The 72,089-nt window shown below is 36.6% G+C and overlaps 5 protein-coding genes across 5 annotated transcripts; all 5 read right to left on the minus strand.

Annotated features, from left to right (window-relative positions):
• Nucleotides 1-605: 605 nt before the first annotated feature.
• On the minus strand, nucleotides 606-2,097 carry LOC134376306 (olfactory receptor 51G2-like). The gene is given in 5 exon segments (XM_063094899.1): nucleotides 606-679; nucleotides 682-894; nucleotides 897-1,163; nucleotides 1,166-1,583; nucleotides 1,903-2,097. Coding segments are annotated over 5 exon segments (1,167 nt in total).
• An 18,783-nt stretch (nucleotides 2,098-20,880) lies between these two features.
• LOC134377005 (olfactory receptor 51G1) lies at nucleotides 20,881-21,846 on the minus strand. The gene has a single exon (XM_063095616.1). The coding sequence runs from the start codon at nucleotides 21,844-21,846 to the stop codon at nucleotides 20,881-20,883; it is 966 nt and encodes a 321-aa protein (XP_062951686.1).
• An 8,553-nt stretch (nucleotides 21,847-30,399) lies between these two features.
• Nucleotides 30,400-31,341, minus strand: LOC134377088 (olfactory receptor 51A4-like). Its single transcript, XM_063095703.1, has one exon. It carries the CDS (start codon nucleotides 31,339-31,341, stop codon nucleotides 30,400-30,402), a length of 942 nt encoding a protein of 313 aa, XP_062951773.1.
• Nucleotides 31,342-47,187: 15,846 nt separating this feature from the next.
• Nucleotides 47,188-48,129, minus strand: LOC134376890 (olfactory receptor 51A4). The gene has a single exon (XM_063095464.1). The coding sequence runs from the start codon at nucleotides 48,127-48,129 to the stop codon at nucleotides 47,188-47,190; it is 942 nt and encodes a 313-aa protein (XP_062951534.1).
• Nucleotides 48,130-55,808: 7,679 nt separating this feature from the next.
• On the minus strand, nucleotides 55,809-56,741 carry LOC134377115 (olfactory receptor 51A7-like). The gene has a single exon (XM_063095732.1). The coding sequence runs from the start codon at nucleotides 56,643-56,645 to the stop codon at nucleotides 55,809-55,811; it is 837 nt and encodes a 278-aa protein (XP_062951802.1). The 5' UTR covers nucleotides 56,646-56,741.
• Between the last annotated feature and the right edge of the window lie 15,348 nt (nucleotides 56,742-72,089).

The following is a 72,089-nucleotide window of genomic DNA, read 5'->3' on the forward strand; positions in this document are numbered from 1 at the left end:
AGGAATGGAAATCATCATGTTGAAGGGAAGACTGCACCTGCACTCCCCTGTTTATTGCAGCTTTATCCACAATAGCCAAGAGTTGGAACCAACCTAAACATTAACAGATGACCAGATAAAGAAAATGTGGCATATCTACACAATGGAGTACTACTCTGCCATAAAATATAATGAAATACTGCCATTTGCAGCAACATGGATGAACTTATAGAATGTCATGTTAAATGAAATAAGCCTGGCACAGAAAGAGAAATACTGAATGCATGCCCTCATTCTAAAAGATAAACAAATAAATAAAAAACGATTACATTGTGTGATGCTGAACATACTAATTATACTGATTTGAACATCACATATTGCACACAAGTGTGTACCCCAAAGCCGTGTATCATCAACTATTAATGTTGATGTTACAATAAAAATACATTAAAAAAAAAATCCAAAACAAAAATTTCCTGATCTAAAGCACATACACAGAAATAAATAAATAAATAAATAAATAAATAAATAATAAATAAATTAATGTCTTCTCTGTTTCACAAACTGTAGATATTGCATGAGTAAGGGCACACTTAAAGAGATAGTGCCTCCAGCACTAGACCCAGTTAGTAACAAAAGGCATGTGTCACCTGATCTCGGATCTGTTTGGTCTTCACAATGTAGATGATGGGGTTTATCGGGGAGGGAATAGAAGATACACGAAGCCCATGACCACTTGGACTAAATGGGGTGCCTGCTTTCCAAAGTGGTGGATGACGGACAAGCCAATCATGGGAGTGTAGAAGAGGAGCACAGCACAGATGTGGGAAACGCATGTGCTGAGGGCTTTGAGTCTCTCAGCCCTGGAGGTGGTGGACAGCACAGTGCGCACAATCAGGGCATAGGAGAAGAGAGCAGTGGGTCTACACCCACTGTGGACACAGTGACAAACATGCCATAGATGCTGTTGGCCTTGATGTCTGCACAGGCCAATCTCATCACTTCTTGGTGGAGACAGTAGGAATGGGAGAGGACTGGGGAGCCACAGTAAGGGAATCTTTTGAGCATACAAGGCAATGGGAAGATGGTTGCTGCACTATGGCCCAGGGAAGCCAGGCCAATCCTGCCAATGACTGTGTTGCTGAGAATGGAAGCACGACGGAAGGGGTGGTGAATGGTCACAAGCGGTCAAAGGCCATAGACAGTAGCATGGAGGACTCCAGGAAGGATAAGCAGTGAATAAAAAAGAGCTGGGCAAAACAGGCATCATGGCTAATATCTCGTGCCCCAACCGAAAAGATACCCAGCACTGTAGGGAGGGTGCAAAGGGACAGGCTCAGGTCAGTCAGAGCCAGCATGGACAGGAAGAGGTATATGGGCTCATGTAGCAAGTGCTCTGTTTTAATGATGAAAAGGATGGTGCAGTTGCCCAAGATGGAAACCAGGTACATTAGGCACAGTGGGATGGAGATCCAGATGTGCATGTGCTCCAGCCCTGGAATGTCACTCAGCAGGAAGGTGGAGGAAACACTGCTGCTGTTTCCTGGGAACCCCAGTGTTATTGTGTGTGGAGGGTAGGGAGGAGTTGGGTTTCTTCCAAAATCCTGAAATGTGTTGAGGAAATGCTAGTGATTGCACCTGGCAGAAATTAGAAAGGCAAAAACAAACAAACAAAATCCCCCCCAGAAGATTAGAATCAAATAGACCTAGACCTGTATAGTTCCTCCCAGAGGTTGATTTACTGTGGTTCTTGGTTTCCTCTCAATATCTTTGAGGGAAATATTTTTTAGTCTCATAGTTTCAACAAGAAACAAAGATAGACAATTGTGAAGTGACCTGTTAAGGTCATACACAATTTGTAGTAAAATTGGGTGAGTTGAATATTCTACATGAGCTCTTCCACCCTTTTTGCTCTGCTCTGGCCTCTGCATCAGCCAGGCCCCGTTGCCCTGTGTACATTGTTTTAGGCTCAGCCAAAGGGAAGCACCCAGAAGAGACAGAAGCACGGGAGGAGGGAGAGGTCAGGCTTCCTCCCTGTGCTACTGCTGATCTGCAGTGGCTGTGTTTCAGCACCGAAGGCCACAGCTCTTCTTGGGGATCTTTCTTCTGCAGCAACATATCTCATTAGGTCCCAGCAATTGCTCTCTTGGCTTTTTCAGGCTAAGCCTCTTCACTATTCCTGTTGGCCATACTTAACTCTGCCTATCTCTTATGAATAGACCTTTCATTGAATGCTCCTCACATGCTTCTTTTCTGCCAGGTCCATCACTAATGTTCCAACCTTTCTATTATTTTTTTCTTCCTCTCCTTTGCTATTCTTTTATTTCTTTCCTTATTGTATTAGTCCTTTTCTTTTGCTTATAACAAATACATGGAACTTGGTAATTTGTAAGAAAATGAAGTTTATTGCTTACAGTTTTGGAGGATGGAAAATCCAACCTCCAGTGAACACATCTGGTGAAGGTCTTCTTTGATGATGGCTTTACTGCAATGTAGGGGTCTCACATGACAGACAAATGGTGCAGCAGAGAGAAAGACATAGCTCCTCATGTGCTCTCCTTCTAAAACCCTCAGAACCACGTCCATGACCACCATTAAACCATCAACTAAATCACCTCTTCAAGGCCCCACCTTTCAATTACCGTAATAGGATTTCCCACCCTCAAAAGTTACAATGGGGATTAAGCTTCAATACATACAACTTGTGGGACACAGTTCAATCCTTATCACTTATGTTTTTCATTTTTGTTTAACCTTACCAGCCACATATAAGCCCTAACCTTAGACACGGACCAACCCTTCACTTATCTTCTCCTTTGGTCTTCCTGTCATAGACACCTAACTTTGTCCAGTTCATAAATGCTGCTTAGCTCGTAGAATTCTACAGAGAATGGGAGGGAGTGTGAATAGCTGCTGTGAAGTTATTCCTAATGGCTAGAGTAAGAAATCTAAGCTCTGATCCTCCCCTCAGTCAGTTACTGGCATTCCTCAGAAGTCTAGGAATCTAAGTATTGTGGACTGGGCACAGGTCATATGCCAATTTAGGTCTCCTGACTTCCAGAGCAGTGGTCTTCCCACTTCCAATTAATAATCCCACAAGAATGTAAGCTCAAAGAGGGCCAGGGATTTGTTCTTTTTACCTCTGTAAAACCCGTGCTGAGAATATGCCCTAGTATATATAGCTGGTGCTCAGCACTTTTTTTTTGTACAAATAAGAATTAAATTTTATTTAGTTAGCTATTAGTAACACGATGCATGTTTTGCCTCCTTAAAAAAATACTGTGAATAATAACCTATTATTAGTACTATGATATAGATGAGGAAATAGAGGACTAGAGAAAGTTATTAACATTTCAAAGATCAGAGGGATAGTAAATGATAAAAATGGGATCTGAATGAAGATCTGACTTTTCTCTAGATTCCAGACTCTTTGGAATCTGAGCTGGTGCTTCACATTTTAAGGTGGTAGGACAGAACAGGAATCAGAGAGAGAATACTGATAGGTTAGAGGAAGGGACTTGGAAATCAAAGAAAATCCAGAATAATGAAGCTGGGAAATATCTTCTTGGGAAAGATCACCATTAGCCTGCTAGCTGGAGAGATTTGGGTTAGATAACTATTTTATATTTAAAGATACTAATAGTACCCATTATCGAGGTTGGTGAGGATTTCATTGTTCCTCGCCAGTACTAAAGCAGTTGTTCAGGGTAGGGTGGAATGGGGTGGAGGATTTAGATTTAGATTTAACTCATAGCCTTTCTGCCCTTAATGGCTCTGCTCTGAGACTACTTCCTGAAGAGACTTTAGCAAATTCAGTGGCTGTTCTGACTCTACTATTCATAATCTTTGGCTACTCAGGGAAATGTCTTTTACATTGTCAAAGAAAAGCTTTTCTCCCAAAGGGTCAGATTATTTCCTACCCATTGATCTCTTCACTCTTTGGAAATAACTCCTGCTTCTACTATCCATGCTCCTGAAGATAAGGGGTAGATGCTGAACCCTTCATAACTGAGCTTATCTCATTCCTGCAACTCAGTTTTGCCCACTGAACTTTCTTGTCTCCCTGGGTCTCATTAGTATTCCTGCTGCTACCATACAGAGGGCAACACTCTGGCCAGGAAACCAAGGAAGTGAACTGATGTGAGAAAGCTGTTGTCTGCTTTCTGAGCTGGTGCTAACTGCAGATGTGGGATCCCATGAAGTCAGCAAGATCTGCTTGCAGCAGTTACCATCTTTAGCAGATGCTCTCTACAGCTCCTCTGTAGTCAAAATCTTTTCTCTCCTTTCCCTCTCCAAAGTTCAGGCTGAACCTTCTGGGATCTCTTCTTGGCTCCACAACTCAGAAACAAATACCTGCCTACTATATTGACTACTCACATACCAAAGATTGGTCCAGAGACTACACACCTTACAACAAGGAAGAAGAAAGGCTGAAACTGGAGGCTGTGGGAGGTATGGAGAGACTACAGGGTGAATGTTTAAATCCCTGATTTTTATGAAACTGCCTGTAGTACCCATTGAGACCTTTCTTTAATCAATTCCTTACTAGGATGGCACCCAGGACATCATTACCTCAGACTCTGGGGATAAGGGAATAAGAGGAGAAGAGAGTGGTCTTGTGAGAGGCCTGGATAGAAAACCCAGAGGGTGCCATGCACTTGTAGCTACTGCTGAAGAATATGGTGAAACTTTTTAACAAACTTCATAACTTCAGGAGAGCAGAGTGGGTGTTGTTGATCATGTTTTATGTATCATGTAACACAACTACAGTTTATGCACATTGGACGTGACAGCGTGCATGCTAAGTTAGGTAACCATATGCGGTTACATATACTTAAATTGCATTAAATGATTTAAATTAAATGTTTTCCCATCACCAAGGGGAAGAAGATAGTGAAGCCAGGCTGTTAGAAATGCTGAGATAGTGCTGATGCCTATTCTTGGGGCCCTGGGCAACCCTCTATGCTCCTGGCCCCGACCCACACTCAGGGACTTCATCTCCTCTTCCTGTCTCTGATCTACTCAGAACTCAGCCCTTTGTTTTTAGACATCAAAGAGCTAATTGGAGGAATCTATTTTTTTTACCCTTGTGGGTGAGGTGAGCCACTGTAAAAGGTAGCCAAAACTGAAAAGGATTTTTACATGTTAATACAGGGATATGAAGAGCTAATCATCTATTTTTGGACTCTAGGGAGAGGAAAAAGAGGGCCACTTCAGTGCTTTTGTTACCTGGATAATTGATATCCAGCTTATTGGGTCTCTCTTGGGAGTATAAAGGCATAAATATTAAGGAATGTTCCATAGTCCCCAAATCAATCATAAGAGGTTATTCCAATTTATTGGCCTGGAATGTGGAGGGCTTCCTCTTGTGGCCACATTACAGTAGTCTCCAGTTGAGCATGTTGCATACACATTTAAATATCATGAAGCAGTGTTCTTCCAATTACAGTCCCAGATGATCTGGATCAGAATCTCTTGTGATGCTTGTTAAAATGCAGATTTCTGGGCCTTATCCCAGGATGCAATCAGAATCTTTGACACCTGTGACAATCACAAAGATTTAAAAATTTCTTATAACCTTGTTTTTACAATTTATTTTCAACTCTGATTCCAGAATTTTCTATGCTTTCTATAATTAAAAAGGCATCTTCATGTTTGGCCTAGAATTTATTCCCAAACACAGTTACTTGTTGGGCCGAGCCCGTGGCGCACTTGGGAGAGTGTGGCACTGGGAGTGCAGCGACGCTCCCGCCGCGGGTTCGGATCCTATATAGGAATGGCCGGTGCACTCACTGGCTGAGTGCCGGTCACGAAAAAGACAAAAAAAAAACACACACACACAAAAAACACAGTTACTTGTTATATTAATTTGCTAGGGCTGCCATAACAAAATACCATAGACTGAGTAGCTTAACAACAGAAATTTATTTTCCATAGTTCTGAAGGCCATAAAAATCCAAGATTAAGGTACTGACAGGTTTGGTCTTTCTGAAGCCTCCCTCCTTGGTTGCCAAACCTCTCACTATGTCCTCACAAGGCTCTCCGCCTGCACATGGGCACCCCTGCATTCTCTTTGGTTGTCCAAATTTTCTCCTCTTATAAGGACACCAGCTAGATTGGATTAGGGCCCACCCCATTGGGCTCATTTTAATTTAATCACCTCTTTAATGACCTTATATCCAAATATAGTTACAATCTGAGATCTTAGGAGTTGGGACTTCAACATATAAATTTTGGGTAGAAACAATTCAGCCGTAGCACCTGTTTATTCATATATCCTAATTACTTATTTATTCATCTAGTTAATAAATATTTCACAACAAAAATAATATTTTTCATGTAATAAAATGATACATTTTATTCTCCACCCCCCTGCAAGTAATATTTATTTACAGCCTCTAAGGCCAAACTCTGGGAGGACAGAGTTAGCATTACATATGTTTTGGCAGAAAATACGTTTTAATGCCAGATATATGGAGAGAAAGAGAGACAAAGAGAGAGAGATTTGATTAATCTTTCAATAGTTTTAATTAAAAAGAGTATAGAGATTGATCTATAGTACAGGGAAGATAATCCTGTCTGCTTTAAATTTTAGCCATGAATACTACTCTACCATAAAAAAGTATGAAATTCTCCCACTTGCAACAACATGGATGAGGCTGGAGAAACTTATGTTGAGTGAAATAAACAAAGTACAGAGGGATAAATACCACATGTGCTCACTCATAAGTGGGAGCTAAGAGGGAAAGAAGGAAGGAAAGAAAGAGCACAGTAGTGCATTGGACTTGCAGAGGGAGAGAGCATACCTTGGGCTACAAAGTGGACTGGGGGGTAAGGGGAGGTTGGAGGTAATTTGGTGGGGGACACAGGGTACAAATTCAATTTGTGGTAATGGGCATGCTGCCAGTATGAATCTGGCCATCACTTTTTGGGCATGAGGGGTGACAATCAGTTTTGTATCTCATCAATATTCATAACCAATAAAAAAATAAAAATAATACAAAAATAAATTTTAGCCTTGAAGCTTCTGAAAGGGAAAACAGGATATGATGTGGGGAAATTAAAGTTCAGAAAATCTAAATAGCACAATTTCAAAAAGTCCAAGTTTTAAAGTCTGACAGGCCTGCATGCAGTTCTGGGCTCTCACTCATTAGATATTTGAAACTGACTAATTTATCTCATTTAGGCTACTGTTTAAAAGGGTAATATGAGAATTGGAGAGGAAGTCTGACTTTTATAATAATAGGATAACACTGAATAAAAATAGTGTGAGAAAATTAAAATTTTAACAAAACAATTGATATTCAATGTTTTACTGGAGAAATGTGACCATTTTTATATGTGTTTTACTAGCACACCTTTCAATTAGCATTCAGGTAAAAACACTAAAACAAGTTGAAAAATCAGAGCCATTTTAAACAAGGTAGCTTTTATCACGGTGAAAACAGTTGTGCATCAAGTAGTTTTGGAATGAAAAAGAGATTCTCTGATGAGGATGAACCCTGTCTGACAAGAACGATGCAAGAATGGACAAGAACAGTGCAGTGGTGAGAAGTGCTGGTGCCCAGTGCCCATAGCCGGCTCTCAAGTATTGCTGTGCAGGCCACCGTGAAAGGTAAGGGTGGAGGAGGAAAGAACGAGGATGGTTTCCATACCTACACCTGTATCCAATGACACTAAGACATAAATGTAGTTGATGGTTATACCGAAGCAGGCCAAGTTCATTTTAAGTTGCTGTAGACAGAGGGATGGGTCAGAGTGCTCACTTTACAGTGAAGGGACCATCTTAGAAGAAAGGGGAAGAGTAGGACAAGAGTCAAGCTCCTGAACAAAACACAAATGAACAAACAAAAACAGTCCACCTATTGGACTCTGCAAACTGTGAGTAGTGAGGTGCACCCCAATAGATGAGAAATGACTTCCCAGTGGTTCGAGGCCATTGAGAAAGGAACTGAAGACTCTACGAAGGAGGAAGTGTGAATGAAGAAGAGCTGAGTGAAGCAGGAATCTGCAACAACCTCACAGTGGTTAAACCAGAAGATAGCCAGGACTCTGCTGAGGGCAGAAAAGACCAAGCTCAAGTAGAGGCACCCAATAAAGCCAATAATCAATAGATGGGTTCACAGAGGTGACCGCCATAACTAACAACTGAGTTGCTCAGGAGAGAGGGAAGATGGGATGTTGAGCCAGGTTTACAATTCCTCCGTAATCCCCATTAGAATGAAAGCTGCGGGTTGGGTGCTGCATTCATCATAGACCCTGGGCTCTTGGTTCCAAAGAGAAACCTCAGAACCATTGCTCATCAGATGAAAGTAGTGGGTGGGTTTCTACACTGCAGCATTGTAATGAACAGATGGAAAATTGAATGTGAATGGGAAAATAGCCTGGAAAAAGTTATATGTATATAATATGCTGCCATTATTGCCCTTCTTTCACTATATGTCTTGCCCAATTTTGATTATTCTAATCAAACTACTCTCTCTCTCTTTTTTTTTTCTTATCATTTCTGCTTGTTGTTTACTATGGAATTCTTATTTCCTTTATAGTCCTACAATTTGTACTTTTACTTTTCTTGTTTTCTGGCAGTTGCTTGTTCTGCATCTTGCTTGATGTTGTGGGACTGAGATGAAAATGAAGAGAAGCACATAAAATGAATATAAGTAACCTCTTCTCTCCAGGAAAAATCTTAGTGAGAAAGATGAGACTGTACTCATTGGTCCCTTTCGTTGTTCATTTATTCAACATGTATGTGTTAAGCCTTGTATGCAATTCTCTCTCTCTCTCTCTCCCTTTCCATATATTAGTCTTTCTCTCTTCCTCTCTTCTGTCTTTCTCTCTATTCTCTCAATCTCACTTTAAAAGAACTTAAGTATAAGGTTAAGGGTGAATGACTGCCGGCTTGGGCTCTGGACAGTGTTAGGCCCGAACGGTTAGTTATTGAAGCTTGCTGGAGAGGGTAACAAAAGGGAGTGGGATAAACGCAGCACAGCAGAGTCCAAGCTGACCAGAGAGGTGGCTCTGGGAGAGGCCCAAGACCTTAGGCACATACACAAGGCACTAGAGGCCAACTGATCAGTCACGGAGGTAGCCATACCAAATTGGCAATCACACCAACATCTTAGTTAGTCAATAGTCTCAAACCGGTGGACTGTGAAACCCCCTGCCACAATGAATAAACATCAAAAAAAAGATACCAGAAATACAAAAAATCAAGAAAGTACACCAACAAAAGTTAATAAATCTCAAACTCCAGATCCTATAGAACAAGAAGCCCTTGAAATGACTGACAAGGAATTTCGAGTGATAATTCTAAGGAAACTGAATGAGATACAAGAAAACTCAGCTAGACATCATGATGAAACACGGAAAAGTATACAGGACCTGAAAGAGGAAACATACAAGGAAATCAATGTCCTGAAAAAAAATGTAGCAGAACTTGCCGAACTGAAGAAGTTATTCAGTGAAATAAAAAATACAATGGAGATTTTAACCAGCAGGCTTGTCGAAGTTGAAGAGAGAACCTCTGAACTTAAAGATGGGCTGTTTGAAATAACACAAGCAGACCAAAAAAAAAAAAAAAAAAAAAGAAAAGAAAAGAAAAAAGAATCAGGGCCGAGCCCGTGGCGCACTCGGTAGAGTGCTGCGCTGGGAGCGCAGCGACGCTCCCGCCGCGGGTTCAGATCCTATATAGGGATGACCGGTGCACTCACTGGCTGAGTGCCGGTCACGAAAAAACGACAAAAAAAAAAAAAAAAAAAAAAAGAAAAAAGAATCAAAGACATTGAAGAAAATCTGAGAGAGATATCAGACAACCTTAAGCGCTCAAATATCCAAGTCATGGGTATTCCAGAAAGGGAGGAAAACGGAGATTGCATTGAAAACATATTCAACAAAATAGTGGCAGAAAACTTCCCAGGTATAGGAAAAATCACAGATCTTCAGATCCAGGAAGCTCAACGATCTCCAAATGTATTCAACCCAAAAAGGCCTTCTCCAAGACATGTTATAGTCAAATTGGCAAAACTCAGAGACAAAGAGAGAATCTTAAAAGCTGCAAGAGAGAAGTGTCAAATCACCTATAAGGGAGCCCCAATCAGGCTAACATCAGACTTTTTATCACAAACCCTAAAAGTTAGAAAGGAATGGGATGATATATTCAAAATACTAAAAGACAAAGATTGTCAGCCAAGAATACTCTACCCTACAAGGCTATCCTTCTGAAATGAAGGGCAAATAGTATATTTCTCAGACAAACAAAAACTGCGGGAGTTCACTACCACACGACCACCCTTACAAGAAATCCTCAAGGGAGTACTGGGTTTGGTTCCTGAAAAATAACTACCACTGCCATAAAAACCCAAGAAAAATCAAAACCCACTAGTATAATAAAACTGGCATTCATGAAGAGAAAACAAACAAACAAAAATGCTATCTACAACCTAAGGAACCAACAAACACAGAAAACAAACAGTAAATCAGAAAGCAAGGAACAAAAGACACCTAAGACAGCCAAACAACCAATAAAATGCTAGGAATAAATCAACACCTTTCAATAACAACTCTTAATGTAAAAGGCTTAAATTCCCCAATCAAAAGACACAGACTGGCTGACTGGACCAAAAAGGAGGACCCAACTATATGCTGCCTTCAAGAGACCCACCTCACCTCTAAAGACTCACATAGACTAAGAGTGAAAGGATGGAAAAAGATTTACCATGCAAACAGAAAAGAAAAACGAGCAGGAGTAGCTATTCTTATATCTGACAAAGTAGACTTTAAACTAAAAACCATAAAAAGAGACAATGAGGGACACTACATAATGATAAAAGGACTGATCCATCAAGAAGACATAACAATCATAAATATGTACGCACCCAATGTTGGAGCAGCCATATTTATAAAACAAACTCTATTAGAAATAAAGAAGGAAATAGACACTAATACCATAAGAGCAGGGGACCTGAACACCCCACTGTCAACATTAGACAGATCATCTAGGCAAAGAATTAGTAGAGAAACACAAGATATAAACAATGCTCTAGACCAATTGGAATTGGCAGATATCTACAAAACATTCCATCCAACAACCTCAGAATATTCATTCTTCTCAGCAGCACATGGATCATTCTCCAGGATAGATCACATATTAGGTCACAAATCAAGTCTCAATAAATTCAAAAAAATTGGAATTATCCCATGTATTTTCTCAGAACCCAATGGATTAAAACTAGAAATTAATAACAAACGAAACTCTGGAAACTATACAAACACATGGAAATTAAACAGCATTCTTCTTAATGACATATGGGTCCAAGAAGAAATCAAGCAGGAAATCAAAAAATTTATTGAAACTAATGAAAACAATGATACATCATACCAAAACCTGTGGGATACTGAAAAACAGTACTAAGGGGGAAATTTATCGCATTAAATGCTTACTTCAGAAGAATGGAAAGACGGCAAGTGAACAACCTAACACTTCACCTTAAAGAACTAGGAAAACAAGAACAATCCAAACCTAAGTTAGCAGACGGAAAGAAATCATTAAGATCAGAGCAGAACTGAATGAAATTGAAAACCAAAAAACAATTCAAAAGATCAACGAATCAAAAAGTTGGTTTTTTGAAAAGATAAATAAAATTGACAAACCATTAGCATGGCTAACAAAAAAAAAAGAAGAGAGAAGATTCAAATAACAAAAATTAGAAATGAAAAAGGCGATATTACAACTGATTCATCTGAAATACAAGGAATCATTCGAGACTACTATAAACAACTAATTTGAAAATCTGGAGGAAATGGATAAATTTCTGGACACACACAAGCTCCCAAAACTGAACCATGAAGATGTAGAAAATTTGAACAGACCAATAACAATAAAGGAGATTGAAGCTGTTATCAGAAGTCTCCCAACAAAGAAAAGCCCTGGACCAGATGGAATCACAGCAGAATTTTACCAAACATTCAAAGAGGAATTGACACCGATTCTTTACAAACTATTCTAAAAGATTGAAACAGATGCAAATCTCCCAAACTCATTCTATGAAGCAAACATCATCCTGATACCAAAACCAGGTAAAGATATAACCAGAAAAGAAAACTACAGGCCGATACCTTTGATGAATATAGATGCAAAAATCCTCACTAAAATACTAGTAAACAGAATACAGCAACACATATGTAAAATTATTCACCACGATCAAGTGGGATTCATCCCAGGGATGTAAGGTTGGTTCAACATACGCAAATCAATAAATGTGATACACCATATTAATAAACTCAAACACAAGGACCATATGATCATCTGTATAGATGCTGAAAAAGCATTTGATAAAATTCAGCACTCATTCATGACAAAGACCCTCTATAAGTTAGGTATAGAGGGAATGTATCTCAACATAACTAAAGCCATATATGCCAAACCCACTGCCAATATCATCCTGAATGGGGAAAAGCTGAAAGCTTTTCCTTTAAGAACAGGAACTAGACAAGGATGCCCACTCTCACCACTCCTATTCAACATAGTGTTGGAAGTACTAGCCAGAGCAATCAGAGAAGAGAAGGAAGGGCATCCAGATTGGAAAAGAGGAAGTCAAACTGTCCCTGTTTGCAGATGACATGATCCTATATATCGAACAGCCTAAAACCTCTACAAAAAAAACTGTTGGAATTGATAAATGATTTCAGCACAGTAGCAGGATACAAAATCAACACACAAAAATCAGTAGCATTTCTTTTCTCCAATAGTGAACATGCAGAACGAGAAATCAAGAAAGCCTGCCCATTTACAATAGCCACCAAAAAAATACAATACTTAGGAATTGAGTTCACCAAGGAGGTGAAAAATCTCTATAATGAGAACTACAAACCACTGCTGAGAGAAATTAGAGAGGATACAAGAAGATGGAAAGATATCCCATGCCCTTGGACTGGAAGAATCAACATAGTGAAAATGTCCATACTACCCAAAGTGATATACAAATTCAATGCAATCCCCATCAAAATTCCAATGACATTTTTCTCAGAAATGGAAAAAACTATCCAGTCATTTATATGCAACAATAAAAGACCACGCATAGTCAAAGCAATACTGAGCAAAAAAAATAAAGCTGGAGGCATAACACTACCTGACTTTAAGCTATAATAACCAAAACAGTATGGTACTGGCATAAAAACAGACACACTGACCAATGGAATAGAATAGAGAATCCAGAAATCAACCCACACACTTACTGTCAGCTGATCTTTGACAAAGGCACCAAGCCTATTCAGTGGCGAAGGGACTGCCTCTTCAGCAAATGGTGCTGGGATAACTGGATATCCATATGCAGGAGAATGAAACTAGATCCATACCTCTCGCCGTATACTAAAATCAACTCAAAATGGATTAAGGATTTAAATATACACCCTGAAACAATAAAACTTCTTAAAGAAAACATAGGAGAAACACTTCAGGAAATAGGACTGGGCACAGACTTCATGAATACGACCCCAAAAGCACGGGCAACCAAAGGAAAAATAAACAAATGGGATTATATTAAACTAAAAAGCTTCTGCACAGCAAAAGAAACAATTAAAAGAGTTAAAAGGCAACCAACAGAGTGGGAGAAAATATTTGCAAAATATACATCTGACAAAGGATTAATATCCAGAATATATAAGGAACTCAAACAACTGTACAAGAAGAAAACAAGCAACCCAATTAAAAAATGGGCAAAAGAGCTAAATAGGCATTTCTCTAAGGAAGATATCCAAATGGCCAACAGACATATGAAAAAATGCTCAACATCACTCAGCATCCGGGAAATGCATATCAAAACGACATTGAGATACCATCTAACCCCAGTTAGGATGGCTAAAACCCAAAAGACTATGAACGATAAATGCTGGCGAGGCTGCGGAGAAAAAGGAACTCTCATACATTGTTGGTGGGACTGCAAAATGCTGCAGCCTCTATGGAAAATGGTATGGAGGTTCCTCAAACAATTGCAGATAGATCTACCATATGACCCAGCTATCCCACTGTTGGGAATATACCCAGAGAAATGGAAATCATCAAGTCTAAGGTATACCTGTTTCCCAATGTTTATCGCAGCACTCTTTACAATAACCAAGAGTTGGAACCAGCCCAAATGCCCATCATCAGATGAGTGGATACGGAAAATGTGGTACATCTACACAATGGAATACTACTCAGCTATAAAAACGAATGAAATACTGCCATTTGCAACAACATGGATGGACCTTGAGAGAATTATATTAAGTGAAACAAGTCAGGCACAGAAAGAGAAATACCACATGTTCTCACTTATTGGTGGGAGCTAAAAATTAATATATAAATTCACACACACACACACAAAAATAAAACCCCGGGGGGTGGGGGAAGAAGATATAACAACCACAATTACTTGAAGTTGATACGACAAGCTAACAGAAAGGACATTGTTGGGGGGGAGGGAGGAGAGGGAGGAGGGAGGGAGGTTTTGGTAAGGGGCAACAATAATCAACCACAATGTATATTGACAAAATAAAATTTAAAAAATAATAATAAAAAATAAAAGAACTTAAGTATAAAATTAAATTATTTTTATCAAGAAAGATCAAATTTAAATAAAAATGTAACAAAACATATACAATGATTTTATTATATCTTTAAAAAATTTTTTCAAAAAAATTCTTATAGTTAGGTTTATAGTGAAAATAAAAGTAAGTGTAATTTTTAAAGTTTAGGAATAAGATGTATTAGTATTTTAATGTACAACCCATGTTTTCCAATTTACCTGGCATTTCCAGATCTAGTACAGCATTTAATACTCCAAAAAGCCCCATGAAACTGACAGACGATGATTTCCCTTATTTATGAATGCCTAGGACAGTGCCTGGCATTGAACTGACTCTTGGTATATATTTGCTGCCCACACTGGTGAAGGAGGTCACAGAGACTTTGATGATGCTCCTATATTCTCTTTCTTGCCTTCTGCTCTCCCAGACCTCTGGCACTAGAATTTAATATCTGATATATGACCACCCTAGCTTTCTCCCTATAGCTCCCCAAGTCCACTCTCCTCAGTTTCCTACTTGAGGAGGGTCTGACAAATTGATCACCCAGCACTGTGCGAGAAAACTCTTTATAGTGGAATTTGTCTTTTCTCTCTCTCTCTCTCTCTCTCTCTCTCTACCACATTTTTAAGACACTTATTTTAAAGAAAAAAATAAAATCAGATTTATATTTCAAAATACATTCATAAAAGGAAAATGTGAGGAGTTAGAGTATAGCTTCCTAGTGCTTTGCCGACCACTCTATGACACTGACTGGTTAGCATATTGCTACGATTGGAAAAAGAGTTCTGCTCACCACCCTCCCTCTAGGTCTCCTGTTCAATGCCTGGGCCCTACATGCATTTCTAGTTTTATTCTCAGATTACCTGTTTATATAAAGAGGTTACACTGGAATGAGCTTTTACATTTTTCTTCCATCTCATATAACTTTTCACCACCTCACTGCATCTAAATTCTCTTCCTCCAAGTTTTATTTTCTTAGAAAAGTGCAGGGAAAGCCAGAGCAGAAACAAGGCAGAACTGTTAGCAACTTGCCTGTCTTCCCCATGCCTTAGAGGTTATTGGTTTACTCACCAGCACTGAAAAGGACAGGTGAGTGGATCTAAAGGTTAAAGATGGGCGCTCAGCTTAGAGGGGAACAAAATATGATGTTTTGCAGATACTTAGATTTCTGTCTTTATAGGACCTTTTTATAAATACTCTTTGGGTCCTCATTTAAGGAATCTAAGCCTTCTTCTCTTGGGCCCCAATATCATTCAGAGGACCTTGCCAGGCCTGAACTTAATTTCTTCCTGGATGTAATTAACTGGTAGAATAAGAAAGAGGCCATCTATAACTGTTTTGGTTGAGTGGGGGTGGAGACATTTTTGGTTGCCTCCGGAGTTCATGAGTATGCTTCTACAAACACAGAGCTCTTTGCACAGAGTGGTTCTTTCATGCCTGCCTGTGTGCAGTCATGTGCCCTTTACTATATTTTATAGAACATGACAGCTTATAAAGCAGTGAGGCACATTGAAAAAGTCCCCAGGTTTGGAATACGTGAAACCTGGCTTTGCATCCCAGCCCTGTTCCTACTTACTTTCTATCTCTCAGCACCACTTTCCTCCATTGTAACATGGAGATAATACAATCCACTTTGTTGAGTAATGGAAATGATTAGTTATAACCACCATGAAATTCTTGGCATATGGGAGGGAGTCAACAAGTAGTAGCTATTGTTTCTATTAACAGTAGAAACCACGCCGTTAGGTGTCAATTTGTGTCTCATGTCACTCAGGGAGCATGAGACAAACTGGACACATTAGAATTCTAATAAAAGCCCTTTTAAATGCAGTTCTGAATGAGTAAAATCTGAATCCATTGGATTGAACATAGTTCCTTTCCTCCACCTCTCCTTGCCTTTCTCTTTTATTCACTCTCTCGCTCCCTATCTCCTTCCTTCTCTTTGCCTTTCTCTTTTTCCTGCCTTCCTTCTAACCTCAACTTATCTATCATTTTCCCTCATGGCTTCTCTACCCAGAAGGTGCTTTGCTTTAGGAAAACTCATGCGTACATATGTCTCTAAAGAGACAGGCTTTGTGCCCTTTTGCCTACGATGGCTCTCTTCCACATTACCTCATTCCCAATGTGCTTCTTCTCTTCTTATTGAGCTACAGCTATTTCTCCAACCTCCAGCCTGATTCTTTCCAACGTAAGTCCACTCTAACCACTGACACTTGGAGATAATGATGATGATATAACTAAATTCAAAGTGAGCACAAAAAAAATTGAAAATAATGCCTTCAGTATGATTCTAGGCAGTGCTATGTGCAGTTCTGCCAAGGACTTTGGCTGTATTTTTCAGTTCCAATTAGGGAGAAGGGTGGCATAAAAAGAATTCTTTTGGGTTTGATTTGAATTTCATCTATATTTATGGCTTACCACCATATGTTGATAATTTTCTATACAATATCCAAATATGAAAAGGGTAATATTTTCTCTACTATCCTACCATAATTTAAAAAGTGTACTTTATTTCAGGATATAAAATGCTTCTAGTAGTAAATAAATCCAGCTGCTATTATTACTGATAGATATATCAGACTGTATCGTTTAAGTCTTTGCTCAGACATAAGACTGGAAGAACAGTGAATATATTGAATTTTGTGAATCTAGAGAAAGCTAATCTTTCAAGTCAAACCACTTGAATTTAGATTCTGTCCTGATTTTCTGACAATTTTCTATAAGCTGAGGAAGGCATTGGTGTTGAAGGGACAACCAACAAATGGCAGAAGACATACAAGCAGCTTGCAGGACTTTTATACTCTAATGACAAGTGGATGGAGTACCTGTCTTCTTTGCACTCTGTAGCAGAGAAGCTCCACTTTTTTCCTAGACTCACAACCCATTCCTAACCCAGAGATTTCCAGCGCAACACTAGTAGCCATAGATCCTGCCATGGGCCTGAGTCTGACAAAGACTGAGACATAGTGGCTCATACAAAAGAGCCCCAAATGGATACATGTAGCAGGTTGTAAAACATGCATAAATTAAAACAAAACAAAGTGAAACAAAATAAGTAAAATAAAATAAAAATAGAGTGGCAGGTCAGTGAGGTATACAACTTGTACTCTGGCCAAAGGCTGATGGCTTTATCCAGTATAGAAACACTTCACTAAGAAAAAGTGTAGTTGCAGAAGTCTTATGATTTGGATCATATATGCATGCATGCATATAGCTGTGTGGTTTCTTTTGTGTAAGTGTGTAAACATTGTTCAGAGTGTGTGTCTGCTCAAAGTTTGTTATTCAGTTAAGATGTATATTTATATGAATCTACATACTTGAAATACTTTAGTCATTGTGTAAACATATGTGTACTTTTGTATGTATTCATATCCACGTGTGCTTTTGTAAAGTTATGAAAAGTGGTTTTGCTTGTAGTCCTTTTCCTGGGTGCCTTCCTCAGAGGGAAAGGTGAGATGCTAAAACATGATTTTTGAATGTAGTCAAATTTCCTGTAGCACCATTAGCTCTATTTGTTTCCTCTTCATGGTGAAGTGCTGTATCTTTGTGTTTCTCTTCCCTGGGCTTGCTGTCTGGTATGTGGCATCAAGCCAAATTAACTGGAAAGGGAAGAAACCGCTGAGCCAAAATTCTTTCCTTATCATGACTGCAGGAAAAGTCCTACAGGAGGATTCATCTACCTACTATAAAGTGTAATAGTTCACTATTTATGAATTCACACAAACTTGTCAACTGGGACATATGCACCAACTGTGAAAGTTGTTTCAATCAACATGTAGTCACGTGTGTCAAACTCTAACAAAAAAATAAATAAAGCCAGAAGGCTGAGGTGGGAGGGCACTCATGCATACAGGCCTGTGATAAGAACCATTACAAAGAGTCTTATTCACATACACTTGTAACAAAAACTTTTGCCAAGAAATTTTTCAAACTGCCACTTGCTACATGAGTCACAAGGACACCTAACTGGATGTACAAAAAGATTTGCCTGACACTGTCTCCACTAATGAACTGGTGTGGGGCTGACTCTTTTGATAAGCCCCTGTAACCAATGCTCTCTTTATTTCAAAGCAAATTGTGGTGCATTATTTTCTTTTCTGAAACACTTCGGGAACTACATCTGGGCACAGACTAGAACATGAGCCTGAAAGCACAAGCAACAAAAGAAAAAATAAACAAATGGGACTATATCAAACTAAAAAGCTTCTGCACAGCAAAGGAAACAATCAACAGAGTGAAATGACAACCTACAGTCTGGGAGAAAATTTTTGCTAACTATGCATCTGACAAGGGATTAATATCCATAATATAAAAGGAACTCAAGCAATTACACAGTAAAAAAAATAATAACTAAATTAAAAAACTGGCAAAGGAACTGAACTGCCATTTTTCAAAGGAAGATATACAAATGGACAACAGGTACATGAAAAAATGCTCAGCATCACTAGTCATTAAAGAAATGTAAATTAAAACCACACTGAGATATTACCTCACCCCAGTTAGACTGGCTATAATCAAAAAGACAGAGAATAACAAATGCTGGTGAGGATGTGGTGGGACTGTAAATTAGTACGACCACCATGGAAAACAGTATGGAGGTTTCTCAAACAACTACAGATAGATATGATTTAGCAATCCCACTTCTGGGTATATACCCAAAGGAATGGAAATCATCATGTCGAAGGGATACCTGCATTCTCATGTTTACTGCAGGTCTATTTACAATAGACAAGACATGGAACCAGCCTAAATGTCCATTGATTGATGATTGGATAAGGAAATGGGGTATATATACACCAGGGAATACTACTGTACCATAAAAAGAATGAAATTCTGCCATTCACAACAACATGGATGAGCTTGGAGAAACTTATGTTGAGTGAAATAAGCAAAGCACAGAGAGATAAATACCGTATGTACTCACTCATAAATGGAAACTAAGAGAGAAAGAAGGAAGGAAAGAAAGACCACAGTGGTGTGTTGGACTTGCAGTGGGAGAGAACACATCTAGGGATACAAAATGAAGTGGGGAAAGGGGGATAGGGAGGGAGGTCAGGGAAAATTGGGGGAATAATTGGGTGGGGGACACAGGGTATAATCACAATTTGTGGTAATGGGCATTCTGCCGGTATGGATCTGGCCATCACATCTTAGGCACGAGTGGTGACAATGTGATTTGTACACCATGAATATTCATAACCATAAAAATAAATAAATAAATAAATAAATAAATAAATAAATAAATAAAATAAAATAAAACTCTGTCTTCCTTTACCTCCCTGAATACACATAGTTTACTATGGCATGCAGTGTTATTCCCAAATAAAACTTTTCTAAGAGATATGTTTCTATAATTTTTTTAACTTTAACACAACACAAATAAGCATGCCACAGCAAATATACACACACAGGAACGTCAAAATATACTCAGAAATAACAACACGACAGTAGTGTGTGCACACACATGCACTTAATTAGGCATAACACTGTAGAAACAAGTGAATATTTATGGAATTTTGTGATTCTGGAGAAAGCTAAAATGTGACATGGCCAGACAGAGAGATAAACATATTGTAAATAACAAAATAATGCATGTCCCCCCCCCCCACTTTTCCATGACAGCAATGTGCATAATAACTAGAGGAAGAAATCAAGTCCCATGACTCGTTACTCAAATGGTGAGTGATAATGCTCAACCTCGATTACCTCTTTTTATGTTTATCTATGAATTTTGTTTGTTTGTTTGTTTTGATTTGAATCTTTCTCTCAAACTCCCAGGGCATCTGCTTCCTTTTCTAAATTTTGTGAGTACATGCTTAGCAAGTACCCTCATGAAATGTCATTACTTGGAGTTTGGGTATAGCTGTGTGCAAATATGTTGCAAATAAATAAAAAATATAATGATAACAAAGTAACAAAATGAATAAATTAGAATATAAGTTAAAAAGATCAATCATTAATCAAATTTCACTGACCAGAAGATTGAAAGATTAAACTTGTGTGCTTTTTTGAATTTTCTAAAGTAATAATAGTTAATATTTATTAAGAATTGTATATTTTTCAGGCACCATGTTAGGGATTTACATGAATTATCTCATTTAATCATCACAAGATCCTTATGAGAAAGGAAGTTATTATAATTACCTCCAGGCTTATTCTGCAGCTAAGGAAACTGAAGAACAGAGAGGTAGGTCATTTTCCTATGATCACACTGCCTGTATGTTGCACAGCTAATTACCTTTTAGTTGATAATCAGAAGTTTATTATTTTGCCAAAGCATAGCTGAAACCAAGGAAACCTGTGAGCATTATGCCCAAATCTTCCTCCCCTTACTCTAACCTAATCCTGCCGAAAACACATAAGTGACCTTACAAACTCAAACTTCTTAATGATGCGTTCACGGATTTGGTTGGTCTTGATGCTGTAGACAATGGGGTTTATGAGGGGTGGTGCCAGCAGATACACATAAGACATGAGGAGGTGTACAATGTGTGGCAGATGTTCACCAAAGCGATGCACAAGAGACAAGCCGATCATGGGGATGTAGAAGAGCAGCACAGCACAGATGTGGGAGACGCAGGTATTGAAGGCCCGAAGTCTCTCCTGATGGGAGGCAATGCTCAGCACAGTGCGCAGGATAAGGGCATATGAGAGGAAGATGAGCAGGGAGTCCACACCCACGGTGCAGGCCACAACAAAGAGCCCATAGATGTGATTGACAACGATGCTCGAGCAGGCCAACTTCATGATCTCCAGGTGCAGGCAGTAGGAATGGGCCAGCACGTGGGAACGGCAGTACTGGAAGCGCTTAAGGAGGAATGGCAAGGGAAGGATGAGGAGAGCACTTCTAAGCACCGCGCTCAGTCCCATCTTGACAATACATGCACGTGTCAGGATGGTGGAGTAATGCAGTGGGTTGCAAATGGCGACATAGCGGTCAATGGACATGGACAATAGAACTGAGGACTCCACTAGAGACAATGTATGAATGAAGAAGAGCTGAGTGAAGCAGGCAGGGATGCCAATCTCTCTGGCATCAAACCAGAAGATGCCCAGCACAGTGGGCAGTGTGGAAAGGCAAAGGCCCAGGTCTGTGAAGGCCAGCATGGCCAAGAAATAGTACATGGGTTCATGGAGGGTGACATCAGTACGGATGATGTGGAGGATGGTAAGATTCCCCAAAATAACTGTCATGTAAATGGAGCAGAAGGGAATAGAGAGCCAGCCGTGGAGATCTTCCATACCTTGAAAGCCTGTCAGAAAGAAAGTGGCTTTTTGGAGGCTGCTATTATCAGGGATTGTCATGGCTCTGTAATCTTGGATTCGCCAACCCTCAATATAAAATGAGATTCTTGGATAGTGACAGGGCTGAATTCTCGCTCACCTAAGTGTCCCCAAGCCAATGAGTCAGGAAAGGTTTGTAGAGGACGGGCACCTGATCTATTAGCCTTTTCTAGAGGGTCTAGGAAGGGAATTTTTACAGCAGATTATTATAGCCTCTGGAAGCCATGTGATATAGCCTTACGGTGGTATGTCCACCAGTAGTAGCCTCTCAAGGCTTAACAAAGTCACGTAAGGTGGCATTTTCTTCATATGTTCCTTCCTAATAATTTCTCCAGTTCAATCACTAAAACATTAAAAATCTGTATCATGGACTTGTATATGGGGAATTGGCACTACAGATCATTTTATATAACTATGTACTAGGATCAGGTGTATATAATGTGCCTTTAGAAATATTTGTAATTTGGGGATTTTGTTTCAATCCACAGTGCCTAGCCCACAGGGGAAACCAGAGGAAGTGTTCAGTAAAAGCTTGTTAAACTCTTTGAGCTTCCAACTTGGGACCATAGCAATGCCTCGCCTGAATCTATGTAATAGTTCTTGGTGGGCGAAGAGGTCAATGGTAGTGTGCAACTCTGAAGCCTGGAACTGAAGAATATCAGAAGAAGCTGGGACCTTAGAAAACAAATCATTCTAGGAGAGGGGGCTTTAGGACTTAGTTCTGAGAGACACCAAGGGAGATGTGTGTCTCCAATATCATGGCAGTTAAGTCAGGCCTAGATTTAGAGACGAAGATGAAGAAAAGGTGCACCTCAGGTCTGAAGCACAAGGAGCAAAGAAGAGAAATCTGAAATAAGCAAGAATAGCCTTTAATCTTTTGCTTAAAATGATAAAATTAAAGCTGAAGGTAGAGTGAGTTTTGCCTCTGGGGCTTGGATCTATTTGACTTCCAAGTATTGGTCTGTTCGTATAATAACTGGGCTGAGTTCTCCTTTGCTCTGCCTTCAGAACTTTTATTTGATTACATTGTAAAATGCTCTATAGTGATCTATGCATATAAGTATAGTGTGACTACTATATTGATTATCACATACACTGAAAAGCTTAAAATAGATGATACTTATTAAATATGTTATGTACCTGTTGCTTTTCTAAATGCCTAATGTGTATGATGTCATTTGACTGACACCTATTCATCAGATAGGTTCCACCCTTAGGAGGATAATACAGGAGAAAAAATTGCTGCACAGAAAGGTAAAGAGACCAGAGTAAGGTTAAAGAGCAAGTATGGCTTGAGAATGGACTGTAAACCCATTGTCCAAACTCCAGAGTCCTCATTATTGGCCTTTACAGCCTTTACACCATATTTCCTACTACTGTTGCATAGCACACAGCTGTGACAAAAGTCAGACAATTAAAAAGTAAATTTAAAAAACTTGTAAGTTTCCTGACTTTGGCAAGTCTGTGGATAGCCATTTCCATTGTATGAATAATATTAGATGAGCCAAAGTGGATAATGACAGAGAGGAAACATGTTTTGGGGACCAAGTTCAGTTTGGGACATGTTGAACCTAAATTTAGAAAGGAATTCTTGGGGAGAGTGTCTAAAGATATTATATGTAGTGATCTTCGGTTTGGGTGATGGCTTGAGTTATAGGATATCTGCTATGAATACGGAAAAAAATTGCTGGAGATGCAGTTGTGAAAGGAAGGACAGGGGCCCCATTTATAACACTGGAGAAGGTTTTAAAGGATGATAGAACATAATATCAGAGCTAGAAAACAGACAGAGAATAGGGAATCAGAGGAACAGCATGAAAATAGTAGTATGTATGTCAATAAAGTAAGTCACCACCATTGACTACAAAAAAGAGATGAAGTAGGATAAGGATTTTTAAGAAGTCATTGTACGTATGATGGTGAGGTCAACGTTGATTTTTCAGAGAATGTTTCAGTAGACTGGAGAAGGATTACAAAGGCTTAAATTACCAGTGGGTGGGAGGAATAAGTAAAAACATCTATTTTCTGTGTAATTTTTTCTCTAAGAGAAAATATACAGATGGGTGAGGATATCAGTGTTTTTTTAAAGGAAGAAAAACAGGGGGTTGAGAATATTCTTTCAAAAGGCTTCCTTTCTGTCACTAATGTAGAGGGACACTGAAGGGCTGAGGGTGAAGAGAGAATAGAAGTCCCTATACAGCTTTTGTCACCTACATTTCATATCAAAATAAATAATAATAAGATAATAATACAAAAATGAGTATTTAATAAAACTTCTTATTTTATGCTTCAAATGGAGAAATAAGAAAAGGATATAAAGAGGGACATCTAGAAAAAAAGAAGGAAAGGTGTGCAGACTTGGAGAGGAGGTAGGCTATGAAGGAAAAGGTGAATATAATAGGATTTGGAAAGTAAACTATGGGCAGCATAGGCAGCAAGGCAAGCCTGTTCTGATATTGTGAACATTGATTGAGAGAGAAAATGGCAACAGAATTTTTGTAAGAAATAACAATAAAGAAAATTTCCCATTTGCTCAGGAGAGATGCAAACTAGAGGTTAAAGGTACGTATGGATTTTCAGCCAGCAGACTCACAATGAAGCTGGCTTCCATGCATCTTACTTTGAGGTGCTTTAGGGAGTTTGAGAAATAGAAAAAACATTTAGAGGTCATTTATTGCATGCCTACATTTACAAACAAGAGATAGTCATGCTGTCTAACTAGTGAGGAGCTGTATCGGTAGTATTCCACCCCAGCTATTATCTCACCTTCCAAATACAGTCTGTGCATATTATAATTTGGGTATAGATAAGAGGCAAATGTGCAAGCTTCAAGAAGCAGAAAAAGATAAAAGCAAGACATGACTAGCACCAGAGAGACAAAATTGTTGTGTCACTAGAGCTCACAATCCTGGCACAGATTTGAAAGAGAATAAAGTTTGCTGAATGAATGTATGAGTAAATAGGTGAAAAGAAAGATGAGATGCATTAGGGATTAAACATAATAATTTCTAGTGCAGCTACTCTACACTTTTTTTCTCAATGGCACTCACCTCCAGATCAATGGATTAGAGAAGTGGTCAGCTGATTCTTCCACTAGAGTGCTTGCTATACCCTTGATCCTCCCTTGAGCTCTAATTTACTGAAATAAAGGGATGTCATCTTAGGGTTTATGACAGAGACAGAGAAGAGATAGGCTGAGCAATAATTCCGATGATACTCTGACTCCCTCTGACTTGCATTCCTCATATAATTACACACAAAGGTGTTTACTATTACAAGCATCTGTGTTGGTGACAGTCTGCAATATTACTCCCAAGGACAATCACGACCTTATATTAGTATAGAGATTGATTGTTACAAAGTGCTGCCAAATCCACTTTAGTATTTCATTATCATTACATAATTTTAAGCAAGGGAAGGTAGAGATTACAATTTCAGTTTTAAAGATTAAGGAACTAGTGCTCCAAATGATATGAAAGGAGATAAAAGGAAGCAAGAATTACACAAAATGATGAACATGACTCTTACAAGATCACACACAGTGACAAAGCTAGGACTAGAGCCACAGGTCTCCTATCCTGAGTCCATCAGCCACTCAGAACTGCTTTGACTAACGTGATGCGGGGATTTAGCAAGTGGCTGAGACTGAGAGCTCAGTGAATGGCCCTGGTTCTACGTGCTCAGTCATCTCAGTGTTATCGACTGTTCTCTAAGTGATTCTGCTTGTGATACATACCTGAGCACCAACAGCTGGAGAGAAAAGGGCTTGGAGGGCATATTTCCATCTAGAACCCAGATTGGATGGTAGCATAGCTGCAAGAATACTCTCTGTTTAAAACTCAGGGTCTTTTTGAAGAGCCCAGTAGTTCTCCTCAGAGGCCTTTACTAAGGCTGAGAACTCCCTGGAGAGTTCTCATGGCTCTCAGCTGAGGATGGAGGCCATGAGAGGCTGAGAAACTCCAATATCTGAGGGGTGAGGTAAAAAAAAAAAAAAAAAAAAAAAAAAAAAAAAAGCAAGTGAAATAAAAAATTTTTAAAAAGTTGATCTTGTAGAAGTGCAGAGTAGAATAACGGTTACCAGAGACTAGTAAGGGTAGGGGGAGGGGGATAGGAAGAAGATGGTCAATGGATGCAACATTACAGCTAATGGGAAGAATAAGTTCTGTGTTCTATACCTCTATAGGGAGACTACAGTTAACAACACTTTACTGTATAATTTCAAATAGCTAGTAGAGAGGATGTTGAGTGTTGCCAACAGAAAGAAATGAGGTGATGGATATGCTAACTAACCTGATTTGATCATTGGACATTGTATGCATGTATCCAAATATCACAATTCACCTCATAAATATCTACCTTTATTCTGTCAATTAGAAAAAATAAATTTAATACAAGAAGAGGGGAAATCTATCCTGTCTGTGTGCAATATATATCTTCAAGATGTTAGGATGTTCCGAGTTATGAATTTCATGTTTTGAAACTAGATAAGAAAGACCTAGCTAGGCCTGGAGAGCAGTATCGCAGAAAAGAGAGGGAAAGAAAGAGAGAGAAAGAAAGGAGAGAGAGAGGGGCAGCAGATAAAGCTGATTTCAACCTTATGTCTTTTACTTTACACTTTTCTAGCCATGTGACCATGTCTAGCTTTCTAGACATAAGACCATGTGACTGAGGGCAAATTACTTAATCTCTCTGGGATTGTTTCTTCATGTTTTAAAAAGGAACCTCTCCCCTCTTTTTATTTTACACAGATATTAGTACTATTAGGCATTTTCATCTGTTTTAGAGTCAACTGTTGGTGTGATTTGACTTGAGTTTAGGGAGGAAGAGAGTCCTCCTGGGCCTTCAATCTTAAGCTGTAGACCTCTTAATTAATGTTGGTCATTCTTTGTGTTTTCACCCCCGTGCACATGTGGTTTAGGTGATAATTCAAAAATCCACACTCCAAATATCAGTTGAATACCTTCAAATAGTTCACCAACCCATTTTAACTACTGACGTATATTTGAATAAACATCCGAACAGAATTGCTGATATTTAATAGACTCTTAGTAAACATAATTGTTAAAATAATTAGTAGAGTGATCATGATCCTCGTTTACCAATACTGAGCCCAATTTACGCTTGTTTTCTTGGTTTCTCAAACAATTTGGCATCTGCTCCAGATTTTTCATTTTTCCACAAAGTATTATAGATAACTGTGTTCAAATGTGCCAGGATGAGTCACTAGATCTCCACTTTGTACTTCAAGGTTCTGCTGTGGTTTCATTTAACGGCATGTGAGATGCTTGTGCAGTGATCACTGTTCTTACTTTAACACATTTCTAAATTTGAAAGATGACAAGGGGTATTCTATCTCTCTTTTCCAGTGCAATATTACTGAAGCTGTAAAGACAGTATGCAGGGTCCTCACTGACAAAATGAAATGTACTGGAATATAAGCATACAGATACAGCTAACGCCTTCCAGGTTCAATTGGAGATAGAAGAAGTACTTGACAATGCCGGCTCTTCCATATATTTATGTGAGACAGGATTCTAGAAGAATTCTCAGTCAGAAGCTACATAAAACCTTCTTGTAGAGGGCCTGGGTGAACTTTTGGCATTCAGTTCCTGGATTGGTAAACATCCCACTTAGCATTATCCTGCCTCAAATGCAGGTAGTGCATCTTTGCAGAAACCCCATTATCTGTAAATACTAGTTGCCTGAAGGGCTGGAGCGATTTGCTCATGTCCAGGGAGTAGACAAAAGAAGAAGAAAGGAAAAGACAAGAAATAAACAAACCTGTAATATGCGAAATGTAATATGTGAAAAGGTCTATGTGACATATAGACATAAATACAGATTTATATAGATGTAAATATATAAATTAATTTATATACACTCAATAAAAAGTAATGAGAACTGAGTAAGTTGTGGTAGCAATGGTGTGTAACTCTTAAAATGCTTTTCTTTTAATATAAGTCTATTTATAGGAGAGTAGCTATTAGCAGGGCAATTGAAAAAAATAGCAAAAATGTAGAAGGTGCACCAGGGCCCTGAAGAGGCAGGAAGATATGAAATTGAACTTTTAGGGGCTTGGATTAAGCTTTTATAGAGAGGAATGGCATTCCTCTTAGGAAGAAAAATGTGGTAAGTTGGTAAATACATACACTGTAGAAGGCTTTATGTCAGGTGGCAAAAAGTGGGAATAATTCATGTTTCATCCTCTTTAAAGGAGGAAGAACGAGAGTATGAAGCAGAGTAGGCAGACGAAAGAGGCGGATACATGATTGGTTCTTTACTCTCTCTACTCTACGCCATACCCTCATGCCTCCTTGGTCCCTGAGAGGAATGGATGTGAGAACTGAATAGGAATGCAAATTAATAATAGCATTCCAAGTCATATCTGATGATCTCCTGAGGCAGTAGTTATTGTGGCACCAGGCTGAACAACTTCAAAATGGTCTCCATCAGAGCTCAGCAATAAAGATGCATAGATACCTAGGTGAAGGTCTACACTAATCATTGTTTTCAGATTATGAATCTTATTATTAAACTAAAATATAGTAACTTTGGTCTGTGTTGGATTGAAAGCAGCTCCAAATTATTTATCGCATCCCCATCCAGAGCTGGTATTTCTCCTTCCTTTAAATCTGAGCTGGTCTTCCTAATGTGTAACAATATAGATGCAGTGGAAATGACACTATAACTCTTCCAGGCATAGTCCTTAACAAGACTAGAAGCTTCCATCCTGCTTCCTGGAATGCTCTTTCTTGGAATCCAGCTGTGATGCTCTTAGAAGTCCAAGCCACTGAGGCCATATGCAGGAGCTCAGCTATACTCACCACTGACTACAAGCATTAACTGCCAACCATGGAAGTGAACCCTCTTCGAAGTATAGGTTCACTACAGCCCCAGTGAAGCTGCCCTTCTGGTGCCATGTGGAGTAAAGACAAGACAGTTGATTTATTCTCAGTCTGAACAGAGTCCCCAAAGTCACTTTCTCAACCTCTTTGACCTCTTAGCTTTACTCACTACTCTCCTTTGTCAAAATAAACATCATTTTCACTGTCTTGTCATCCTCTCAAGTGTAGTTATTCATGGGATAAAAACAAAAGTGCGTTGCCTTGTTTACAATTCTAAGATGGATATATAGGCATTGAAGCATATGTTGGACACAGAAAAAAAATGTTAAACAAAGACATGAATGAGCCGCAAGAAACTCATTTCTCTATGATGTTAAAGGGTAAGTATGGCTTTCTAAAATGTTACAGAAAGCTGAAAATGCTAGTGTGGAATAACAGAAGGAGAATGTAAGGAAGTATTGGAGAAGAAACTAATAAAATATGAAGTGAGTATTATAAGTTGAGGATTGAGCATGACAATGTGTATGTGTGTGTGTAACTTTTAGGACTCTATATATGTTCTCTTGATGTTTGTTAAGTGTTCATTCATTTATTTATTCAAAATTATTTTAGTGCTTGCTATGTGCCACTCACTGTGCTGGTAGCTGGCATAAAGTAATGAACAAGACAGTCACTGGTCTCTTGGAACTCATATTTTAACACAAAATAATTGTGTAATGTCTTCTAGAAAGTAAGTTATGCATGCACAAATGATCCATAGTATTCCAGGATTACAAGGTAATATACATGACATGTAAAATGATTAATAAAGGCAGAAAGATTGACATTCAGAAGTAAAAATACCTATCTAGGCTGAAGATGGTCAGAAAAGGCTTCACAATGAAAATGTGATCTTACCTGAATGGAAGATTGAGGAAAGTAAGATCTTTATTAATTTTCTTTTAAATCATAAAAAAGATGCTCCTTAGATAATTAATCATAATTACCTGATTCTAAGAGGTGGGAGTAAACTATATATGAGGAAAAGGTTTTAAACTCAATAACCAGAGTTAAGTATGTGCAAATGAGAAAAGAAATGTGTTTTTGTTTGTTTGTTTGTTTGTTTTTACAAAGGCCACTAAAATAGACGATGTAGGTATGGTCATTTGGGGTTCTTTTTAAAAAAATACCCTTGGTAATAATAATAATGATTTGTATGTTTCCAGAATAATAGCATTTATAGTTTTAATTTATTTCTAAATATGTTGTTGATATATAGATATTAAAATTAGTGAGTATGTGCAGGATGTTCTGGAAATAGACCAACTACATTATCATGAACCTTAAGAAAAACCCCAGAAACACTCTAGCCCTTCTTGTAATAGATTTTATATTTGCTAGGAAAATGAAAAAATGTACGGGAACAATTTGTTTAAGACAGACATTGATATTGGTACTTTTTTCATATTATTTCATTGGCATATATTCTAAAATACAAGAAAAGAAGCTTCCAGTCTCTCTTTTAGGCTCAAAGTTTTGGATGTACAATCTGAGAATCAGAGACCTGAAGAAATTTTTTTCAAGACTACAGGGATACTTAGGGTACTGAGTATCAAAAGCCGTTTGCTCTATAAGCTCTATCTGACTATAAGACCCAAGACCATTTCGCTGTATCATGTTTTCTACAAGCTAAATATTACAAGCTTATTTCATTATCACTATACATTTATTACCTTTCTCATTCCTTTGATCAACTTCTTTTTGAACAAAGTTTCCCCACCACCTTTTCTCGGATTTGACGGGTCTTCACACAGTATACTATGGGATTCATCAGGGGTGGCACCAGCAGAAATACATCAGCCATGAGGATGTGGATCATAGGAGACACGTCCTTGGCAAAACGGTGTAGCATCGCTGCACTCAGCATGGGCACGTAGAAGATGAGCACAGCACACATATGAGAGATACAGGTGTTGAGGGCCTTGACCTGCTCTCTGGGGGATGCAATTCCCACTACAGTCTTTAAGATCATTATGTAGGAGAAAGTAATAAACACCAAATCCAGCATGGTAGAAAGTGCAGCACAGAGTCCATAGACAATATTGATTCTGTTGTCAGAGCATGCCAGCTTCATGACATCCTGGTGGAGACAATAGGAATGGGAGAGCAGGTTTTGATGACAGTATCTCAGCCTTTGCAAGAGAAAGGGCAGTGGAAGGATCAAACAAACATTCTTGGATGTCAGAAAGACCCCTGTTTTGATAACTCTGGAACTGGTTAAGATTGTGCTATATCTCAAAGGGTTGTGGATTGCCACGTATCGGTCAAATGCCATTACAGACAGCACAGAGGCTTCAGTGACTGTGAACAGATGGATAAAAAACTCCTGTGCAAAGCATGCAGCTGCATGAATTTCGTGGATACTGAAGAGGAATAGCCCCAAAGTAGTGGGCAAGGAAGAGAGTGACAACCCCAGGTCAGAGAAACAGAGCATGGACAGGAAATAGTACATGGGTTCATGGAGACTTCGCTCTGTCTTGATAAAGAAGAGGATGGTGAAATTACCCAGGAAAGAAAGAAGGTACACGAATGAGAAAGGAATGGATACCCAGATGTGACTCTTCTCCAGTCCAGGAATCCCGATGAGGAGGAATCTAAGAACTTCAACTTGTGTGTTGTTAAGAGAAGACATGACACACAGAAAGATATTTAACTAGGTGCTTACCTCAGAGCAATTGGAAATTTCCTGAATGGAGTTATAGCAGAAGATATCCTTTCTGGTACAATGTATGCCATAGATACTAAAAGGACTAGCAAATACGTCTTAGGAGACAGTCAAATGTCTATGTTTCTACTATCAGTTCAGACTGTATAAAAAAAATTTAACATGGAAAAAAAAAAGGAGAAGAATATGATTTGCTTCCTCATTCAGGTGTTTCATTTTGTTAAAGTGTCAATCAACTTGTACCTTGCATATTTAACAATTCCAGACAATCCTTTGACTACAAGAAAGTACTCAGGTCCCAGTCTCATAAAACCAGGTCTCCAATTTTATGGCTCTCTTATCTCACTTTTGTAAAAGCTTCTTGAGCAAAGGAAATAAAATCTTGAAGGGAAAGGCAAAGTTTACTGTGGATTAGAGTGGAGATACATAAATTATTCCATACTATATTCATACCTTATATCTCTATAGGAAGAATATGTAAATTAATGGCAGATTGGAAGTTCATAATTATATAGTCTTTGAGTTAAAAAGGACCTTTAGAAAATATGTAGTCTTACCCTCCTACCTATACAGAAAGCACCCTAAATTATGCTGAATAGGTAGTCATCAGCTAAGACATCCTAACTTATTTCCGGTATTAGTATATTAACTAATACCTAAAAGCTTTCTGCTTCATGATTGAAAACTCCATTTGTTTTTCTTCCTGGAATTGAGTCCATATATGTTTTTTAAAAATTCCATCTTCTTTTCTCTGCAGGTACATAATCTAGGACCATTTACACAAAATATTTTCTTTATTATTTTCCTTATTATTATTTGATTAATGTCTGTCTTCTCCTACTACTAGAATATAAGGGTAGGTAATCATGGCCACACTGGTTAGTACTTCATTTTTAGTACCTAGCATAGGAAGTGGAATTTAGTTGTAGCTCCTTAATTATTTATTTAATTGAATATAATTTCCAGGAGTTGAGGACAGTAATATTTTTCTCCATTTTTCAGGCTAAACTTCATCTTTTCCATTAAATAACATGTGCATTATTTTTGTCTAGTTTTTTAAATTCTTTATTCTGTGGTCCTCAAACAACAACAAATTATTAGTCCTCCTTAAAGTATCAAAACCAGTTTCTTTGTCCAAGAGAGTGGCTATCTTTTCCAAAGTCATTACCTTTATAGGCTTTATTTTCCATTTGTTTAATGACCTGGGAATTATTGACTCTACTTTTAATCATCCACACAATTTCTTCTCATTTTTAATTACCTGTCAAGTTTGGTTCTTAGATTTTTCTAAGTATATTGAGAGTGTGGGAGAACATCGGCTTCTAGGAAAGTATAATCTCTTAGTGTTTCTGTGTCATACCGTCTACTTTGCTGCTGGATTTTTCTCTTGTTCACAACCTGTAAATGGATGAGTGCCCAGAATACTGTTCAAAGAACTGGTTCTATTGGGAACCTATAGCTTATTAAGGATAAATATTTGTAACTTAAGAGAAACGCCAAGGCTGCAGATAATGACATGATATTCAACATTTTATGAGTTCATCCATTTTCTAAAACTCCTTATCAGAGCCACATTATTTACTTTTTTAGCTGTGCTAGCTATGGCTAAAATAATCTTATGTTAGTAGACTCATTTGTTTTTTGGCATTTGTCTCACCATTGTCTTAAAGATTGCACTGTTTTTTAGAAGTAATCACTTCTACTGAGCTTTAATTCAAATATACAAGATAAACACATAAATTTAATTACTTATTATATGTTATTATATTTTAACTTTTGGATACTAATATGTCATTCTGCTAGATGGTTTATATAGATTTTCTCATTTATGTCATGTTATTATCTTGTTCATTTCATAGGTAAGGAAAAAAGTCTTGGAGAGATATAATAACTTGTCCAAGCTCATTTATCTGCCTACAAACAGATATAAAAAAGAAGAACCATGTGTTTTTTGAGATATATATCCTCACACACGTCATACAGACTGGGCATTTCTAAGACTTCCTCAGATACACTCCCACTAACATGTACACTTTGTCTTTCCTTGAAAGTTTTACAATAGTCTCTCAATCTTCCTGGTATCTTTCGAATTGCTTTTGTTAATTTTAACATCAAGTCCATCCTGTCAGAATCCAAACAGATATATTATGAAATGCAAATTATGTCAGATATCCTGAAAGAGTAGATTTATACCTTACCTTTTGCTTATGTGTATGTGCTTTAATATTAATGTGACACTCCACCCTGAAGTCAATGGTAAGAAAGAAGTTAGAAACAGGGAAGAATCCTTTAAACCTCCCTGCTTTGCTTGTAAGCACTGTCTTATGAAGGCCAGGGGGCCCCCAGAGATGGCTTCAAGCAAGAGCTGTTTGAAGAATAACGCCATACTTCATAGAAAATCTTCTAAGGGTTTACTCAAGGGACACAAATATAGGACTGAGCTCATAATGCAGGATCAGAATGAGGAAACAAGTGTGATCAGAATTTGAGGGTCATATTCAGACTCAACAGATATTTATCAACTCTTGATCTAGGCATTTTTTTGCCTAGCTATGAGTAGCCAGTACATCCAGAGGCAGGTCAGCTAGTTGTTTTATAGTCTTAAGTTTTGGAAGAGATCAGACCATCGATATTACATATTAGTTTTCTTCCAACTTGAAATTATACTCTCCTGTGTGCTTATTGACCATTTAGATTTCTTCTTTTTAAAGCACCTGTTCAAGTGTTTTGTCCTTTTCCTGTTGGATTATATGTCTTTTCCACATTGATTTGCAAAAATTTTTATATGTAAGATAAGCCTTTTGTTAAAATTAAGTATGGCATATATCTTCTCTCAGTTTATCACTTGCCTATTTAGTCTTTTGATTAATACTGTTTATTTAATCAATGGAATCAGCCATACTAGGTTATGTAGATTTACGTTACATTTACTTTGTAGACAGGAGATTCTCTTTATAACAAATGAGCAAACCATGGGTCAGCAACCACAGGTAGCCAGATCGTCTTAAGTGCAAAACATATCTAATTTATCTAATATAATAATCTTATGCTCTAATTACAGATGTGGAAATTAGAGAAAAATTCACTATGGCTTTTTACTTTTCATCTGTAATCCTTTTATGCTCCCCTATTTCCATTAATACACAAACACACACCAGTTCTTACACACTTGGTAACAATAAAGTGCTTTAATACAGTGCTTCTTAAACATTAATGTGAAAAGGACTCATCTGAAGAGTTCATTAAAATAAATGTTTTGATTCAGTAGATATTGAGTGGGTCATAAATTACTGTATTTTTAAGAAGCTCTTAGTTGATACTGATGATGGTGGTCCAAGTACCATACTTTAAGACATAGTGCTTGATTGAGTACTCTACTATATGGTTCTGGTAGATGGAAGCAAAGCTGTCAATCATGCTTCATTTGTTTGGGAGATGATTAGTTTTGTCTAAAAAGGAAAAAGCATAAATAAATAGATAGATAGATAGATAGATAAAGTATGTCCTTGCTGCAAGTTTTTTTTTAATTGACATATTATAATTGTACATGTTTAGTGGGTACAATTCGATGTTTGACACATGTATACATTGTATAATGATCAAATCAGGGTAGTTAGCATAGTCATCCCTCATGCATTTATCATTTTTTTGAGGTGATAACATTCAAAAACCTCTCTTTAGGCTATTTTATAGTATACAATAACTTAATGTTAACCATAGTCATTCCACTGTGCAATAAATAGAACATCAAAACTTATTTCCTCTATCTAATTTTAGTTTTTTACCTGTTGATCAATGTCTCCCCATCCTTCTTTCACCTATCCTCTCCCCAGCCTCCGGTAACCACCATTCTCCTCCATACTTCTGTGAGACAACTTATTTTTAGATTCCATGTATGAGTGAGATCTTGCAGTATTTGCCTTTCTGTGTCTGCCTTATTTCTCTTAACATAACGTTCTCCAGTTTCATTCATTTTGTTTCAGACAACAGGATATTTTTTACAGCTGAATAGTATTCCATTGTGTAGATTTTCTTTATCCATTCATCTGTTGCTGGGCATTTAGTTTGATTCCACGTCTTAGCTATTGTGAATGGCACTCCAATAAACATAAGGGTGCAGGTATCTCCCTGAAATATTGATTTCATTTCCTTTGGATATATGATGGTACATTAAAAAGTTCATGGAAAGATTCATAGTATATTTTAATTCTATTTGCCCACAAACTTTCTGAAGTACTTTTGTATAACCAGTAGTGGAATTGCTAGATCATATGGTAGTTCTGTTTTTAATTTTTTGAGGAACCTCAATACTGTTTTCCATAATGACTGTACTAATTTACATCCTACTAGGAATGTGTAAGGGCTCCCTTTTCTCCACATTCTCACCAACACTTGTTTTCATTTGTCTTTTTTTATAATAACCATTCTAACTGGAGTAGAGTGAAGTGGTATCTCATTTTGGTTTTGCTTTGCATTTCCCTGATGATTGCTGATGTTGACCATTTTTTTATATACCTGTCAGCCATTTATAGGACTTCTTACAAGAAATGTCAATTAAGGTCTTTTGCCCATTGTTTAAATGAGTTATTTGATTTTTTTGATGTTAAATTCTTTCTGTATTCTGGATATTAACCACTTGTCAGATGTATAATTTGAAAATACTTTCTCCCATTTTGTACTTTCTCTTCTCACTCTGTTAATTGGTTCCTTTGTTGTACAAAAGCTTTTTTTTTTTTTTTTTTTTGTCTTTTTGTGACCAGCAGCACCACGCTCAGCCAGTGAGCGCACCGGCCATCCTTATATAGGATCCGAACCCACGGCAGGAGCACTGCTGCGCTCCCAGCACCACACTCTCCCGAGTGCACCACGGGGTCGGCCTGTACAAAAGCTTTTTAATTTGATGTAATCTCATTTGTCTATTTTTGCTTTTGTTGCCTGTGCTTTTGAGGTCTTATCTAAAAAATCTTTGCCCATCCCAAGGTCATGAATTGTTTTTCCTATGTGATTTTCTAGTTACTTTATACTTTCAGCTTTTACATATAAGTTTTTAATCCATTTAAAATTGATTTTTTTCTTGTAAAGTTGTTTGAGTTCCTTATACATTCTGGATATTAATACTTTGTCAGATATATATTTTGCAAATATTTTCTCCCACTCTGTTGGCTGTCTTTTAACTCTGTTAATTGTTTCTTTTGCTGTGCAGAAGCTTTTTAGTTTGATATAATCCCATTTGTTTATTTTTCCTTTGGTTGCCTGTGCTTTTGGGGTCGTATTCATGAAGTCTGTGTCCAGTCCTATTTCCTGAAGTGTTTCTCCTATGTTTTCTTTAAGAAGTTTTATTGTTTCAGGGTGTATATTTAAATCCTTAATCCATTTTGAGTTGATTTTAGTATATGGCGAGAGGTATGGATCTAGTTTCATTCTCCTGCATATGGATATCCAGTTATCCCAGCACCATTTGCTGAAGAGGCAGTCCCTTCCCCAGTGAATAGGCCTGGTGCCTCTGTCAAAGATCAGATGGCAGTAAATGTGTGGGTTGATTTCTAGATTCTCTATTCTATTCCATTGATCAGTGTGTCTGTTTTTATGCCAGTACCATACTGTTTTGGTTATTATAGCTTTGTAGTATTGCTTAAACTCGGGTAGTGTTATGCCTCCAGCTTTATTTTTTTTGCTCAGCATTGCTTTGGCTATGTGTGGTCTTTTATTATTCCATATAAATGTCTGTATAGTTTTTTCCATTTCTGAGAAAAATGTCTTTGGAATTTGGATGGGGATTGCATTGAATTTGTATATCACTTTGGGTAGTATGGACATTTTCACTATGTTGATTCTTCCAATCCAAGAGCATGGGATATCTTTCCATCTTCTTGTATCCTCTCTAATTTCTCTCAGCAGTGTTTTGTAGTTCTCGTTATAGAGATTTTTCACCTCCTTGGTTAACTCAATTCCTAAGTATTTTATTTTTTTTGGTGGCTATTGTAAATGGGCAGGCTTTCTTGATTTCTCGTTCTGCATGTTCACTATTGGAGAAAAGAAATGCTACTGATTTTTGTGTGTTGAGTTTGTATCCTGATACTGTGCTGAAATCATTTATCAACTCCAAGAGTTTTTTTGTAGAGGTTTTAGGCTGTTCGATATATAGGATCATGTCATCTGCAAACAGGGACAGTTTGACTTCATCTTTTCCAATCTGGATGCCCTTTATTTCCTTCTCTTCTCTGATTGCTCTGGCTAGTACTTCCAACACTATGTTGAATGGGAGTGGTGAGAGTGGGCATCCTTGTCTAGTTCCTGTTCTTAAAGGAAAAGCTTTCACCTTTTCCCCATTCAGGATGATATTGGCAGTGGGTTTGTCATAAATGGCTTTAATTATGTTGAGATACTTTCCCTCTAAAAACAAGCAACCCAATTAAAAAATGGGCAAAAGAGCTAAGTAGGCATTTCTCTATGGCAGATATACAAATGACCAACAGACATATGAAAAAATGCTCAACATCACTCATCATCCGGGAAATGCAAATCAAAACCACACTGAGATACCATCTAACCCCAGTTAGGATGGCTAAAATCCAAAAGACTCTGGACGATAAATGCTGGCGAGGTTGCGGAGAAAAAGGAACTCTCATACATTGTTGGTGGGACTGCAAAATGGTGCAGCCTCTATGGAAAATGGTATGGAGGTTCCTCAAACAATTGCAGATAGATCTACCATATGATCCAGGTATCCCACTGCTGGGAATATACCCAGAGGAATGGAAATCATCAAGTCGAAGGTATACCTGTTCCCCAATGTTCATTGCAGCACTCTTTACAATAGCCAAGAGTTGGGACCAGCCCAAATGTCCATCATCGGATGAGTGGATATGAAAAATGTGGTACATCTACACAATGGAATACTACTCAGCTATAAAAACGAACGAAATACTGCTATTTACAACAACATGGATGGACCTTGAGAGAATTATATTAAGTGAAACGAGTCAGGCACAGTAAGAGAAATACCACATGTTCTCACTTATTGGTGGGAGCTAAAAATTAATATATAAATTCACACACACACACACACACACACACACACACAGACACACACACACACACAAAACCAGGGGTGGGGAAGAAGATATAACAACCACAATTACTTGAAGTTGATACGACAAGGAAACAGAAAGGACATTGTTGAGGGGGAGGGAGAAAAGGGAGGAGGGAGGGAGGTTTTGGAAAGGGGCAACAATAATCAACCACAATATATATAGACAAAATAAAATTTAAAGTAAATAAATCAATAAATAAAATTGATTTTTGTATACAGTGAGAGACAGGGGCTTTCTATTTCCTCATAATTAAATCTTAGTAGGTTGTATGTGTCCAGGAATTTATCCATTTTTTCTAAGTTATCAAATTTGTTGGCATAGAGCTATACATAATAGTCTCCTATGGTCTTTTGTGTTTCTGAGGTATCAGTTGTAACATCTCCTTTTCATCTCTGATTTTATTAGAGTCTTCTCTTGTTCTTTCTTAGTCTAGCTAAAGATTTGTGAATTTTGTTTATCTCTTCAAAATAGCAACTCTTTGTTTCATTGATATTTTAAAATATCTTTCTAGTTTCTATTTTGTTCATTTCTGCTCTGAGTTTTATTCTTTTCCTTCTTCTAACAACTTTGGGTTCAGTTCATTCTTGCTTTTCTGGTTTCTTGAGGTGTATCATTAAGATGTTTATTAGAAATATTTCTTCTTTTTTGATATAGGCATTTATTGTTATAGACTTTGACCTTTGGACTTCTTTTGCTGTGTCCCATAGATTTTCGTATGATTCGATTCTCATCTGTATCAAAATTTTAAATTACCCTTTTAATTTCTTCATTAACTCATTGGTTATTTAGGAGCATGTTGTTTAATTTCCACTTATTTATAAAGTTTTAGAAGTTTTTATTGTTGTTGCTTTCCAGGTTCATACCATTGTGGTCAGAAAAAATACTTGACATAACCTCTGTCTTCTAAAATTTTTTTTAAAACTTATTTTGTGTCCTAACATATCATCTATCCTGGAGCATCTGTCATGTGTGATTGAGAAGAATGTGTATTCTGTAGTTGTTGAATGGAATGTTCTGTAAATATCTGTTAGGTCCATTTGGTCTAAGGTGCAATTTAAGCTCAATGTCTCTGTTGATTTTCTGTTTAGATTATCTGTCCATTGTTGAAAATGGAGGTCTGAAGTCTCCTGCTATTACTGTATTACAGTCTATCTTTCCCTTTAGATCTAATAATATTTGTTTATGTTTAGGTACTTTGATTTTAGTTGCATATATACTTAAAATTGTTATATCCTGTTGTTGAATTGATCCCTTTATCATTATATAATGACCTTCTTTATCTCTGTGTACTGTTGTTGACTTAATTTCTATTTTAAGTATGCCAAATCATGCTTGTTTTTAGTTTCTCTTTGTGTGGAATATCTTTTTCCATCACTTGACTTTCAGTTTATATTTGTCTCTGATGGTGTAGTGAGCCTCTTATAGTCAGTATATAGGTGTTTTTTTTTTTTTTCATCTAGCCACTCTATATCATTTAATTGAATAGTTTAATACACTTGCATTCAAGGTTATTACTGATAAGTAAGAACTTCTGCCATTTTGTTAATTGTGTTTCCAGTGTTTTCAGTTTTTGTTTTTTAACTTAAAACCCTAATGAGACTGCTGTCAAGAAGAGGAACACAATTGATGAAAATTATCTTTCTCTAATTAAGTTGACTAAGGACTGCTTCTGCTGTGTTAAAAAAAGCATTGTATTTTCTCTTACAGTTTAAAAATTATTTTTATTTCCATTTTCAGTTATACCTTATTTATTTATTTTTTTCTGCATTTTCTTTAGGAGTTCCTGGATATCTGTCTGCTCTTTCTTCCATTTCTGTCATTTTCCCCTCATTTTAGAGTGTTTGATTCCTGAGGAAAGTGTCTGGGCAGGTGTGATTGCTGGTCTCAACCCGCTCCCTCCTCTACAAGGTTCTTGACTCTGCCACAGGAAAAAATTCAAGAGCAGAGTAACAGTAGAAAGTGAAAATAGGTGCAGTACATAGAATAGGAAATACCAATTTCATAGCAAAAGTACAGCCTAGCTCTAGAGACTGAGTGGTGGGGCTGCACCAAGTTTTATACGAAGGTAGGAAATAAACACTTAAACTTTAGCACAAAGTGCAGACTGGCTTAAGAGAGTGAGCAGCAGCCTGCTAAAGGCAAGTTTAACACAATAAGTAAAGCATGCACACCTCCCAGTTGAAGTATGGGCTGATCCCAAAAGACTGAGCTACAGCCCATCTTCTCTCTGGATTCCACTTTTATAGTTTTGGCTATCTATACATATTCATGTTATCTAATGCATAATTGAATAGTCAACTAAGGGTGCAGTACCCAGCTGGTTCCCAGTTACATAATCTAGTCTTGCACATACTCGGTCTCTTTGGAGCATGCTCATTGGTCAAATTTCATCACATACACCAAATACATTCAAGTATATTCTGCATGTTTTCTAGTGACTCAAGTGGAAGATCACTTAAGGGATAAACTATCCACTGAGCATGTTTGGCCAGTGAGTTTCCATAAATTTGCCCCCTGTGGTCTCAATGTTCACATGTTAGTGCCCAAAACATGAGCTACAGGCCACCTTAGCTTAGGACTCAGAGGTGGGACTTGAGTCATAGCAGAGTGGTTTAAGAATCAGGGAAGTGGCTTGAAACCCAATTCCAGGGGGACTGAACATCTCCAATCTCATATTGACTAAGGCCTTAATCAAATTCTATGGAAGTGGTGATAAAAGGCATACTAGTCTCTCTTGAATTGTGAGGGGACATTTTAATATTTTATTATTGACTTTTAAGTTTGCTGGGCTTTTTTTTGAGGGAGTAACTTAGTTATTACTTGCTTGCACTATAGGAATTATCCTCTATTCCTTGATTTCTACAAATCTTTTAAAATCATGAATAACTACTATACTTTATGGAAATATTTTTTGCTTTTGTTGCAATTATATATTTTTACCTTTTTCTTGTTGTAAAGTATTTAAATGCATATTTATAAAAATTATGATTATTTAAGAAATAGTAATGATGTTTCAAAAATCAAAATGAGAAATCATTCAGACCTATCTACAAGGGGTCTTAAAAAGTTCATGAAGTGTATTGTAAAAAAGCTATGCATGGATTGCAAAACTTTTTTGCACCAAAAATAAACTCATAACTTGTTATAACATGTCTGAACAGGATCTAGTTTGAGGCACCAAGAATAAGACACCAGTTTGAAAAGAGCCCCTATCAGAGTAACATGAACTCTGCTAAAATTGATGCAAGAACAAACATCAAATTTATGGTGAAACTTGTGGTGGAAAATGGTGATGTAACTGATGTTTTACACAAGGAAGGGAACAATACTCCAAAGAAACAGCAGTTTGTGAATGGATAACTTGGTTTAAGAAGGGATGCAACAATTTTGAAGATGAAGCTCACAGTGGCAGACCGTCTCCAGCAATTTGTGAGAAAAAAATATGATCTTATTCATGCCCTAATTAAAGAGGACTGATGATTAACAGTAGAAACAATGGGCAACACCACAGATATCTATGATGGTTCAGCTTTCACAATTATGATTGAAATTAAAGTTGAGCAAACTTTCTCCTTGATAGGTGTGAAAACTGATGCACCCAGATCAGCAGAGTTTTCAATGAAAATTTTAAACGAAGCGGGACCACGATCCTGGAGCATTTTTTCAAAAAGTTGTAACAAGAGATGAAACATGGCTTTACCAATATGATCCTGAAGACAAAACACATTCAAAGGCATGACTACCATAAGGTAAAAGTGGTCCAGTGAAAGTAAAAGCAGGCTGGTCAAGAGCAAAGGTCATAGCAACAGTCTTTTGGAATGCTCAAGGCATTTTGTTTGTTGGCTTTCTGGAGGGCCTAAGAATGATAAAGCTTCCTTATTATGAGAGTGTTCTGAGAAATTTGAACTTTTAGGAGAAAAATGCCTAGAATAGCATCACCAGAGAGTCCTTCTCCACCATGTCAATGTTCCTGCTCATTCCTCTTACCAAGCAAGGGCAATTTTGCATGAATTTTGATGGAAAATCATTAGGCATGTATCTTTTAGCCCTGATTTGGATCCTACTAAATTCTTTTTGTTTTCTAACCTTAAAATTTCTAAAATGGCACCCATTTTTCTTCAGTTAGTGATGAAAAGTATACTGTACTGACATGGTTACATTCCCAGGACTCTTGGTTCTTTAGGGATGGACTAAATGGCTAGTATCATTGCTTACAAAAGTGTCCTGAACTTGATGGAACTTATGTTGAGAAATAAAATTTGTATTTTCCCTTTTTATCTTTTAATTTCATTTTTCTAAGAGCTTTTTGAATTCCCCTCATACCTCAAAAATATTCACACACTGGGGAATACTCATGGACACACACAAACATACACACACACACAAGCACGAATATACTATACATGTTTAATGTGATATGTATGGAATTTTGAGTTTCTGCAGAAATATAATGCATCTGATTAAATGTATAGGATTAATTGTGCACAATTAACTGAATATATGGCAAACAATTTTCTCATTGTACTAATCATTTTTTCATTAAGTGTGTGGTAAAGTGATGGGAACAAAGTAGGCATTTAACACATGGTTTGTGAATAAACTAATAAAATAATTAAATATGCACATCTTCAATGAACACTCTAAATGGCACTTACACTGAGAATCTATGCACAGTTTCTGGGGTCAATAATTTATCTAATAGCTTGAAAAGGTAAAAAGGAAGTTGTAGGAAAACCTCTTCAATCCAAAATGGAGAACCTCAGGAAAAAATTGAATGAGAAATGATTATACATAAACAAAACCTGTGTGGGAGAGGGGAAGAAATATAGAAATAGGAACAGAAAAACAGCTATGCCAAGAAACTATTTCCTTTTTAATATATACATATACATATGCATATGTAGTATGTATATATATAAATATATATATATATATGTTTACTTTAAAATTTACTTGTACATATTTGTGGGGTAGAATGTGTTGTTTCAGTACATGTGTACACTGCACAATGATTCACTTAGAGTAGATAGCATAGTTTTGTACCCATTAGTCCACCATTTTTCCTCCTCATCCCCCAGTCCCCTCCCCTCCTGGCTACCCCTCTATTACTATACTTTTTACTTCTATGACAAACCACTTTATTTTATTTTATTTTTCAGATTCCATATATGCGTGTGAGCATCTCTTTCTGTGCTTGACTTACTTCACTTGATGATTTCCAGTTCCACCGATGTTGTTGCAAATGATAGGATATCATTTCTTTTTAGAACTAAATAGTATTCTATTGCAAGTATATACCACAGTATTTTTATCCATTCATTCTCTGATGGAAATATATATCGATTCCATCTCTTGGTTATTGTGACTAGCAAAGAAACAAATAAAGTGTGCTAGAATTGAGGCATTTATTTCTGAGTCTTTTGTCACAGCTAATCTGATGATCTATAGGACTTCAAATTTCTGAAAATATCTTCAGTCTCAATGACTAGAGAAAAATTCTGTATAACTATAGTGCTATATTTTATGTATTTTAGGTTTCATATTCTTCACATTTTAACATCTCTGAAATATGAATGAAGCTTACAATCATGGTGTCTTTGATTTGATGCAATATGGTACTAGCTTCTAGAGTCTAGAACTGGATATAAGTCTAGAAACCAGCAGCCTCCTAACTTATCTGAGGTCTTATGAGATCATCTTTGTGGGAAACATGCTAAAGAATGGGCCTCAGTAAAACTAAAGTATTTATGTTATACAGAAAATTGTCATCTAATTTGAAAATGACACTAACGTGTTCGTGTAACTCCTATATCATGAAGGTGGATTCTATCTCCCTAATTTCTACATAACTCTAAGAAATAATTCTGTCTTTTATTCCTTTTAATTTTATATTGTTCTATCCCTTGCAATGTTTTCCCATAAATCTCTCACAAATGACTAATGCTCAGTGGAAATACAAAATCAAACAATAACAAAACTCACCATTATAAAAAAAATCTTTCAAATATTACTCCTGGTAAGGTTCATATGCATTCACATAAGTCATTGCGCATTTTCACATGAAAAAGTGTTTTAATATTTCTTAAATGGATCCTTTTATTTTTTGAGAAGTTTCAATTGGGTGCCTTTCTGAGGAAATTTCCTGGTAGAATTTCCTCGATGCTGTGTAGTCCATCTAAAGGTAATTTGATAATCATGGAGTTTAATCATTTCTTGTTTGACAGTTACATTTAGACGTGGATTTCTTATCCTTGGCACTATTGGCCTTTGGGCTGGATACTTCTTTTGGATAGGGGCTGTCCTGTGCATTGAAGAATGGTTAGCAGCATCTCTAGCCTCTAACCCGTGGATGTTAACAGCATACCCACACACCCCACACTGCAGCAACCAAAAGTATCTCCAGACATTGCCAAATGTCTCCTGGAGGCAACATTGCCCCCAGTTTAGAACCACTGATTTAGGATCTCCAAAATTGGGCTTTCATTTTTCCAGGAACTAGATTCTGTATTTCAGAAATATGTAGAAATAAATATGTTGACCATAAAGTCACCCAAACATTGGCAATTTTGTATTTTTATCTTGCCTTTCACTAAATTTTACTAAGGATGACAGTAAAAAAACTTAAAATACAGATTCCCTTTGAGAATTTTGCACATGACATCTCTGTACAATATCTGGCAAGAATTAGATGCCTATCAAAGACATTTAATTTGAAGTCTTCACTTTGTGCTGCCTATCTTCACACTGGAAAAATATAAGCTTTCATTTCTTCCAATTAATGAAATGTGTCAACTAGTGCTTTGTTGTGCTACAACTCCAACCCCCATGCCTGTATTTGTGAGGTTATGGAAAAGGCAGAATGATATGATTGTGTACTTCAAATACAGAAATATTTCTTGCTCTGATATAATGATCAGAGTTCCCAAGTTAGGATAGCTTTGTAGAAACAGATGCAATCCTGAAATTGAAAGCTAAAATATAGCCAAGATAGTGCTATCCTGGTGTATGAAAGACAAGATTTGAATCTGAGCTTTTGGCTTCCTACCAGTATGACATTCATTAAATCCATTTCTCAGAGCCACAATCACTTCAACGGAAATAAAAAGGAATGTTTTATAAAAAGCTGGGTCATTGTATGAATCAAATAAATATATGCCAAAAAAACCCTGGAAGCATATCTTACATATATGCTTTTATATATATATATATAAATTTTTCCCATTAATTGTGAGGCGCTATCAAGTTATGAGCTAATTATTGTCCTATAAACATTTGATAGTTCCTAAAGTTGTCTCTTGCTTTACCTGAGGGTAAAAGCATGAGAGGCTGAAATTGATGTGGTTGGTGGATAGACTCAATTTAAAATGAGTGAGCATAAGAGAAGGCAAAAATCATATCCATGATGTGCAAGATTTTGAGATCATATTAAAAAAGAAAGTTGGACAATTTGTCATCCATGAAAACCAAGACAATAAATTTCTCTTTAATACCATATCCTTTTTTCCTATTTTCAAAATCTCTGAGCATCTGTGATAATCCCACATTTGAAATATGCAACTTAAGAAAAATGTATCCCACCTTGATGAAATATTACTGAACTCTTCAAAAAAAATTTTTTCTCCAAACATGGCCTTATTTTCTTCTTCACATTCATTCATTAGCAATTATTTATTGAGATATACTGTGTATCGAAAATGTCGAGGATGTATGAAGAAATAAAGAAAATAGATAATACTCTCTAATCATTGATAACACACTTTATGCAGGAGGTAGAAAGAAAAGAAATGAATGTAAAATATATCTTTAATTACAAATAGTAAAATATAAAGAATAAACTAGCAATAAAATAGATAAAAAGAGGATTATAATATGAACTAGGGATTAGGTAATGTATAATGAAATTAAGCTGAAACTTTAAAAAAAGGGAATAAAATGAGTTATATAAAATTAGAGTAAAGAGTGTTTTAACAAAAGGAGTTTGGTATGAAAACTCACAGGAAACAGAGAGCTTTGTAAATTCAGCAAATTTTCAGAAGACCAGTGCGGCTGCAGTTTAATGATTATCTGATGATACTGAATAGGCAGAATGAGTCTAATCCATGTGTGGTCTTAAAGTATGTACTTTATTGATTTAATTCTATTCCCAAAGAAGTAAGAGTTTATATTAAAAGAGACACTTCAACATCCAATTTGCCTTTTAGAAAGATGACTCTCACCTTGCATAGAGGATCAGTTAGAAGGCAGCAAGGGTAGATATTTAGAAATGTATGAGGTTTTTGCAGTACTTTGGTAAAGAAATGCTAGTGACCTACAAGGATGATTAAAATGGAGATAATGAAAAGAAGAAAGAATCAAGATAAAAATTTAGGTCTAGGATCAAAAGATCAATAGTATAGATAGATTAAATGTGGGAGATGAAAAACGCACTTCTGTCAGAACTATAGACATTACCATTTTTGTCTTGACTGGAATTTGTTGCTTTTATCAGAGATGATATCATACGACATCTATTTTCATTCTTGCTATCTGAGATGGGGATCTGAGGCAACATACTTCCCATTCCCGGTTCAATGGAAGTTCTTAGTATCCAGAAAAATTAAAATATATCTAACAATAATAACAAGAAAGATATAGATATAGATATAGATGATTCTTTGTCAAATAATAGGTTTTCTCAAATTACTTTGCATCTTCTACTATGTTTTCTATCACATGGCTGTTATATCTTCTTCTGACACAATTTTGCTGCAACTCTCATTCTGATCTGCCTAGTTTTCACACAGTACACAATAGGGTTCATCAGTGGAGGTACGAGTAAGAGAACATTTGCCATGAGAACATTAAAGAGAGCAGAGACATGCTGGACAAAGCGATGGACAATGGCCAGGTTGATGATGGGCAGATAGAAGATGATCACTGCACAGATGTGTGAAACACAAGTATTGAGGGCCTTGAGCTGCTCCTTTCGGGATGCAATTCCCAGCACAGTCTTGAGGATCAGGATGTAAGTCATAGCAATGAGCAGAAAGTCCACCATAAGACAGAGTGCCCCAAAAAAGCCATAGATGACATCAATTCTGTTGTCAGAGCAGGCCAACTTCATGACATCCTGGTGGAGACAATAGGAATGGGATAATTGGCTTTTCTTACAATATCTCAAGCTTCTTAAAGTGAAGGGGAATGGCAGAACCAGGAGGAAACTCTTAAAGGACAACACCATCCCTACTTGGGCAACTCTGACAGGTGTAAGGATGGAGCTGTATCTCAGAGGGTTATAAATGGCTAGGAAGCGGTCAAATGACATGATCAGAAGAACTGAGGACTCCAGTGCTGTGAATCCATGAATGAAGAATTCCTGGGCAAAGCAGGCATTGGCAGAAATTTCAGGAGCATTGAACAGGAAGATCCTCAACATGGTGGGAAGAGAAGATAAAGACAAACCCAAGTCAGTCAGGGCCAACATGGAAAGGAAGTAGTACATGGGTTCATGCAAGGAGGGCTCTGTCTTGATGATAAAAAGGATGGTGCAGTTTCCCAGAATAGCAACAAGATACATGCTGCAGATGGGGATGGACATCCAGATGTGTGCATATTCTAGTCCTGGCATCCCAACTAAGAGAAAGGTGCTGATTTCAACATTTGATGTGTTGGTAATGGACATGATGAACTTAGAGTATTCTGCAGTGAGATATATAGATGCTTGTGTTGGTAAAATAGGAATATCTCAAAATTTTGTGGAAAGAAATGCAGTGTTGAAATTTAAGGCTTCCTTCAGTTCTCTTTTAACAGAATAAAGCATTTTTGTGACTATCATACAGAGAAAAGTAAATGTCATTTTAGACTAGAATCTGCCTATATCATAAATTGGTAAAATTATTTCTGACCATATTTTTCCTATGGAGAAACTAGATTTAAATTGTGCATTCAGATGTGCATCTGATATAATTTTTCCTGTATATATGAGTAACCCAGAGCCAATTTTCCTGGAGTCCTCTATTATTTCTTGCTTTCACATTCTAGATAAAGTTGTGGGTAGAACAGTATATAATTTCTAGAGTGGTACTACATGTGGGCAAAATAATTTCATAGGCTAAACACTTTCCTAACTCCCATAAATATATGGTCTTCTCAAACCAAACTGCCTTGGTTTTATCCCTTGCCATCTGAAAATTGTTGATGACTTAAATATTCTTTTAAAGTTTCTCAATTTTCAAATCATTTATATATTTGAAAAGGTAATCACTATAGAGATTAATGCCAGATTATGTCTCATTTTCTCCTGGCCTGGAATTTGTGACTAATTATGTAGTGTCAACTGGAGAACAATGACCTGAGGAGCTTAGTATCACAGGTTAGGAGAATTTGAATTCTGTTGGAAGCTGAGCTCCCAAACACAGTTCATTTCCAGTCTCTGAAAAGAACATTCTGCCTAGTGGTATGACTTCTGGATGCCTCTCCCTACTCTGTATGAAGTTGTATGTGGGTGATTGCCAAAAACAGAAGTAAAGTGAAAGCAAAATAGATGAGGATATCTGGGTACTCACCAAAGAGTAGATATTTTAATAAGCACTTTGAGAGAAGCCAAACAATCACAGTATAAAAACTCAAGGTATTGTTGAATCTGTCTGCTACCAAAGGCTCTTCTTGATATACAAGGGCATGCCTCTTCCTTTTGCCCTAATCACCTGCTCTGGGATCACTGAGTTCTCTGAGGACTACAGCCGGGCTGGATCTATCCTGAGAATAATAATAAATATTTGCAAATGCAGGAAATCTGCAGAGATAGTTGACACCAAAGAAATGAAATAAGGATCTAGACCTTAAATAAGGGACTATTTTGGTTGGAGAGAGGTCCTTAATAAGCAGATACTGAAGAGACAGTGTAAATTCTGTGTGAAAGCTATGACACCTCTGTTGGATAGTTGATTTATGTATTACTCCTTTAGCCAGGGCAGAGTCTAAGCAGACATGCTATGATGTGAGTATGTACATTCAAGGAAATGTTGCAGGAAAACATCCTGGAACATATATTTTTAGCCTAGACTTCACTCCTGACCCCTGTATCCATCCTTCCAGGTCCTCTTAATATCACCAACAAGATATCCTTTAAAACTAACGTGAGTAAAGAAGAGTCCATTTTTCTACCTTCCCAAATCTACCCTTTTTCAAGGGACCTATCACAGTAATAAGACTTCATGCTTAAGAATTCATAAGCCAAAAGTCTGAGCTCTTCTCTCTCACATTTTTTTCCATAGTAATAGCCAACATTTACTGAAATTTTAAGTTGTTTCACTTGCTGAGTTTTATTACTTGATAATAATGTGGAATTCTGGAATCTTTTTAATAATAGTAAGTAATATTATTATCTTCATTTTATTGATGAAGAAAATATTTCTCACGGAAATCAAGTAGTCTGTCCAAGATCACATAAAGTTGCGTGGTAGAGGTAAGATAGGAACTCAGGTATGTCATATTCCTAACAACTGAACATGTATAATGCAATCAGGATCATTCAGTCAATAATTGGAGAGTTACAGACTGAAAGGATGGCTGAAGTTCTGTACTATTTTCAGCATTCTGAACTGACTACTGGTTAATTCTGCGAGGTAATATCAACATTTAGTCTTACAGTTGTGAACCTTTGCAGCAGAGAAAATAATGCTAGTATAGGGATTCTCAGGAAAAGGCTCTTGAGGAGAAAAAATATATATGCAGTATTCATTCCCACTGATGCATAGTATTTGGATGGATATGAATATTAAGTTGACCAAAGAGCGAAAACATAAGAAAGTTTTACCATAACCCTCCTATAAACTCTTTTAAGCCACGTAATGATTACTTTTTACTTGCACATAGCCTAGTGTTTATATTTCCCTTGAACATAAGCCTTGCTTGGCAGCACTGACAATAATTTTATCCTTCCATTCTTGCTTTCTGTGTTCACTATCTCTAGGTCCTTTTCATTAAAGAGACAGCAGCATGCATTTTGTGTGTGTGTGTGTGGTAATTGCTTTGGTGATCTTATGTGGCTATTGGCTCCATGCTGGGAACTGAGCCTATTTATTCCATAACAATATAAAGTAAGCTACAACAGAGCATGTAGTACATCTAATTCTTTAAATCTTGATATGTCCAGTCACTAGCATAGTGGATGGCATATGGCAGCTTAGTAAATGTTTGTTTCATGGAATAAATGATTACATTTTTAAAACTGGCATCATAATATATGTACTGTTTTTACCTTTGATATCTTTATTATTTTTCCCATTTTGCTATTCTTGCTATGGAATAAAGAACAGATTTTTTAAATTGTTAGAATTATTTATAAGCATTTTATGTTTACAATACCTATTATATACATTTTTGTATGCTTAATTTACATAATATTATAAACAGTTTTATTTGTATAAAGACAATATTAACATAAAGATACATAATAAATGTTGATATTTCATCCTAAAGATTTGAAGTATTTTTCTTGTAAAAATAAAATACTATAGATTAGTTGAAGTTTCTCTTGACCATGTACACTGAATGGTAATGAAGATTTGTATATCAAACACATGGAACACAGCTAAAGCAGTATCTGTGCAGAAAATTATAGGTTAAGTTCATTTATTAGGAAAAGAGTCAAAAATCTAAATATACAACTTCAATTTCAAGAACATAGTAAAATTAGAATAAATTAAGCCCAAAAGAAAAAGGAAGAAAATAATAATGGTAAAAACAGAAATCAATGAACAGAAATATGACATAAAGTCAACAAAGCAGAAATTTGATTCTTTAAAATGTTTAAGAAAATCCATTAAAAAAAAAAAAAACCTCAGCAAGACTGATCAAGAATAAAGAAAGAAAACACAAAGTTTATATAATAATATAACTACAGATCTACAGACATAATACAGGTAAGTGAATATAATAAATGCAGTAAACAACATTTTTTTCCAGTAAAGTAAATAACTTAGATGAATTTGACAAATCTTCAAAAAGCACTAGTCTCCAGAACTTAAACAAGAAGAAAGAAAAAAAGATGAATAATACTGTCTGTTAAGAAAATTTAGTACATAATTTAGAAAAGAGCTCTTAAAGAAAACTTCATATCAAGAGGTCTTTATTTGTGATTTATTCTATGCATTAAGGAAGAAATAATTCCAATATTATATATACCTTTTCAGAGAACAAAACACTTCCCAACTTGTTTCATGAGTGAGATTTAAACCAGCCAATTACATTATAAGCAAAGGTAAATAATGCTAAATATATCTTAAGGGCATAGATTCAAACATTTAATAAACAGGGATAGAGTACAATGACATATAAAAAGAATAATATATCATGAACAAGAGCAGATTATCCCAGGAATAAAGCGTTAGTTTTTAAAAATCATAAATGTACTTCTCCACACTGACAGACAAAAGCAATAAAACCACAAGATCACCTCAATAGATAAAGTTCATTTTTAAAAAATTATAAACTCTCCCTGAAGAAATCAGAAGTTACTTTGATTTAACTAATTACTTCTATTAATAAATTAAATAAATTATTTTAATTAAAAAATTGAACATTGTTTCCTGATGTCAGGAAAAGTCAGGGATGTCCCTACCAGTGCTTCTGCTCAAAATTGTACTAGATGTTTGAGACAAAGTAATATAGGAAGAAAAAAAGAAAAAACGTATAAAAATTTGAAAGAATAAGGTAAAAATATTCCTATTTGCATATGATATGATAGTTTATGTAGTATCTATAAACGCTAAAAACAAATTGAGAAAAACTGGCTGGAAATAACATAAACACTAGAATCCAGCATACTTTAATAAAATCTAAAATTAAATTTTAAAATGTCTTTCACAGTAGGCTCAAAAACATTAAATATATAAAAATAAATAGGATAAAATAATTTCAAGATACATAAAATAAAAACTTGAAAACATTTCCAAAAATTTCAAGAATACCTAAATAAATAGATAGATATATCATATTTATTCATAAAAAACTTCTCTATTGTTAGGATGTCAATTCTTACCAAAATAATGTATTGATTCAGTGCAATTTTAGTCAAATTCTAGTAGGTTTTAAAATTGACAAGTTAATTACAAAATGTACATAGTAATGCAAAAGACATAGAATAGGCAAGAGAAGAAAAAAGTTGGATAAATTATGCCATCAGATTTCATAACTAACTCTTAAGCTACATTTATTAAACTGTGTGGTATTGCCACAAGAATAGATAAATAGATTAATGGAATAAAACGTTGACACATACATATAGAGCCCAGACGTTGACACATACATATAGAGTCACTTGATTTACGACAGTGAGACTTAGCCTTTTCAATAAATGGAGCAATTTATATACAAACGGAAATAAATAAATCTTGGAATTTATCAAAAATTAATTTTAGTTGAATAATAGGCCCAAGTATTAAACGTAAAAAGAAAAATCTTGTAGAAGAAAAATTACGGTATTTTTATGATTTTGGGATAACTATGGACACTCAAAGACTACCCAGAAGGAAAAGAATTCAATAATCAGAGTTAAACAAGAGGAAGAACTTCTATGGAAAGACCAACTACCAAGTGGGACTATATATTCTCATTATATATACCTGATAAAGTACATATAAAGAATTTCTACAAATCAGTAAGAAAAATACAATAAAAAACTGGCAGTGCACTTGACTGGGACTTTTCAATTTGAGCTTAGGAAAATGCAAATTAATATCACAATTAAATACTGTAAGATACCCATTAGAAAGGCTAACATTAAACGGGTCAACAATTCCATATTTTGGGAAGATGTGGAACACTAGAACTTTTCTACTGTGCTATTATATGTGTAAATTGGTGCAAGTTCTTTGTTTGGCATTATCTACTGTAGATAAACTAATGCCTACCATATGACATGAAAATACCATTTCTAGAGAAATTAGCTCATATTTCAAGCAAACACATTTTTAAGAATGCCTATAGGAACTTTACTAATAATAGTCAAAATCTGAAAACAACTTTAATATCTGTCAACCTGTGAATGGGTTAAATATAATTATGTATTCATTTATTTGACCTTGATGTTGACCTGATTATCTAGACTTTTTAGAGCTCCCTGGATGATTCTAATGCCTTGCCAAGATTCAAGGGCAGAATTTGCATGGGTCTTGAATAGGTGCTATCAGTTAAATGGCATATTCCTGGGTGCCTGTCTGTCTTTGATGACTTAATTTTTCCATGATGAGTCACGATTATTCCTAGGTAAATTGGTTCCTAATCACTGGTACAGTATGCCTTTTCTAAGAAATATCAGTGAAATCCCTACAAGCTATGATGTAAGTTGATTTCTTATATACCTTTAACAATCTTTTTTTGTAAATAATATTTTTGATATTATTCTTTTTTACTGAAGTCGTGCTGTCCTCCTCATTCCAGTAGACAATTTCTGGACTGCTTAGTTTTATTTTCATTTATTTATTTTTGTTTTGTTTATTCCTGTCCAATGCTATTTCCCCAGCCTTTCTGGAAAAAGAATCTCATTTTAAACATATTACAGTGATTAGAGTCATGATACAGGAATTGATAGATGACCAATTTTGCCAATCAAATGAATTTCATATCTATTGGTTTAGTGATCAGTTCTGTTACAATATTAAGAAAGTTATTACTCAGCTCTTTCCCTACGTCTGTAAGTGGAGCTGATATTGAAAGTTCTCTTTTCTCTTATTTGAGATGTAAAAAGTGTCCTACTGCCTATTTATCCAACTTGGGACAACTTAACATGCCATGTGGGTTAGCTCCATATAAAATACTGAAGGAAACAAGATAGAGAGGTCAAGAGTGTGAGAGTTAGTGGTACTAACAACTTCTTTCCAGCAATTAAGAGTGCTATAGTTCCCCCAGTTCCTGCAACTTTTACTTCACATCTGTGAGCCATTATGGTATCTTAACTAAGAATTTTTTGTTTGTTTAAGATAATATTTGATTTGCTGTCACTTGCAGTGGAGGCTCTATCATACTAATGCAGACTTTTTGATTTTCAGAATAGAGTGTGGATTAAAGATATCAGTGCTTATTAGCCAAAGGTTTAAATTCAGTCAAATAACTTTTAATGAGGACCTGCCAGATCACATAAACACATATACACACACACATACAAACATATTTCAGATCATATATATATGTGCATGTGTGTGTTTGAATAAAATTACTCCATTTATTTATAATATTTGAATACTATTTATGCTTGTTTTTCTTTTCTTTTTTATTGGTTATGAATATTCATGAGATACAAAGCTGATTGTCACCCTTCGTACTTGCTTTTATTTTCTTTTCTGTCCCAAGTAATTAATTCATTGAACATGTGAACACTACATTAATGGAGTTTCCCAGACATACCCTAATTGATTCTACTAAACATTTTATTCACGTCTTCAAAATTGGCTAGAATTATAAAACTATTAACAAACATACAATAAACAACTGGTATGTCCCAGGCACTTTATTGGGCACTGATAAAGACAGAAGCAAAGATCTGCTTCTTAAATCACTTGCACATTGATTTATGATGTAGACAACAAAGAATTAATACTGTTAAGTGGCAGATAGAGTTTTGTACAGACTTAGAGGAAGAACAATATACACTTAAAGAAGGCAATTTATGGATTCTATGGAGGACAATCAAAGATACGAACAAATAAAATATTTGTTTGCCTATTATGTTTTGTACTTAATTTTAATTGTTTTATGCATGTGAGCCTTACATCTCCTAACATATATCAAGGTACCTTGGGACAGGGGCATTTTCAATAGTTTATTTGAATTGCTGATGACTGACACACACGCATACACAATACACAATAGGTGCTTATGAGATGCTGACTGTGTATGGGGATGGGTGCGTGTGGGTGTGCTTAATCTTTCAGCATACTTCGGTCACAGTTCAGCATGCCTGAGTTAATTACAGCCATGATCTTTTTTCCATAAATGAACATGTTACTTATTTTTTTAAGAATAATACTTTGGGAATCTTTTTAATTCTAATTAAGACTGAACTGCTATGGTTTGGGTCAGGTATAGTTATAAAGCTGGTTGCACAGAGAGATAAAAATGCAAAAGAAGGTGAGATTAGTTATAAACATATTACATTCCCAAACCTAACTCACAAGACATCTAATATGGAATGTTCTTGCTGCTTAATTAAACAAATAACTTGACACTTGATGAGCATACTGAGTATAAGCAGTACAACTTTGTGTTCAGTCTCTGTTTTTTCATTGTAATTCTTTAATGCCTACATTTTTTCTAAAATTGTGAAGTGAGCTGGGCTTTTATTGAAGCTGAAATGTCCCATTAATGCTGTTTCTGACATAATTTCTCCAGGATCAGATTTCTAATCTGCTGACTCTTTACAGAGTACACAATGGGATTCATTAGAGGGGGAACTAGAAGGAAGATATCAGCTATTATGACCCTAATAATTGGAGAAACATTTTTGGCAAAGCGGTGAAGGGCAGCCAAGGTGATGATGGGCACATAGAAGATGAGCACAGCACAGAGGTGGGAGATGCAAGGGTTGAGGACCTTGAGGCGACCCTTGTGTGAGGCGATGCCCAGAACAACTTTCAGGATGAACATGTAAGACACAGAAATGCACAACAAGAATAATATAGATAAAAGAGCCACAAAAAATCTGTAGATGACATTAATCCTGTTGTCGGAACAGGCCAGTTTCATGACATCCTGGTGGAGGCAATAAGAGCGAGACAAAAGCCTTTTGTTACAGAATTTCAGCCTTTTTAGAATAAAGGGGAAAGGAAGGACAAACAAAATACACAGTAGAGCAAAAGCAAGGCCGATTTTAAAGACTCTGTCAGTAGTGAAGACAGAAGTGTATCTCAAAGGGTTGTAGATGGCCATAAAGCGATCAACAGACATGATGAAAAGTACTGATGATTCCATAGCTGTGAATATATGAATGAAAAACTCTTGGGCAAAGCAGGCATCTGAAGATATTCCTGTGGCATTGAACGAGAAGATGCTCAGCATGGTTGGAAGGGAGGAGAAGGATAATCCCAAGTCAGAAAATGCCAGCATGGAGAGGAAGTAATACACAGGCTCATGCAGAGAGGTCTCTGTTTTTATGAAAAAGAGGATGGTGCAGTTTCCCAGGATGGCAACAAGGTACATGAGGCTGATGGGGATGGAGACCCAACTTTGAGCATGCTCTGTCCCTGGGATTCCAGTCAGGAAGAAGGTAGAGGTCTCCTCTGCAGAAGTGTTAAAGATTGACGTGGCAGGAACATGAGGGAATGAGTATGTGGGTCTCAGAAGGGGCTTCCTGCATTGACATAAGTGAATTGGCTCAAATGGGTGTGCTTTAGTCATCTGGTTGGTATAAATCTTGGGATTCCAGCTATTCTCCCACAATAATTCTTGGGACTAAAACAAAATATTTTATAAAATATAAACAAAAATAATATTAGAACCCATATAACTAGAATACAAAGAGATACATAAAAAATATTAATCTCCATGGGTAATCACCAATGGTAAGATATAAATATTTCAAATGCTTTTCCCCGACTCAGCATGCAGTAAGGCAGCAGCAAATTTTCCAGTGTCTATTTTCTGTAGCATATTTTGTGAAGATAGTGACATTATAAACTTGAAATTAGGGATAAGTATAGGATTAAATGAGGACATCTATTTACTGCAATTACATTTGTAGTCATCAAATAATATTTACCTTGAAGAAACTATTCTACCAAAGAAATGGCCAGGACAACTGGATATCCACATCTAAATATTGAAGTTAGACCCTGCCTCACACCTTACACACAAATGATCTCAAAATGTATCATAGACTTAAGTGTAAGAGCTAAAATAGAGCTGTTAGAAGGAAATACGGAAGGTAAGTTTTTGTGACCTTGGGTTAGACAATGGGTTCTTAGATATAGCACCAAAGCACAAACAGCAAAATGCATAAATTTTACTTTATGAAAATTTAAAACTTTTGCAATTTGAAAGATATCATCAAGAAAATGAAAAGACAAGTCACAGAATGAAAGTGTTTGCAAATCATATATATGAACTTGTACCAAGAACACATAAATAACTCTTAAAACTCTACAATGAACATAAAAAGAAATTCAGTATTGTTAATCATTAGGGAGACGCAAGACAAAACTAAAATAAAAACCACTTCATACACATAGAAAGGCTAAAATAAAAAAGACAAATAATAACAATTGTTGGCAAGGATGTGGAAAATTTGAACTCTCCTACATTGCTGGTGGAATTGTAGAATGGTTCACCAGCTTTGGAAAAAATTTTGGCTCTTCCTTAAAATTGTAAACATACAGTTACCATATGACCCCAAGTCCCACTCCTATGAATATTCCCAAGAGCTAGAGAAACATATGCTCACAAAATAACTTGTATACAGTCCAATTGATCATCAACTGAGCAATGCATAAACAGTTGTATATGTAGACAAGGGACTATGATTTGGTAATAAAAATGAGTGAAGTAATGTATATTACAATATGAATGAACCTTGAACACATTATACTAAGTGAAAAGAGCCAGTCACATAAGATGACATACTACATTATTCCATTTACATAAAATGTCCAGAATAGGCAAATGCATAAAAATAGGACATATATTAGTGGCTTTCAGAGACTGGGTGAAGGGGTGAGTCAAGAATGACTACTAGCAGATACGGGATTTCTTTGGGGGTTGATGAAACTATTATAATATTAGATAGCAGTGATGGTACAATGCTGTGAATATGCTAAAACCCATTGAACTGTATAATTTAAAAGAATGAATTTTATTGTATGTTAATAATATCTTAATAAATTATGAGATTAAACTGCATTCAAAAATACTTATCTTAATGTTTCTCTTAAATATCAAACTTACATATGGAATTGGCTTTTTTATTGAGAAAACCCGTCTGGAGACCTTGCAATGTCAACCTTGTAACTGGGATACAGAGTAGACTAGTCTGACTGCTACTGAGGGAATTTTGATGTTAACTGAGCTGGCTGGCTGGCCATTCAGAGAGAAAGCCACATGAATTTAAGTCCAGATATGTAATATAGTATAGGAACGCCTATCTGGAATCATTTTAAAGGAGATCCTATCAAGGCAATGAGGACACGAACAGAGAAATGAAGATCAGCCACCTGGAAAAGCAGGCATAGCTCATCAATAGAGTAGCACCGAGAAGTTCCAGGAGGAGAGTCTATGAGGATTGCAAAGGTTTACTGAAGAGAAACAGTCAACTTTAAACATCTATTGGAATTAGAAAGCCTGAAGCCATCATATGACAGTCAGGTTAAGAGTTTCTATGTCTCCACTTTCTCTTGCTTGATTCCAGCACTTGAAGGGTCAAAGGGAATATTTAAATTAAAATTCACATTTAAATATAAACAGTGACTGCCTGCTGTTTTTGCTGGCATAAAAGCAATTTTATTGAATATGCGTCCACATCATTGTAAAAACATATATATTCCAAAGTGTTAATGAATATATTTCAGATAATGTAAAGTTCACATATGTGTTTTGCTTTCATACCAGTTCTTATTCATTAGAAAATTGATATTATCATATAAAGTGACATCTAGGTCATCCACTCATTATAATGTGTTGTTCTATTTCGTGACTTTTCATATGTTGCAAGGGTCATACTGATCTCCTTTGTGTATAATCAGTTCAGATCATTTCTATTATTGATTCTTTATGAAATATTCTTAAACTTGCATAACAATTCTCTCTCTCTCTCTCTCTCTCTCTCTCTGTTTGTGTGTGTGTGTGTGTGTGTGTGTGTGTGTGTATAATTTTTCTTTCTCCTGTATCCTTTCTCTTCTAACTTACAATCCATAAATACAGAATACGCCTACTGTGTTTCTGTGCTGTGTTTCTACTCCTGCGGCTACTTCTCTTGAACTTTTGAATGTTTTCCCTGAATTAAACTACATCTCCCTAAGTTGAATTCAGTACTTAGTTTGATTTTTGTCTCTAAGTTGCTTGTAGGAGGTTTACTGATAAACATAACTACAGCAAAATAAAGTTTTGAAGTAGATGAACAAGAAATAATAGGATAACTAGCAGAAAATACAAGAAAATTTCTGGATACAATTTACAAAAAGGAAAAAATAAAACACTTAAAAGCAATTGATTGAATGGCTATTACATTAAAATTTAGAAGGCACTCACCACTAAAATCAAAGGAGAACATATATGTCTGCAGTTGTTACAAAATACTTTTGTGCCAGGTGCAAGATTTGTCTTCCTCTTACATGAGTTGGATCATTCTGTCTTCTCTTAAGAAATCTCAAAAAGATCTTCCACTGTCACCGGCTTTAACTGAAATGCAAAGCCCTTCCCTCTCCTCTGTCAGGCTATATACACTTCCAGCCTCTAGAATATCCTCCCTCCCTCATTTAAGTTTTCTCTTGTTGGTACATAGGCCTATTATCCCCTAAACACACCGTAGAGCTTCTTGCTTCTGTACTATTGTTTTAGAAGATGATCTGAAAGGAAGTGTGCAGAAAATTGATATTATCTCATCAAGTGGCATCTAGTTCAATTGTTTATTATGCTGCCTTGTTCTCTTTTCTTGTCCTCTATTTTTCTCATATATATTGTAAGAGTTCTATATAATTTTTTGCGTATAATCAGTGTTAAATTTTCTATTGTTGACTTTGTTTTCTAAACATGCTTATGCTCTCACAATGCTTTTTCCATTTTTCTTGCACGTATTTGTGTGTATGTGTCTGCATCTTTCTTCTTTCTCTTTCCTCTAGATTTATAATCTATAAACTGAACCATATGCATGCTAAGTTTTTAAACTTCTTCTTTTACGATCATTTCTCTTAAGATTTTGAACTTTTTCCCTGGCTTTAATTTTACCTCTCCAGATTGAATGCCCTTCTTAGTTTAATTTATGTCTCCAAGTTGCCTATTAGCAATTTAGTGATAAATATATCCACAGGAAAATGAAGTTTTAAAATAAATAGACATGGTGTAATACGTTATATAATGTTGAACACAAAGGAAATTCTAGATGCAATTAGAACATAGGAAGAAAATAAAACCTTACAAAAATTTTTTAGATGGCTATTACGATCATGTTTGAGGGCATGTATCAAAGGAAGTCATATGTGTACACAATTGATGCAAAATGCCTTTGTGCTGTGCAACAGATTTGTTTTCCTGGAATGTTAGTTTGATTAATTTGTCTTAAGAAAGGTCAGAATGCCCCACTCCTCCTTAACTGTCAAACACCTTGACTAACATGCAAAGCCCTGCCCTCCCTCCTATCAGGCAACACACACTTCCAGTTTCTAGCATATCATCAATTCCTTACTTAAGTTGTCCATTGTTACTACATGGATCTATCATCTCCTAAACACAGTATAAAACTTCCTGCTTCTATATTATTGCTTCAGAAGATGATTTGACATGAAGTGTGCAGTGATTAATGAAAAGCAGTAATTTGTTTTAAGAATATATGTACGAGGGTATTTTCAAACATTTATGGAAAATGAAATTAAAAGATAATACAAATCTTCCCATTAATTTTTTGAAGTACACTACTATTTGTAAATAATACTATAAATTATTTTCCTCTAATGTAGAGAAATCTAAGACAGTTTGACATTTTCAATATTATAAAACTTGAACAATGCCTGTTGCTTCTGTTGCTTGGAGTGCTGTGATTTATGTTTTTGGTTGTTGTTATTGTTTATTTGTCTACCCTGTCTACCTAGTAAAGGCAGATTAACCCTCAAACCCCTGGTGAAGGTTACCTCATTAATGAGAGTAGCAGCAACTCAGTGTGCAGTGCTCTCTGTGATAATAATGCTGCTTTGCCTTCTCCCTAGATTCTCCAAATCACATATATGCAGATATCATTTTTACATATACTGACATACACTGGTTGAACAAAAAATCATGCCCTCAATTTGGAAGCCTCTGCATTTAGATTAAATGATTAGATAAAAATCATACAAAACTCACTCCCAAAACTCACTCACTTTTAAATCATATTTAAAAGTAATGAACTCATAGATTTTGTTAGAATCATAAGGTTGGTTTCTTCTTTACCAAGAGAGGAAAATTGTAAAGCAAAGATTTAAACCTAATCAGAAGCATGCTGAGTTAGGACAGACTATGGGGACAGAAACTCCTAGTGGTCAACGCAAACTTAGTGGTCTCACAGGTCTCACATATCCCTACCCTGAAACAACTTATACCAACATGTGAGGCAATAACTCTACCATTTAGGAAAATGTCATTGAAGACATTTGTCCAGATACCTAGCTTTACATTTCATCCTAATCACCAGGAGACAAGAGTCAGACAGAAAGTGTGCAAATTGCTTGCTTGAGCTGGTGCAAAGTCAACTGTGAACATCAGGAAACTTACCAGTAGAATAGTAGGTAGTTGGACCCACATGTCAGATTACAGAGATAACAGATGTGGCACAAACTCACCAAAGTTTCATTGCTGTGTAAGTGCAGCAATTTATCCTGATCTGCAATGTCTAGTCCTACCTCTCTGAGGTTTTCCCATTAATCAGGAAAGCTCTGGGGATTCCAATCCAGTAGGATGTACTTAGGAAAACAAAGCTTCCTGCAGATGACAGTGGAACTATGGAAAGTAATACAATCCCCTATAGATGGGAATAATTAAATGCTCCCTTTGGCATAATTATAACTGTCTTTTCCATGTTCCCAGAGCACCATGTAAATAATCTTAGAGAAATTTCACACTGTGTGATGACTATGCCTTCATGTGTCTGCTTCTTCCACTAAATTTAACTTTCATAAAATGACATGTTTGGGGATGGATCTAGAGACCATCATGTAAAGTGAAGTAAGCCAGCCACAGAGAAACAAATACTGCATAATTTCACTCATGTGGAATCTAAAAGAAAGAAAAGAAGAAATTCTCGTAGAAGTAGAGAGTAGAATAATGGTTATTAGAGGCTGGGAGGGGAGGGAGGTTGGGGAAGAACAGTGGTGCATTAGTGGACACACAGCTAGGCTACCTACCCTACGTGTGTCAATGTACAGTATACACATGTACTGAAAGAACACACTGTACCACATAAATATGTACAAATAAACTATTAAAAATTATATGCTTTTCCTTTTACAAATTGAGAAAGCTTTGAAAATTTAATTTGAACATAGCATTTCCAAAGCCAGTAATTTTCAACTGAAGGTGTACATCAGACTTTAGTGCAGAGTTTTATAAAAATACAGCTGTCTAGGCCCTATTCCAGATTCATTGAATCTCTTTATTTAATATTCATGATATATTCTTGATATTTTTTTGGTGCATTATGTATATTATTCCTCATGATATTCACGTTATATTTCACTGTAAATATTATGCTTATCTATTCTTAAACATCAGATGCAACATTCACCATCCTTGAACATAGCCTTTTTGATTATCCTTAGAGGTAATCCTTTATTATCTTGTTTTGCAAGTCACAGAACCAACCGGATTTTCTTGTCAATGGCATTATTCATACTATCAACTGTCATCAAAACTTTTACATTCAAAATTTATCAGTAATAAATTAACCATGGCTTTTAAAGATAGATTTAATTCTCTTAAATTAGCTTAACTATCTTAAAACTATGGGTAGTTTTTGTTTGATGCATTCCTGCAAACTCTCCAATCAATAAAAGGCTAGAGTTTTATGTCTTTAACAGAGAGGAACCCTGTCAAAGCTCATGGAAAAGAACTGTGCAAGGAACTACAAAATTCAAAAATAAACTCTTGGGTAACTTACATACCATTCCAGTGGGCTGAGTTATGATTTCTAGGACTCTTTTTAGTCAAGAGATGGATAAAAAGACTCTTTTTAGTCAGGAGACTGCTAACCCAAGATCTAGCAGAATGACAATTAATTACACAGGACTGAACAAGAAATATTTAATCATGCTTGTTTGGAATATCGTTTATGTTATTTTATGTTCTATAATACTATATATAGTGAGACACCTCTCTTTCTTCTAAGATAGCCACAACCCATAATAAACTAGTAGATTCTACTTTTTAAAAACTGAAATGAAACGTTTTGAAATTTTACCTGGTTCTCATTGAGTCCTTAGAGTTCAAAGCTCTTATTAAGTGTCCTCCCTTTTTATGACAACATGTTGTTTACAGAGATGCAATAGGAGCCTGTCCTCCTTTTAAACTGGATATAATTTGAAAAAGTAATTATCCAACTAAGGCCTTTTCTGAAATATGATTATTAGAGAATGTTTGATCAAATATGATCAGCTACTTTTAAGGAAATAAGATTAACTTTATTTTCTGTTGCTGCTTTTAGTATTCTTTGGTTGTCTTTGGTTTTTGATAATTTGATTATGATGTTCCTTGGAGTTTTCCTCTTTGGATTGGATTTAATTGGTGACCTTTGAGCTTCCTGAACCTTTGTGCTGTCATCTTTCTCCATACTGGGAACATTTTCAGCTATTATTTCCATAACTGTACTTTCTGCATATTTTCCTCTTTTGGCTCCTTTGGAGACTGTAATTATGTGTTGAGTTTTCTTTCTTTTCTTTTTTTTTTTGCTTGATGGTGTCACATAATTCCTGCAGTCCTATTTCATTTTTTTCTTCTCTGATTGGGCAACTTCATATGTTCTGACTTCAAGTTCACTAACTCTTTTCTCTGTTTGATAAGGTATTCTGTTGAAGCTTTCTATCAAGCTTTTTACTTTGGATAATGCATTCTTTATTTCTAAAATTTCTATTTTTTAAAAAAATATTTTCTGTTATTTTGTCAAGTTTCTCATTCTGCTCCTAGATTGTTTTCCAAATATTATGTAATTTCCTATGTGTAATTTCTTGCAACTTTCTGAACATTTTTAAGAAGATTCTTCTGTATTCTCTTTATATATCTGCTGTTCTTCTGGGTCCATTGCTGGAACTTTGTTGGTTTCCTTTGATGATGTCTTATTCCTCTGCTCTTTCTAATCTTTGTGTCTTTATGTTGATGTCTGGGTGCATTCAAAGTGATGGCTACCTCTTACAGGTTTTGCAGATGTTCTTTGGTGGTAGACATTTACTACTCAGTATTAAAACTTTATATGTGGTCTGCAGCTTTTTTTCATTTTGTAGAGAATTTATAACAACCATCAACACTTAAATACTGCACAAGAACTAAGTTGCTATACTGCCATTAATTCTTGAGTTGGGAAAGACTTACTGTTAGAACCAGAATGTTCCTGACTTAAATTCTACCTTGTTATTCATTGCTTACAATTTGGAAAAGACTGTTTGGGTGGGCCAAAATTTAATTGTTGGCCTTTTAATCACTTCCAGGTCATGGGAAGACTCCACAGTAGAAAATAAACTGTGTGGAAAATCCAGCCGGGACTGAGTCTTTCCCACAAATTGTACCTTATGAAGCACTATGGCTCCAGCCAGTCTATATTGTGTGGTGCCAGCGATAATTGGGTGCCAGATCAACAATATTGTGCCTCAACACACCCTTAGTAGATCAGTACCCACCTATCTGGCAGGAGAGTGTTTCTTGCAGGGAGGGCCTCAGATGTGTCTCCCACAAAGACTCACCAACCCCTGTGCAAATCAGACACCTACACTTACTCTCTCCTTTTACCTGTGAGACAGCAGGTCCAGTAGCCTTCTCCATGTGTAGTGCTATTCCAGCACTGGGGATGGGGAATAGAGCACTCCAAAGTGATCCTTTCCTCCCACTGGTTGTGGCCCCTCCTTCCTACGCAGGTGCAGCGGAACCTCACAAGTAGCTACGTTGTCTTAGGAAATGAGATGAGGCATTCTGAAGTGATCTTTATTCCTAGTGGTCATGGCAATTTCTCCCCTGCTGTCTCCAGGTAGTTTCATGCTAAAAACACTGTTGTAGCTTTGCAGATTCCAGGGAGCTGTTTTGTAAGGCTGTTCTATGCTCATCAGGGTAATCGCTATGGCCATTTGAAGCGATCCTTTCTCCTAACTGACATGGCTTTACAAATTTTCATAGGCCCAGTAGGTCTCTCCACCTCTTCCCCCATGTTCTGGTGGTCTCGGGGTGGCTGTTTTGTGCTCTAATTGTTGCAAGTTGATTTTTTGTGGTGGGGAGCAAGCCCAGGGATTATCTGCTCTGCCATCTAAGTAATCCTGAAAAGATGTTTTAGATATGGCTTGGCTTCATCCGCAGGAGAAGCTCAGAAGTGTAATGACAATCAGGCTTATTCATTTTTTTTTTTTTTTTTTTTTGCAGTTTGAAGGTTTTAGTGATGGCATCAGTAGTTTGGTGAACTTTCTGAGTGGTTCACACAACAAACAGCATGCAAAAAGGTAATATCTTTAAAATTTATTTCGAGTTGTCCAGCTTCAGCTTGTAGGGCTCAGAAAAAAAGGTAGTTTTAATTCTCAGCAATGCCAAGTCAGAAGAGTGGGAGAAAAACTGGAAATGTTTGGAGAGTTGCAATCAAATGCCAAAGGAGAATAGAAGTGAGAACCCACAAGGGTGTCCTATAATTTTCCACTGAATCAGCAAAACTTCTCTCTATAGTCACCTCTTTCCTGTATAATTCCTATTTACAAAATAAGTTTGGTTCCATTATACATGGCTTGATTATTTATGTAAGTGTAGCAAGAATTGTAATTAACTGAATAGGTCTTTTTGTGTTTGCTTTGCTAGAACTTTTTATAAGGAATCTCAGACTTGATTTTCAATAGCCTTTCCAGTCTAGGGAGCCACGCCAAGACTTACCATCAAAGTTTAGCTGTGATACCTATAGATTTGGGTGAATTCTTCCCTTCTCAAGGCCCCAAGCTATCCCAAGGTTCCTGGAGTTGCCAGGAAGATAATTTCTTTACCCACCTTTAAGGCTGGAACACCTGTGAGCCAGGTATTAAGGCTGATTTTTTTCTACGAGGGTTTTATAAGCATTGGCTCCATAAAGTCAACCTTAGTTCCTTAAAAATTATTCTAAGCACATTATTCTAAAACATATTATAGCCAAAGCTTTGGTAATATAATGAATGTTTCCAGTTGTGTTCAGTTATAAGGTGAATAGACTCTTACTGAATTTATACAAATAACTATATTTCCACGGATAAAAAAAGGATTCACTAGAAGTTTTTAAGTTCTGGAGAAATAAGGTTGGAAGGAAAGGGAAATGTTTTATTTCTGATTACAAAATATAATCTAATGAATTAATGTAAGTTACGTATGGCTTAAGAGAAAAGGTAAAGAGATTCCTTATGTCTGTAAAAAAAATAGAACATTAAAGACCTAGCAGTGTTATGAAACAAAATCCATAATCATCCTTTATGAGTTCCCGTAGTCTCATGTAATAAATTTTGTTTTGCTTAGTTTTTGTTAGAAGCTTTATAAACCTATCAGCTTCTAAAGAACTGATGAGAATTTATTTGACAATTGGTTGTTTCTGTGACACACAAGAAAACTGATAATCAGAATTATGACTGATAACATTATACCAGAGCATATCATAAATAGTAAGGTATTGACACATTTCTATGAACTCTACAGGATTTATGAAATAAAGGCACTTTTACTAGTACAAATATAACCTAGGGAAGGTTAAGTATCTGTTCTTATTCAATAATGCTTTTCATAATATTAGCAAATCAAATAAACAAAATTATTTTTTAACATTTCTCTTTACAAGGTGAAAGAACAGATCTTTGAGATTTTCCAGGGACCCTCTGGGAAAGCTCAAGTTCAGTTTAATAACAAGATTTTATTTAAGATTTCATTTTGAGAAGGCAACATTTTCAAAAATAATAATAACAAAAACTTAGCTCTTTTAAAAGTGATAAGTCTTGGTTCTTTGAAGTAGTTGAGAGCATGATAGAGGTAAGCATAAAGTTCAAGAAGTTATTTTGATGAGACACAAAATCTTGGCTTCCTTGGCAAATTACTAAAAGGGTAAAGAAAAACCCTTTTGCAATCTCTTATTAAAAGCAGACCAAAAACCCAACAAACTTTGTCACTGTAGTTTAGCATCTGTATACTTTTGATATTACAATTTATTTTAGAAAATAAAGCAATTCATTTAAGTATTTAGCCACATTGTCCACACATAAAATTTCTTTTCCAAAGTTTCTTTCTACAAACCTTATACTGTATATATACTTATATATATTTAGTTCATTTATGTACATATATATATAGTTTGTTTCTACTTCTCATTTTAGAACACACAGTCATTCTCCTTTAGGATAAAATTACTTTTTTCTTTCCCGAACAAAATCACATTTTTTATACTTCATACCTTTCCTTATCAAAAACACATCTCACTTTCCTTGCATAATTTTCATAAAGAGTTGTTTCCCTTATTATTTTAGAAGTTTCATTTACATAAATTGATTTTAAATTTTAGCCATCAGTAATTTTTCTTCTACAGAGAAAACTAGGAAGCAGACAATTGTGCATTGTCTGTTATAAGCCAGGATTCTGTAATGGAATAACAAATGTATGAATACACGATCTCACTATTTCTAGAGGCATATGTCTCCTCATAGTATGTTTTTTCAATGTGGCAAAAAGAACATGTTTACTAACATACTCAATTATATTTAGCTTTTCTATGCCATATAAAAATAAGATGTCAATAGCATATTGACTTACAGTTATGCTTACTAATAAATATTTTAGTAACTTATCTTACTTAAAGATGATCTAGATACTTAACAAATATCTATTATCTAATTCAACTTAGCATAACTTTAAGGTTACGACTTACCAAAAATATTTTGAAAATTGTTTTTAAGAAGATATATTATAATGCCAAACAAAACTAGCCATCATCTCAAGCATCATCTGGAGTCAAATTCAATTAATAACTTTGAATTTATACTAGATACCTTAATAGAATAAAAATTACTTGTTTACTTGTTCAATCAAGAAAAATAGGGTGATAAAATTTTCAACTGGCACATTATTCACTCTTGATTATCAACCTCTACTTCACCTGTACTATGAAAAAAAAAAAAAATACCCTCTCTGGAAAAGAAAACTGTTTCATTTTGGTTTAAAGGATGTCACTTTTAGAGAATCTAGAGGAAAACAAAACCCTACACAGATTTTTCAGTATTCTGTCTTCAGCTCAGAAGGGCCTACTCAACTAAATTCTGTGGTTTGTAAAAATGTAAAAAAAGAAGTTTATGTAACAGGTACATAATGTCTTTAAAGAATGGAATTAGAATAAATTTTAGTATCTATATTAAAGTTGTTAAATAGATCATTTATCATGTTCTTTATATTAATATTAGAGTAATTTTTAATGTGGTCAGGATGGTGTTATGAGGACTGCTCAGGTCTAGAGTATATCCTGAGATGGAAACAAGTATTAAACAGTAAAACAATAACAGCTTATCAGGGTTAAGATACCCATCTTAATGCTCTTGATTGATGAGTTCCACAACTGGAACATCAGGGTTTTCAGGTATTTACTCAGTGTAAATTTCAATGCCAAAAGGAGACAAATCCAGGATGAAGCTGTCCCAATCCCAGTTGTTAGGCACACGTATTGATCATGACAGTCTGATTCTAGTCTTTCTACCCTGATCCTTTTTAGTAGAACAAAGACCTCTGGGGATGACAATTCAGAAAGCTCTGCCCACAGGGGTAAAAAGCCCACAGGTCTTTTACACTCTTAAATGAGAGTGAATTCAAAAGTAATTCAGAATTCCCATTACGTATATAAACTAGCCATTTATGGTGAATACCCTATGAGACCTCCCCTGCTTCCTCCAACAGAATTAATTACCCTTTTTTCTGCAGTTTTCTGTTCTTCTGGAGAATTGATCACATGTTTGTGCCACTATAACTGAGCTTCCAGATTCATTTCTTGCTACTTGCTGATGAATGCAATTTTTACATTATAAAATGAGAGATGTTAGTCTTTTCATGTGCAAGAGTGTTTGAAATTCTTTTTAGAGGAAAGTTTACATAGCACCTTTATCTATTTCTTATTTTATTTATTAATTTGTGGAAGCACTTTCGATATTAAGTAGATGAGCCTTTTATTGTGATGTAATTTACAAAGAATCTTTCCCCATGCATCACTGGAATTTGTCTTTGATAATGATATTGTTGCAGGTGAGTTCCCTTTGAATTAAACACTGAAGTGAACATTTGTGTTTAGAGGTTTACTGGGAAAATGTTCTCAAGTTTTACAGCTACAGGGGAAGGAAAGGAGTAGAATTAGTGGAGAAAGAAGTTGAACTCCATTCAATTTTAACAAAGACTATATTCAATCCTGCAGAGATCTCTGGAGCTAGGATGACCTCACCCCCTTCAGAATTGTCCTGAATTGAAGGAAAGGCCTGGGCCTTTCTAACCGCCTATTGAGTTTTGTAGAGTGGCTTGCCTGGGAAAATACTTTCACCTGCAAATGTGTCCTAGGGTATTGATTGAGTAGGGTACAGTGGCTTTGCTCTGCATGGGTTCAGTAGCACAGACTCTGTGTAGTTTCTTCAGCTGTAATCCACATTTACTATGTCTGCAAGTGCCTCAACAGCCTACGCTTGGGAGGTTTGTGCTATTGTGGGCAGAGATTTGCTGGGGGTGGAGTCTCACTGGGTTGGTTCTCAGGCTATGGGTATGCACGGGCTCACTGTTGGTCAGTCATATCAGGAGCTGACTCACTGGGGATTGGGTTGCTGAATTGATTCTCAGGCAAGAGTGTGGGTGAGTGGCAGGTCAGGGTCTTGAGGACTGGATTGCCAGTGTCAGAGTCACCATGCTGATTCTCTGATTGGGGGGTGGACCCACCAGGAGAACATCAGCTGGTTTCTTTTTCACTTGATACGTGTGCATGCAATGTCTCAAAGACTCCGGGACAGGTCTGTCAGGGACATGAGAATTAGGTAGTTTCTCTGGGCTTTGGGGTATGGGCATGCTTTGGCTCAGCTAGGTGGGTGCAGGTTTGCCAGGGGCTAGTCCACTGAGCTACTTTTTGGAGCCAGGTGGTAGGTCTTGCTTAAGGCCATTCAGGAACAAGTCTGCTGCAGGTGCTGGTGAGCTGTTCCTTGGGTGGTAAGTGAAGCCAACTAGGTGAGCCTGCAGAGGGGGGCCTGGTCAACCACTTCCTGATGGTGGGCAAGGTCACAAGTCAGGACTATTGAGGGCAAAACCACCTGACAGCTTCTCCCAGAGGGTGCGGATGCATTTTAGTTCTGATGGCTCAGGGGCATGTCCATTAGGGCAGGGACCTGTGGGCTGTTTTCTGGATTGGGGTTTTGGGTGCACAGAACTCAGCCAACTGGCAGGAGTGGAGTAGGGAGAGGAAAAGGGGTTGTGTGCCGGAGGCGACTCTGCCTGTCTGATCTCTGTCTGGGATGTGGTGGTGCAGCAGTTCAGCAGGCCTGGGGTTGGCATCCCAGATGTGCAGGACTGGAGTCACAGCTGCTCTTGGGCCCAGTTTTCAAGACACTGGGATCATCGCCTTGAAGTCTCTTGTGTGAGTGCGTTGGGATGAAGGCAAAGCCTTAAGGAAGGGGAAGTGCAGTGGTTATGGGTCCCTCGGACAGGAGTACTCCCACAGAGGCTGTGGTGTCATGATGGCACCATGCATTGGCTTGGGTCATGAGGGTGGGGGTGGGGAGTGCACAATATGTGCTCCTGTTCTGGAACAATGTAGTATGTGTATTCTAGGAAGTTCCCCACACTTGGCTCTGGCTTGCAAGGGCTGTGGAATCCTCCTGCAGTAGGAAATGCAGGCCTCTGTGGTGAGGATGGGAGTTGGTGTGGGCCCTCTACCTGCCATTTCCCTAAAGTCCCTCCTGTGCTGATCCCAGTATCAGAGACTTGGAGGCTGAGGCCATGTCCCTCTCTTCTCTCTAAACTGCCATTCTGGGCTTCTGTGCTCCACAATGATCTCCCCAGGCTCCTGCTGCACTCCGGCACTCTCCCACAAACACTGCCATCAATATTTAGCTGTTCTGGTCTTTTTTCTGTGGTAGGAATGCACACCAGGCCTGTCTTCCAGCCATCTTGCTCTGCCTCCCCCCAAAGCCAGTTTTGTTAGTTGCAAACAAATAAGTTCTCATCTCCTCCAGCAGAGGGCAGAGCAGAGCAAGCTAAAAACCAATACCATGACTTAACTGTCAGAGAGGCTGGACTTCATAGGGTTAAATATCCAGCCAAGACAGGTTTGTTATGTCAGGGTCCCAAGTAGAGAAAACCTAGGGCCCTGATACGTGGTATAGGGAAATCTCTGAGGATAGACCCAAGGATTCTGACTTCTCAGACTCTTCTAGAAGTTTTTATTATGCAAAAGCAGCCTATTCCTCCTTACTAAGAGTTCGAATCTACTCTCTTCCCCAGTTCGGGGAAATAATTCAGAGATCTCAGCCCTTCAAGGCACCTATTTCACCTACTTTCCTGCCATGAAGGCTACAATTAGGGATACTTTGCAGCATAAATAGATGGTGAGGTGCTGGATTTGATGAGAGAAGAAAGGAACTATACCCCAAAGGAGCTACAACAACAAACTAACATTTATCAGCAACATACATCACGGTAAGCATGATACTGGATATTAAGCATGCTTAATCCAAGGGATTGGAAAACAAGATTAGATAGGAAAGAGCATGT

Source organism: Cynocephalus volans, chromosome 4, assembly GCF_027409185.1.
Source record: "Cynocephalus volans isolate mCynVol1 chromosome 4, mCynVol1.pri, whole genome shotgun sequence".
Classification (NCBI taxonomy): Eukaryota; Metazoa; Chordata; class Mammalia; order Dermoptera; family Cynocephalidae; genus Cynocephalus; species Cynocephalus volans.

What these genes read in the sequence shown, in the direction of transcription:
- LOC134377005 (XM_063095616.1), bottom strand. Translation starts at nt 21,846, where the DNA reads ATGACAATCCCTGATAATAGCAGCCTCCAAAAAGCCACTTTCTTTCTG.
- LOC134377088 (XM_063095703.1), bottom strand. Translation starts at nt 31,341, where the DNA reads ATGTCTTCTCTTAACAACACACAAGTTGAAGTTCTTAGATTCCTCCTC.
- LOC134376890 (XM_063095464.1), bottom strand. Translation starts at nt 48,129, where the DNA reads ATGTCCATTACCAACACATCAAATGTTGAAATCAGCACCTTTCTCTTA.
- LOC134377115 (XM_063095732.1), bottom strand. Translation starts at nt 56,645, where the DNA reads ATGTACCTTGTTGCCATCCTGGGAAACTGCACCATCCTCTTTTTCATA.